The sequence below is a fragment of the Amblyomma mixtum genome, chromosome 9 (genome assembly GCF_055824585.1).
Source record: "Amblyomma mixtum isolate Tamu chromosome 9, ASM5582458v1, whole genome shotgun sequence".
In the NCBI taxonomy this organism is placed as follows: domain Eukaryota; kingdom Metazoa; phylum Arthropoda; class Arachnida; order Ixodida; family Ixodidae; genus Amblyomma; species Amblyomma mixtum.
Window position 1 is genome coordinate 110,851,308 of NC_143020.1, and position 62,306 is coordinate 110,913,613.

The 62,306-nt window shown below is 47.7% G+C and overlaps 4 protein-coding genes and 1 pseudogene across 4 annotated transcripts; 4 read left to right on the forward strand and 1 right to left on the reverse strand.

Annotated features, from left to right (window-relative positions):
- Positions 1-14,336: 14,336 nt before the first annotated feature.
- LOC149330702 (uncharacterized) lies at positions 14,337-18,180 on the reverse strand (annotated as a pseudogene).
- Positions 18,181-21,940: 3,760 nt separating this feature from the next.
- LOC149330703 (endoplasmic reticulum aminopeptidase 1-like) lies at positions 21,941-34,321 on the forward strand. The gene is made up of 7 exons (XM_089559476.1): positions 21,941-21,983; positions 25,350-25,538; positions 26,348-26,463; positions 27,247-27,389; positions 30,511-30,609; positions 31,279-31,443; positions 34,225-34,321. The coding sequence occupies exons 1-7, from the start codon at positions 21,941-21,943 to the stop codon at positions 34,319-34,321; spliced, it is 852 nt and encodes a 283-aa protein (XP_089415602.1).
- A 1,426-nt stretch (positions 34,322-35,747) lies between these two features.
- LOC149330704 (uncharacterized) lies at positions 35,748-42,167 on the forward strand. Its single transcript, XM_089559477.1, has 4 exons — positions 35,748-36,139; positions 37,478-37,684; positions 39,738-39,933; positions 42,132-42,167. Exons 1-4 carry the CDS (start codon positions 35,748-35,750, stop codon positions 42,165-42,167), a joined length of 831 nt encoding a protein of 276 aa, XP_089415603.1.
- Positions 42,168-43,796: 1,629 nt separating this feature from the next.
- LOC149330705 (aminopeptidase N-like) lies at positions 43,797-46,628 on the forward strand. Its single transcript, XM_089561378.1, has 2 exons — positions 43,797-44,027; positions 46,335-46,628. The coding sequence occupies exons 1-2, from the start codon at positions 43,797-43,799 to the stop codon at positions 46,626-46,628; spliced, it is 525 nt and encodes a 174-aa protein (XP_089417504.1).
- Positions 46,629-48,479: 1,851 nt separating this feature from the next.
- LOC149330706 (solute carrier family 22 member 6-like) lies at positions 48,480-51,765 on the forward strand. The gene is made up of 2 exons (XM_089559478.1): positions 48,480-50,163; positions 51,596-51,765. The coding sequence occupies exons 1-2, from the start codon at positions 48,480-48,482 to the stop codon at positions 51,763-51,765; spliced, it is 1,854 nt and encodes a 617-aa protein (XP_089415604.1).
- Positions 51,766-62,306: the final 10,541 nt, after the last annotated feature.

Below are 62,306 nucleotides of genomic sequence, written 5' to 3' on the forward strand. Positions count from 1 at the left end.
TAGATGATAGCGCTGCTTTTAGCCAGTAATTTTGCTGTCCGTGGCAGTCCGCTGAACCCCCCTAATACTGTAGAATGGGAACGGCCCGGCACTCTCGTTATCAGCCTCTTCGCCACCCGCAGCGCCACGCGCTGTCATTCCGGCGCTCTGGTGTTCCGTCATGTGTGCTAATCTTTTTTACCCGTGACTGTACGCATGTTGCTCGCGGGTTGCATATTTTAAGAAATTGTGTCGCTGTCATTTCAGGTCCAGAAAGTGCAGAACCAGTTTGTATAGAAGTAGATCCAGTTCAGACAATTTCTGCTCCGACACTGCGGTCACAGAGATCATTTTTGAATCGAAAGCTTCAATACGGGACCTCGGGTTTCAATCACATACACTGTAAATTTGACCTTCAGCTGAGTTAGAGGTCAAACCATGAAAGAGAGAAAACGAAGTATAATCAATATCTTTGACTTGTAGTCAAATCCGCGACTGCGCGAAAACATCTTTGCGGGCCGCTCAGCGAGACCACCAGGCTAACGCCGTTTTTTTTTTTCGCGCTGTGCATTGGAGAGCGACGTTTTCATCAACTTCCATCTGCTCCGTCCCGCGGCACTGCCTGCTCACCGTCGTCTTCTATGTAGCACAAATCCGTGCTTTCGCTCCGATTCGAATGTAGTAAACGTTCTCTGTGGTTTTAGTAAATATGCAGCAAAGAAAATCCAATCCACTCAGAGTCTTAAATTGCACAGTTTTGACGTCTGATATGTCGAACCACATTGCTGACGAAGGCAATTGGGCTCACCTTCGACGGTCACAGCCTTTAATTTTAGACTATCATCTTGTCTTCCAAAACCAGAACTAAAGAAGATGATTAATTATTCTCAGCTAATATTTAGTCTTCAGACGAATGGCCTGAGGGGCGAGTTGGTGCACGATGAAATGAACGACGGCGCAACAAGCACACTAACATGAAAGGGGACACCACCACATGCGCACACTACCAAATGTTTATTACATGGAAAGCTGGCATATTTAAACATACAGCTCAGGCACGACACTCATCGCATTATCGCTCCGATCCCAACACGTGGAAAAAAGCAGCAACATCAGGATAACAGGCAGGAAACCTTTAACCCCTGAAGAAAAAACTAAGATTCTGATAACAGAAATTAGAGGGGGCCATCTCTTCGCAAAAGCAGTGTCAAACAACCGTTGCAAAAGCATAGTGAAACGCATTAATAACAACTGCTCCTATAACTTCGACCAAGCATTATTTCGAAAGCGGGACCTTTGCTGCCTGTAAGTGCACCTCAATGTGACGTCAAAGATGACGTCGCTACTAGACGCGCCAGATGATGCAGGGAGCCCAATGGCACATCCTGTTCTCTGCGCAATGTGGTTCAGTTTCATCTTGTGATTCATTAATTGGGCTTTATTTGTGACTGAGATTTTGACGTGCACTTCTATTATATCATTAAATTAGCAGTTCCCCGCTTTTGGATTGCCTGTTTTCTGGCCTTATTTCTGCCACTTTGTTTCTTCAGCTTGTCTATAAGGTGGCGAGTATGCATTAAACACTAGGCTCATTTATCGGCGGTTTTCGCTCCATAATTCGAGAGGATCGATGTCTTCTCAAAAATTGTTGTGGTAGTAGTAAGTGTCTTGATTGCACTAACCTTCGAGCCTTCACATCTCATCGCGGAGCTGTCTACTGAGACGCCAACGGAAAATGATCTCTCCCGCTAGAGCCAATGAGGAGATGACGCAGCCAGCCAGATAAGGGGCAAAGTACAAATGAAACGGTTCTGCTGCTGCGACTTCCTTCGTGCTCTCGGGAACCCCTCGTTTTCGGTGAGGTACAGCCAATCCCCCTTCTGCGATGGCCAGCAGTACACGGCGGTGCTGGTACCTGGAAAGACATTGTAGCGGATTAATTTTATTTTCAGCCCAAGGTCAGTTTGGTGTGTAATTAGTTCCTTTCCATTATTCAGATTTCTCTCTATCGCCGGTGACACCACGCATTTGAGGCAACTACTTCTTTGCAACTTAGGCAGCTACGCAAGCAGTTAACTGTACCAAACAGATCAAAACAAAACTGGAAAAGATCATTATAACACTAACGATAATTTCCCCATTACGCGTCGACGTTCGAACCATTCATACGCGCAGGTGCGGCTGCAGTGTACTCAATACTCAGCGCCTATTTAAAGCGCACGAACTTTAGTCTCAAATCATACGTGGAAGTCTTGTAAAGTTCACTCTCTTTCCTAGTCTTTCCGAATGAATGTGAAATCCGATGACTGAGCTAACTTGTATATATGGCAGTTCGAAAACTCTCCTTCCGTGCACTCCAATATCTCACTTTGGATGCTCATCTATGAAGATATTCCTCATTATGTCCCTGACAACAACGTAACCTTTTGTAACTTCACACAAAAAATATTAAGTCAGCAAAAAGGAGAAAATACCCAACGAGAACGAGACAGGGTTAGTCAAGATTAAACTACAGAAACAAACCGCAGCAGAATTATAAATCACGAGCGTCGACAGTGTGTTTTGTTTTTTTCTTTTCATTTGTTTTCCGACATTTAAAGTGGACGACCGTCCTCTTTATATCTGGGGCCATCAGTGTTGGAGGCCTAACAAACCACGGAGGATTCAGCACATACCCATGGGGTTCCATATAAGTGACGTTGCCGAAGGGGTATTGATGGGCGTCCAGAGAGTGTTTAGGAGGATGAGCTACATCTGGTCACGTTACCGAGGCATTGCTAGGGCTACGAATCGAACGGAGATCAGAGGACCGATCGAGAGAATAAATTGATTTCCAGATGTAGAGCGACCTCAGCTACTGTAGCATTCCGAAGTGATACCAAAGCCTTTTTATTTGAGACACTGGACTGCCGCCACCTGCGATGCCCGAACGGCTTTTCAGCTTGACCAAGTGCACCATTTGTTCAAAGCGGGCGAAAATTTCATCCAACCACAATAAGCATTCTGCATTCTGCAGTGCAATCAATTAAGATATGTGAATTTTTGGAAAAAGCTGCGGTCAGTGACTGCATGGCACTTCCCCCAGCAGCACAGCTAATCGGCACAATATTGTAAATTAATTGGTGAAGGCTGGTCCAGCAAAGATCCAGAGTGAAACCATCGATTTCGAATGTTGGGCCGATTACCTGTGATGCTTGGGTCTTTCTGTGAATAGAAATTGAAGGGCAATTTAAAAGTTATTGCACTGTACTTGGAAGGTGACTGTAATGTAACGGCATTACTTATTTTGTGAGCAGTAACTGGCAAACTAGCTCAAGTGAATTTGCAAGACCTTAAATGTATAAATATATATTTAAGTGCATAAATATTTAAGCTTATAAATATATACCTACCTCAGAGGATTGAAGATGTGCATGGCCGATATCTGGAGCATAGTGGAGAATCTCTCGCCAGGGACAAGACCCCAGCGAGAAGCTACATAGTCCTCTTCCTTGCTGCAAGTTGAAAAGGCGACGTGCGTACCTTCTTGCGTTCTTTGATAGCATTTCAGCATAGTTTCTGGTAAACGCTGGTGCCTGGCCAAATACATTGCCAGGGTATCGTGTAGCACGCGGATGGGCAAAACATTTCGGTCTTGTGCCTTCATGGCCAGACGCACCCAATCACTGCTGAAGCAGACAGTGAGGTCGTCCCTTTTGATGTAAGGTTCCAGCTCCGCGAAAGTCTTAGGTCCGACCGTGGCACCCGTGACACTGCGAATGGCCGTGATGCTGGACTGAACGTAAATACCCACCGTCAGCATGCACAGTGACCAGCATCCTACTGCCAGGTTTTGAAATGCGTTTGCACTGTATGCTGGAGTTGGAGGACTTCTGCCTAAAAGTGTACCGACGAGAAAGAGAACCAGATGGGAGAAGAGGAACCGCTGCCTTCCGAATGACAGAAGACGGAATCTGAGCACCGGAGCCATTACAACAAAAAAAGTTGTGGACGTGAGGATAACAAGAAACCACAGGAGAGAAAGCCAAGAGTCAATGAATATTGTCTTCTTTGATTGCTTCTGCGGAACGAAGACGCAGAATGACGCAGGAGAGAACTGTGCGTACAGAAAAATATACTGCTGTTCGCTTCCCAATGGGTCAAGGATAAGATCGACGCGTTTGTGGGTCAGGGCGTCGAAATTTAGTTTTGTTTTGGCCATGCGAATTGTATTGTTTAGGTGCACGTACGCGTCTAACATGGCCAGGACCTCTGGTTTTGACATGACGTCTTCAATGCGAGAGGGTTTATACGACAACATTGCCGAGTATTGGCCACCTCTTGGAAAACTACTCTCTGACCTTATTTCATTGGTGAATAACCGCGATGGCGGAACCACGTGGCGAGTGGCGCATCTGCGAAAGAGGTCCGCAGGAACACTGACTTCCCTCGCTGTGACACTTATCACTTGGCAAGGGGCTTTTCTCTGTATATTTAAAGCTTGGTGGTTCGACTGCACGGAAACGAACCAAAGATACGGTCCCGGATGTTGCACTGATGAAAGCACTGGGAACTTTTCTCTCCTTGACATTGTGCCGAAGAAGGGAACGAAAATTACCACCGGATGATAGCTGAATGAGTTTTTATCGTTTGCTGAAATGCCGCACTGTGCAAGCGTCATAAGGTGGCTGTGGATTCTCATTAGCTCGCATATAAGATGATGAATTGACGCTCTCACAAATCTCAGAGGAATAGGCAGGTCTTGAAATCTGGTGCGGAGAATATGGCCGTCCGACTTTCCGAGCACCAGTAGTGCTTCGCTCGATGTTCCTTTTGTCGAGGCCATGACATCGAGCATGAGAGGCGAGAGCTGACAAGATGACGCCGAAATGAGGAAAGCTTGAATCACAAAAACAGATTTCAGTGAACGGTGCATTAAGTTCTGATTGGTGGGTATATATATGCCAACAAGAAATGTAAATATTCACTGGTGGAAAAACTTTCAGGGGTTTTGTCTCCGGTGCCACTACCTGCTGAACGAATTATTAGCTGCCCTTCAAACGTCCGGCTACTTCAACGCTTACTGCCTTCTCTGACGACGTCACGGAACAATCATATTCTGGTGCGGAGTTGCTCATGGGCACGCTTTGAGGGACGCAGCTACGAAGGGAAAGGGCACAAGGTCCGACCTGAAAGAAGAGAAATGCATGTTGCCATGGGACCTCGGAGCCAATAAGATTGAGTGGCACAAAGTGGACCCTGTACGTAAAAGCCCGAGAGAAAATTGGATGTAACAATGCGGACACGTTTCCGCTGCAAGACGGCAGAGGAGGAACCATGCAAATTTAATGCTTCTCGTGTTGAATGCTGCCTGAAGATCAGAATGAAAGAAGGCTACACACTCGCGCACTTAAAATAAAAGAAAATTCGGGCAAGCAAGATATTGATGAGAAAGCACCACGGCTGTGCTTCTAATCGAAATAAATTTGTATACTTTCGCCTATATTTGCAGATTCTACAGGTTTTTTTTTCGGTATATGTTGTGGCTACTCTTTTCTTGGCTGCAATAAATAACAATGCGTTTAAAATAATGCTTATATTTTCTTCATTTTATTCTCTTAGCTATTTTAAAATTGTTATTTTGCTTTCCGATTCTCATCTGTGCTTTGAAGTCGCTAAAGGACCTTTCTATAGCTTGAGAGTATTAGTGCAGTCTCCTACTCTACTTTAGAGAAATTTAGGCCCATTCATTGACTAATTGAACCGTGCAACATCAACGATGATTCTACGGGCAGGTTGTTTACCACAAAATGTTTAACTACACGGTTTTTCGCATCATCCTTGGAAAACCATTAAAAATATTTTGGTGAGTTCTTTCGCGTTTACATGTCGGTATGAAAAAATGCATAAGAAAGATATGCTTGTGCTTTCTGCGCCGCTAAATTTTACAGCAAAGGAACAATGCGTTTGTGACAGACTTCATTATTTTACCGAAAAGTTAACCAAAAGTGACTTTTAAACTTGTTAGATTTCATTTCAGGAGCCATGATTATATTTAAATTTAAGGCCGTCAACAACTAAGATGAACCTATTCTTCAAATTTCCTTGTTCGGAAATGTGTTTGGAGTCATAGAGCGTCTGATATACACATTTGAAGGCCCGCGCTGAGTTTGCTTTCGGGATTTTCACCTTTTAAAAATGGTGTCGCTTTCATTTGGATTGCAAAAAATACAGACTGTATTTTACAAAGCAGAAGCAGTGAACGCAATGTCTGCTATACTGATACACGCGGAGTGTAATTTGGTAATTGGAGATTTATGGAAGGACTGCAAGGATATAAGTTTAAAGATGTAAAGTTTGCATAATATTGAATGGCTGAAAAAGCGAAAAAAATTGTGGGCGGTTTAGCTGTTTAAACCTGGAGTAACGCGGGAGCTCCGCCGAGCCGCCTACTTATACAGCTGCGACACCTCTCCCCTTCTCCACTCCCCCCTCCCCCCACTCGACACGGCGCATGCGCACAGCTGTTGCAGCTCGGTTTCGCCGGCGCTCCGCGCCGCCGGCAACAGCAGCTGCTCTGCACCACGTGACCAACCGGCTCAAGGCCATGGCGCCGCCACGGAGCTCAAGCGGTGCCATGCCGAAGGCTCGAAGAGCTGGCGTAGTATAGCTCTCGCTACAAACTTTTTTTTTTCGAAAACGTTTCAAAATCAGAAAAATATTCGGAACAGCACTATGTCGGTAATTCATGTGTTGACAGCCGGAAGTTTGTTACCGAAAACAGTTTTTCATGTATTCTTGTTCACATGTTTTGATTTTTTGTCTTTTGAAGTGGCTTCAGCAAAAGAAGGCGCATACGGCGCAAAGCTGGAAGGTGTGACAGCTGTGGAGTGTGGTGTATTCAACTCGATGGACAGCTCCCAAATGAGTGCTCACGAGTACCTCAGCGGCAAAACTACCTCAACTTGTCCGTGTGAGGGGACTCTGGGCAGCTCGCGCGAGTAGTTTAACTGAGTTGGGTGGATATAGATTGCGGTCGCATTGCGAGACTACTACGCTGGGCGACATTGTACAGTTGTGTGACGTGTCGTTTAGTGCTCTTATATTAACTGATGTTTTCCTTCTTGCTTTACGCTCTGTGTAAATTGTCGTGGAGTGTTGTAGCTTGGGATGTCACTCTCACGACAGCCATTGGGTTCCCACCAATCAGCAACAGGACGCGAAGGTCGCAACGTGATAGAAATGCCCACAATATATCTCCCCACTATATACAGCTTTCAAAGGCTACAAGAAAGCATTTCGCTCTTTTGGAACAAGAGCGGTGATGCAGGAATTGCTGAACCAGGTTCTTGAACAGGCGTATATAAAGGTATTTATTGCTGAAATATATATCTATATCGGCTGCACAGCTACCGTTGCTCTTCGTGAGGAAAGTGTCACGCATTGAGACACGATCTGTACAGTGCTATTCACCGCGTGTTTGCAAGAGACATTCAGAGACTTGGGCGGGGAAAATTTGGGGATAAAAATTCATACAGAACACATTACTAATTTTTTAATTGTTGCTTGCAATGCCTTATAAAGTCACCTAGAGGATGAGCTCAAAACGTGATGAGTGACAAACAGACAGACCAGGACGGTGGGTCTAAAACAATTATGCAGAAAACTAAAGTAATGTTCAACAGACTCGGAATGGAACAGCCGTTATGATTAGCAGCGAAGCTCTGGAAGCGGAAAGAGGACACGTCTTCTTTGCGGATTCTGCAGTTTCGGATCACGAAAGTGAAATGACTAAAAAAATAAGAATGGGATGTAGCGCTTTGGGAGTTTCTCCCTGACTTTGAATGCAGTTTCCCGCAGTTTCTGATGAAGGAATTATATAGCGGTTCTGTCTAGCATTACTCGCGTATAGAGATAGTGCGGATGAGCTCATTTTTCAACCAAAAATTCTCTGCGAAGAAAATTTTTTAATTTATCCTATAATTCCACTATAACATTCCATACATTAGGAGATCTCCCCTCAGCACGCTTGCATTTTTCGCTATTAAAGTTTTTGCTGCCTTTATAAACATTCCTCGTTCCTTGGGCACAGTAACTGGAATGTGCTCTCCGCCATTCAAACTTTCCTTTCAGAACCTAAACGGTTGCCGTCCTCAGCTCTTTCCCATGATCACTATCTCTCTTCATCGAAAGCTATCCTAAACACGTTTAGCCCCGTTCCTTCTATCAGTCGCCGATCTCATAGTATTTGCGTCACCCCCCTGTAAAGGCCTCAAGAAGGCGAAGGAGCGTTGTTGGCTTCTTCGCCTCTACACCAACACGGTATTGTGCCCGAGAGTGTTAAAACATTTCAATTGGGCCTTTTCGGGCGAGTGTCCACCCTGTCGGGAAGTGTTTGCGGACACGTATTACACGGTGTGGGCGTGCCCTGCCAATCTTGCTTTCCCACCCCACCCGAGATGACTGGGAGGCTGCCCTGCTCGGCTGCTCAGCTCTCCAGGACCAACGAGCCCCGGTGACAAGAGCCCGGGCCGTAGCGGAGGCCACAGGGGCCCCGGACTAGGGTTCCCTCTTAGTGATTGTGAGGGCCGGGCCAAGCAATACCTGTCTTGTAAATAGTACAAAATAAATGTTTTATACCACCACATACACAGGCCTCTAGAATTTAGCGTCCATCGAAATTCGATCGCCGCGGCCGGGATCGAACCTGCATGTTTTGGGTTAGTAGCCGAACGCCTTAGCCAATGAGCCAACGCGGCGGGCTTGGAGGAGAACGGAAAGATCATGTAAATAGCAATGGTATATGTGTTCTCGGTACGCTTCCACCGTTGACCTGGATGGCGCTACGGTTTCCAACATGCTTACTGCCAAATGATGCCGATGAAACCAAATGGGTCGCAATGACTGATGTTGCACTCCAGACTTGTACCATTGCTCCTGCCTGAGCACCGGTGCAGTCCTGTGTCACGCACGCGGACTGTTGGGACTATGAAGTACGAGGTACCGGTTGAAACGATGCTGCTTGCTTCGTTGTGTGTTACCCTGCTGATGTCAGTTTGGGGAACTCTGACTTAAAAGACAGTATTTGGAGCACTATTTAATTTTCTTATGTTCACCGATAAAACACGCTGATAGTGGCGGCTCTCCATCAAGAATTTATGCTGAACAATGGCCGAAACTGTCGTCCGGAGTTCTCACTTCAGAGGCGATGAGACAGGCGCCGTACCGTCCTCTTCGCAGAATCGTCATGAGCCGCTGTCGCAACTTGTTCCCAAGCGCATCCTCGAGGAGCCAGTCCTCGAGTCCTCGAGGAGCCAGTGTTGCAGAGGCTACTTGCTGCTTAGGTGTACATACCGTCGTTGTCTCCATGAGTTGTATCTTTGCCTGCAACTTGTGTAGCAGCCTGCGCAGCAGCTTCTGCGGCGGCTGCTTTGTTCTTCTTCTCAACTTCCTCCCTGAGAATCTTCAGCCGCGTGAGCAGCGCTTCCATCTGGAACTTGCCGGGCGAACTAGAACTGTAGGCGTCCTTCATTTCCGTATCTGACAGGTGAAGGCGCGACTTCGCGACATCTTCATACCTGCTGTACGATTCCAGGAAAGAGTCGAGGATCAACTTCCTGAAGTCCGGCGGGCAGTTAGGGTCGTCCTTCAAGGCGGCTTCCACCTGACCACATACGGCCACCTTCAGCGTCTCATGGCGGATGAACTCGTCGTACTTGGCGGAATCACCTGGTTCCTTTTTCTGCTGAAGTCCGTTGAAGTACGGATGCTCGTTCATCAGCGACTGGACGCTGGCCAATACGTTGACAAGTCCGTGGGCAGGACTCCAGCCAGGTCCGGGAGCAGTTTTGATGGTGCTGACGCATACCTTACCACTGTTGTAGAGGTTCACGTTGAAGCGGACACGTCCTGCGTCCGTGGTCATGAAGCGAATGCGGGGCGGGTTCAGCGGGTAGTCCGGGGTACAGTGGAGGAGGAACTGGAAGAATCCGCCTTCGTACGTTGTTCCGGTGGAGCCCACCATGAGAACGTGGATTCTTGTGACGTTGCTCGGCTCGGGCGAAATGAAGATCCCCGCGGGTGGGCAGGCGCGGAACTCGGCGATGTCTTTCTTGACCCTCAGGACGGACTGCGGCGACGGCTCGTGGTCGTATTCCAGTGGATCCCAGGAGTAGTAGCTTGCAGGAACCTCGCTAGTCATTCTTACGATTCGGCGTGCTGAAAGGACGACAGTTTTGTTGTTTTTGTCGTTGTTAGCCTTTAAAAAGATAGCACATACCCACACTGAGGGATCGGCCAAGAATTTGTTGTCGCGCGGTGTCTTTTTCTTTCTTCATCCCGTTCCACGCTGCTGCTTCTTCCTCGTCACCTACAATAACGTACATCAACGTTTCTAGATTTGTTGAGCGCATAGAGTACTGTAGCGCCTTCCCTGAGCTACGTCCTAAAGCGCAGTCGAGCAAAAAGCAGGTAAAGGAAGAACATGCCGGGCCGTCAGCACTTGACACCACGGCGCCTAACCTTGACTTATCGTAAGAGAAGAACGGAATTTGAGCGACAACTTTTTTAGTTGAGCACTGTTGCTGTCGGTGTGCTCTTCAAAGAGCGCGTAGAAGCGCCAGCCGTTGACCCACTATAACATATTATTCGCGCAGCGCCACCGACGGAAACGGAAGATGGTGATGCAATGATCATCACCGTCGAACCAGTTTGCTTTCACTTTTTGTAGTCTAATGACAAGCTAGCTTGGAAATCACGAATTGCGTACTACTTCCGCGTACTGTATTCATGCCTCTATTCTTACAGGATGAACGAGAGCTGGCGCATTCATTCTCACTCACCGATGCACCAACCAGACATTCATAGGGCGAGTATAAACCTGAAAAACGCTGTCCACATTTTCCTCGGTAAATTTACACCTTGCGGGCTTCTAGCAAAGCTTGCACCGATTTGCTGCCTAACACCTGTGCATGCCTGGGGACTCGAGGACTACAGCGTTGAAGCCTAGACGAATAAGAAGCCGTAACCCTCGGCTAAAATTTTCCCAAGTGCCCCCACCCGACCCAACTGGGTATGTCTTTGCTCTTTCCTCCGGGAGAACTGCCTTTTGAATAAAATTCATGACGCACTAGGTCTATACACAGTCTATAGGCATCTTATAGATTCTATTGTCTTCCTATAGATATTTCTTTTGGTCTATTCATAGTCTAAGGACTGTCCATAGACAAAAGTCTACTATAAGTCTATACAGTACACTTTCTAACATTGTCTATAGACGGTCTATAGCGTTTGTAATGCCTATAGACTTATCTAGGGTATGTCTGGAGAGAGTCTATAGACTTTATAAACAGAAACCTATGGACTGTCTAAAAAAATTTGTGAGGGTGACGGACGCTGGCCAAGTTTTAAGGGTTTCACGACGCTAAACGGCCTGTGCAGAAGGTCCAGCTTTGTGTGTGTAGAAATGAACGCTACCGTGCGATATGCTGGCTACGCTATCTACACTATACCGTAGCCGCCACGGTGGCTCAGTGGTTATGGCACTTGGCTGCTGACCAGAAAGACGCGGGTTCGATCCCGACCACGGCGGCCGAATTTCGATGGAGACGAAATTCTAGAGGCCCGTGTACTGTGCGATGTCAGTGCACTTTACCCCATGGGGTCGAAACTTCCGGAGCCCTTCACTAGGGCATCAATCATAGCCTGTGTCACTTTCGGACGTTATACCTCAAAAAACTACCATAAACCTACACTTGGTACCAGCGGAATAACGTACGCACACCTGGAATACCAGCGTTTTTGAGAGGGTTGCCGTACTAAAATGTGCTACGTACTAGAGCACTGCACGTGCCTCAATCTGAGGCCCAAGCCCGGCCCGGGCCCGAGACCTGAAGCCCGAGCCCGGCCCAGGTCCGCGGCTTCAAGCCCGGGCCCGTCCCAGGCCCGCTAAATTATCGCTCTAGCGGGCCCGGCCCGGCCCGTGAATCCCGGAGGGAAGCCCAGCCCGGGCTCGGCCCAGCCCGTTTCATAGTAACTCTTGAGATATACTGCTCACTCTGAGCAAGTAGACTGCTACTAGACCGATAATAAACTGGCCGACAAAAGTTCTGCAACCACAGTTTGGCTTGCAGAAAGTTGGTTCTTTTTAACCCAGAAAGAAGTGATTAAGAGGAGTGCTCGATAGGCCCCCTTTTGGACAGTGATCTCGTGTAGGTGCGCAAAGATAATTCGGAAGTTCCGAGAGCCAAATAAAAAGGGCTGCATACACGCGTAATAGACTACTTTGCATTCCCCCATGATTAAAATCAGTTATATTTTGCCGCCCGGAAGTATAAACATCAAAGGTTCCTAGCAAGCAGTGGGATAACATTTTTTTAGTGAACGCGATCTCACAGGTTGAACTTATATCCGAAATGGTCGCCTTTCAGCAGAAACGAAAAACTAAAAGGCTTGAGAATTTCACGGTGTGTGTTTTGAAGACTATAAGCGTCCTAAACTCATATGTTCTTCCCGAATGCATTTCTAATAGTGTATAGGTATGTTTTGGGATGACGAACGATCAATGGCCAATTAAGAGCGGTTGAATTTTACTCTTACCGGTGGAGTAGAAGATAACGCGCGAACGATACAGGGCAAAACACCTGTCATGACAACTAGGCTGAAGAAGCGAGGAGGGATAGATGAGATTTACAAACTCTCGCGAGCTTTTGTGGCTATTTCATTTACGAGACGTTCCAGGTCGGCTGATCAAAAAGAAAACCAAACGCGTTTTAGTTTGTGAATTTTCTCAAATGAGAAAAATATATCTATGAAATAAAAGCTATGTTTTTGGGGCTTAAAGGCCCAAGGGGAGTCAGGCTGTGAGAGACACCGAAGCAGAGGCCTCCGGATCATTTCGACCACCTGGGTTTCTTCAACGAACAATGATACTGCAAAGTACGTACATAGCTGTCATGCTTGCCGCCTAAATAGAAATGCGGACGCCGGAGCTAGAAGCAAACCCTGGTTCCCCGGCTCAGTAATCAAGTGCCTTGATCACTAAGCCACTGCGGCGAGGAAATATGGAAATAAATAAGTCAATGAATAAAGCTGTTTTTTTTTCTCAGCGCGTACTATAACCCATAGCTCATCCGTGTCGCAGCTCCAATGCCGCAGTTGTGTACTTCACTCTGCAAAAGTGAATGAATAGTGGGACACCAGCCGTTTCTGTACGGATCCAAGCCCGACTGGGGTCCGCAGCTTTAAGCCCGAGCCCGGCCCGGGCCCGCAACTTCAGGCCCGGGCCCGGCCCAGGCCCGGCAAAACAAACCATGCCACGGCCCGGCCCGGCCCGCGGGCCGGGCCCGGGCTTTCGGGCCGGCCCGAGCCCGTGCAGTGCACTACTACGTACACCTTTCGTACAACGGGTTCCAATCCTTTTGCAGCTCCCAACGACGAAATCGCCGTGCAATTCTTCAATGAGTTCTTAAAAGTTTATGAAGTCTATGGACTGTCTATAAACTTTTGTCTCACATACAGAGTTTATATAGGCAAATCCTACAAACTAGTATAAAAACAATACAAATCCAGCAGTCTATAAATTTATGGATGTACAGTTTTAGTAGACTTCTTATAGACATATGAATAGACAATACGAAATATCTATAAGGAGGCAGTAGCCTAGGAATGTTATGGAAAAATCTTTAGATCATTTTTATTAGAGGCACCCGCATGCGCCGTTGACAACAGCACAACGACATGCCCGAGTACATTTGTAGGTGCTGCCTACGCGTATAGCAACCATGCTGGAACACCAACTAAAATCTCAACAAGCAGCCTGGAAGGTTTAGCTAGAAAGTCACAATTACTGTCGCATTTTTGCCGAAAGGGAGACGTGAACTTCACGCAAAAGCAAGTGAGAAACTTCAGAGCGTACCACAAACTAGGATCAGTTCGATAAAAGGTGTACGCGATTATAAATAGTTGCTCAAGCCTTGTCATGAACTATAGTGCATGTTTTATATAAGGCTCCTCACATTCTGGGCGATATACCGAGAGTGAGAGTTGCATAATGTACAACAGTCAGAACGTGAACGCTGTGTATTCCTCATACCGTTATAATGCATTTTCTATACGCTGTAATTTGATGCTTAAACGAAATGAAAAAAAAAAACGAATAGAACAATGTAGAACCGCGGCAGAAAGGCGCGACTTTGTATGTCCACGGACCTGACTACGTTAATTTTGCCCTGTGGCGCAAAGTATACCAAAATGGGGTTGAGAAAATTTGATTCCATGGCGATATTTTCAAAAAGGTTGCGGTCGAAATATATATGATTTTGCTGCCGAAAATGACGCGGACCAGTCCTCTCTGTTGTGCCGTTGAGATGAAGGGAAATCTAAATTTTGCACCGCAATGGCTGCTTCATCTGATCAGTATCGCAGCACGCAAATGCCTTGTGAAATTCTGGCATGCTGGAAACGGCGAGGGTACATGCGGCTGAAGCTGTATCGTTATCGAGAGAATTAATGTCCTCGCTCGGCTTCACACCAGCACAGAGCGAAAGGCACGCCCGTTTGAAAAACAGCTGCTCCGATGAGAAAAAGGCTTCGCTTTTTGGACCAGCCGCTCCAAGCTCAGACCTGGCTTCAAAGACAACTTTCATCGCCAGTGCCGCTTCAAATGCCTCGTCAAACTCTGCGTCGCTCAGTGACCCGTGGAAGGGACCGGAGTAGTTGGCGTAACACGTACGCGCCGCTTTGTAACTGCTGGCTGCCTCGGTCGACCACCAGGGTCCAGCACGGGTCCTGAAGATCAGTGACGCCACCTTGCGGGCAATCTGGAAGCACAGCGTCGCAAGGTTGACGTAGCTGCCTCGCGAAACGACGTCGAAAAAGAGCGGAGGCACAGCGAACATGTGGGGGACGGCCACGGTATTCGTTTCGATGTCTCCCAAGAGCTGGACCTCCACTGTCTCGGAGAAATGCTCGTCTTCGGGTATCGTGGAGTCTTCGTCGACGTCGTCAGCAAGCTTCGTTCTCCTCAGTACGTTCAGCTTGTTGTAGATCCAGTCGCCCTCTCGCATGCCGAAGCTCGGATTGTACCTGCTGTTGTCGATCTCCTCTCCAGAAAGACTGCCGTTACTGAATGTCGTTATGTACAGTTCCTTTACCTTAGACAGTGCAATGATCCGATCCGCATCGCTCATCCACTTCAGGAGAATCGACGCCTTTTGCTGGGTAGTATTAAGGATTGCAGTGAAGTAGTCGCCCACTGTTTGGCCAGTAGTTGGAAATATAGACAGCACCGTTGTTAAAGCTGGCAGCCACAGGCGCTTGAATGTGGCCATAGTGTCTTGATGGCAGATCTTCTGGACTAATTCGGTATCGGCTATTGATTCTGAGGTATGCACTAAGTCTAGCTTAAGAAAGTTTACCACTAACAATGCCAGAGGGTACAGGGCTTTCACTAGTGGCGCACCTCATGCAGTAGGACAGCTCGGAGGTCGCTGCATGTACCATTGAAATCTCTAGCCAAGACATCTGTGCCATTGGACAGCTTCAGTTCGCTTTGGGAGCTTGTCCCCTGGACCCATTTCACGGGCGGAAACTCGGCGCAGTCGGTGTTTGATGCCGGTGCCAGGGGAGAATTGGAGCCTGGCCGGTGTGTGTCATTAAGCCCTATACTGTCGTCGAGGTCCGAGCAAGATGCGATTACCGCTTCACTGACGTTCTTGCCTCCGACGGCTGTGAGTACGGTCTGAAGGTAGCTGTGATCTTTGTTATCTTTGTTCGCCGCTTTCGGTAGTCGCTGTTTGAATGAAGTGAACCTGCTTATTCCTAAGTAGATCTTATTCTCTATTTTTCCGGTAGTGATCTTGAAGAGCGCGTGAAGCCTGTACAAGAACGACAGTTGAAGCAGCTGAGAGAATATCTGGTCTGAGGACATCCCGAGCCACGTTAGTGCCTTTGTATCTGAGACCTGCAGAGAAAGCAAGTATTATTTGAGTGCAACGAAGCGCGCTTCAATTAAGATGCTTATGCTCACATGCTCAGTTTTGCTGTAAGTACCAAGTACACACAGTACAAGTTCTTACTATTTACGTAACTGCGTTCACGTATTCTCGGGGACAAAAGGCTCCAAGACACTCGAAAAGGACACTAGGCGCACAGGCGCAACTTCTGCTAGCGATAACATAATTTCTCTAGAACACATCGCAGCATATGAAAGAGACTTTCACCTTCACAAGTGTAGCGTGGAACCATCGGCTAACAACCGATATACTGTCTTCGGCTTCCGGTCACAAATCTCGGAGAAACTCTGATTATCGATAGTTTTAATCTCTTATATCTCCTTCCGTCTTGGTTTGATCATATGCACACAACTTGTAAAGAAGGCGAAGTCGAAACACCGACCACTGAAGAAATGTTTCAATGTTACGCCTACCACACAGCAACCTCGTTAACAATAGGATACTGAGTCCCAAGACTGTCGTTCGGTACGACCTGTACGACTTAAGAACGGCTACTTCACGTCAACGACACCAAAACAGCGCAAAACGAAGGGACGTATTAGGGCGGAATACCAGCGTGTTGTGTATGAACCAACGCTTTTGCGAGCTCGGATATACACATGTAAATGCTGTTGCCAAGAAGGAGAAACAGGAAAACAACAGTATAACAAGCATGCACTGCCTACCTTCCAGAAATAGAGACAATGGTCACGCGACTCAGTATAGCACAATCACTGCCTCAAAGCTTTTCATGCTTTTGAGTTTTACGGAAACCTAGGTAGAGCTCTAAATCCTTTAGTACCCTTGATGAGAGAGGTAAGCATCGAAGAAGAGATTCCAGGCTACTCCAGTAGCGTCGTCTTTAATGGTGGGATGAGCGAGGTTTCTCACATTCGTCATATATAAAAATCGCGTGGACACTTTGGCAGCTAAAATTTTGAGAGGCAAAAGCCGAGGACACTATGCCGTGACGGCTTCCGGTGGATGTGACGTCACCCATGGCTATATCGATACCCAAATTGTACAGGCGCGGACAAAAGTAAATGGACAAGCAACTGTCTTCCAATATTTTTCACGCGTCACCTATTTGAAATTTCCAGCAGTGGTACGCGCATGCTGGTAGAGTAGGTTGGTGGGCTTTCTTGTAGACAAACAACGCTTCTGCATTGCCAATGGAGAAAGCGTGATTGCACTTGGAACGCAATACTGTGCTCCATTTACGCATTACCGCAAATATACATCTTTCGGGGATCTTAAGTGTTAATGGCCGGTCCACCTTGACAGGCGGCAATTAAAGTAATTATTGGTCGAGAGAAGTCACGTGACCTTGTGTTGAGTGAGCAATGTCAGCAGCGTTACAGCGTGGCGAGATGCTTGCTACTGCAGCCAGTAGTCCGAATATAGCGTTTCATGGACCGATAGATGTGGAATCAAGTGCTATCGCATTTCATGCTTAAGGTGACTTAAAGCGTCCCCGTAGTTCTTTTCTTTTTTCGTTTTCAGGCAACGAGCAATAAGCGCAATGCTGAAGAGCTTGGAGGATGTGAGGGAGCGAGGGTTACGCACCACCAGGCGTCGCCGCTTTGCTTCGATCGACCTCTTCTTTAGCCTCGGGGCTAGGACCACCGGGACCTCGAAAGAAAGTGAGGAATCATCAGGTAAGACACAAACTTCTATTCGACCAGTTTCTGGCCAGTACGCAGACCAGCCAAAGTTACCGCGATCTCAGCAGCTGATAGTGTTGTTGTTTGTTGGGGTTTAACGTCCCAAAGCGACTCAGGCTATGAGAGACGCCGTAGTGAAGGGCTCCGGATCAGCAGCTGATACAGCGATAATGAAAGAGGTACTCCTGGCTCAGCTAGGAAATGAACATGTGTCTCCTCAACCACGAGTCCCTTGCAAGGTCACTAGGCTGTTTTTGACAACGCAGGGCGCAGCAGAAAGCGGAAAAAATTATCACGCTGAACGAATGAGAAATGAGCTCAAAGGATTAAAAAGTAATAATTGTTGCCAGCGCCTTTCAGCTGAAAGAGTTGCGTCCGAGACCAAAGTACGAATTAAATGTGTATCAGAAGGCAATTCGCCAAAAGTGTTCCGCGAACGGCTCACAGGCTTGCCAGACAGAATAGGCGCACTCACTTTCCTTCTTCTTCCGTCTCTTCTTCTTCCCTGACCTGTCTGCTTGGGGGTCGAGGCCCTGGGACGAATCATGGTTCTGCGACACATCCATTGCGAAGAACGGCGTCCCGGTTCAGTCCAGACAGCCTCGTAGGACGGTGTAGGTCGCAGAGGCAGGAGCTCGCGCAGCGGTTGGTTGCGTTGGCGCGATGTCACGCGAGGCGCTTCCTATGCAAGCGCTTTTTGATAATGATTATACCTTGCTAAAAGCACTCCGATGCCAGCGCCGCCACTCAAGGCGTTGACACCCATTTTATTTTCATATACTGCAGGCCCATCTCAGGCCCATGCAGGAGCGGGGATACAGCGAGAAAAAAGAAGATACAATACAGACATATTTCTTGATCAACACATGAAAGAGATTGATTGGTAGCCACAACAAGTTATCGTGCAACGTGTGCAGCGAGAAACAAACTGCCACTTACTTATCGCAAACTAAAATAAACAAAAAAGTCCATGGAATACATAACTAGGAGCAGCCGAGGTCATTAATTTTCTTGGCAAATATTTCTATACAAGTACTCCTAACCATCAACATCATCATCGTCAGCCTTACTGCACCGACTGCAGTGCAAAGGCCTCTCTCTTGTCTCCCAGTTTAACCTTGTCTTTTCCCAGTTGCGGGCACTTTCTGGCGCCCCCTGCTATGCTTGCCTAAGTCCATTTTCCCTCTTGATTTCGACTAGGCTGTCATTAACCCGCGTTTGTTCACTCACCCACTCCGCCCGCTTCCGGTCTCTTAACGTTACACCTATCATATTTTACTTTCCATAGCTCGCTGCGGTTTCCTTAACTATGTCTTCCAAATAATTTGTTTTAATTAGCAATGAGAAACGGGAATAATGTGTTCTTATGCATTCTAATGCGGCTAATAGGCTGCTGTGTAGTTTTCTTGTGATTGGATCGTGATGAATGCCTGAAAGACTTTTTCAGATATTGTATTGGGTTTAGTTTAAAGGGATTGTGGGAGAGGAGGTAAATTACATTTAGATTTTACCATTTCAAGCTTTCAAATTTCTACAAGAAAGAGCGAAAAAAGTTTTTCGTCCCGGAACTTCGTCACGCATAACGAAAGGCCGGACTACCAAACCTTGCGGTCACAGTAACGGCCAATTGTAGGAGTATTCAAGTTTCAAGAAGAAAACTCAATTTAAGTTCTAATATTGCAGAAAGGCGTGTTAAAAGCTTTAACTGATACACATACAACATTTCCATCGTCATTTGTTTTCCAATTATCAAATGTGGAGAGTTACCGACATGTATGAGTACAGTAACTAACTTGGAACAACACGGTATATGACAAGGGGCCTCGCACAAGCCAATGCACAACCGCTCGCTCTAACTCGCTCAGAAAGTTGTGAAAAGCTATATCGGACAGTACGGGAAGAGTTCTCTAATGCAAGGGTGTATAAATTTTCTTTAAATGTGGCCGATTTTCACGACAAATTCGTTCCACAAGTCCATTGTGGCTATTCTTGATCTTGTGGCGCGTGCCAATGCTGGGGCCCAAAAGGAAGAAACAGAAACGGGGACGACACGCGGCAGCACGCGACAGAGAAGAAGAATCCTCGGCAGAGAACGGTCGCCTGTTCTCAGCCACGCTCCCGGACTGCGACTTCCAGCGCGGCGCCTGGAGGTCCAGTGAAGTCCAGGAGCCCCGTCTCTGGTACGCCACCTGGCCATCGCCGTCGACAGTGGACAACCTGATCATCCAGCGACGACGGTGCCCGAAAGCTGTCCGCTCCCGCTTCCCCGAGGCATCCCGAGTACATGGGCGTCTACGGGGCAGCGGGCGCAGGCTTCGAACTGCTGGTGGCCGGGGTCATCACCGTGCTCAACCACTTCGTCGCTCCTGTGGCCTTCCGATGGCCGGCCGAGTAGTGGCGAGAATCCGCTGGCCGAAGTCTCTGACCTCACCGGGTTCGAGAAGAAAGAAGTCCAGAGTGCAAGCGGCAGAGCCTTCGAGCTGCTGGTCAGCGGGGCCACCGCAGCCGCTCCTCATAAGTCCTGCGGGCAGCCATCCGATCGGCCTCAGCCGGTACCTAGAGAACCACGTGAGCAAGGGTGCTCCTACGCTGTTAGTATGAAAAGCGGACATGAAGACTTGAAGACCCGACTTCACCAAGGCCTTATTTTTTCCGATGCCATATAGAGAACTATGTTAGAGTGCAATTAAAAAGTGCTTGATACTTCATAAGCTCGAGTAATCCTTGGAACCTGCCTTCAGTTCTTGCATGTGGGGTTTGAAGAGGACAACTCCATGGAACCCTTGTTCTTTGTAAAAAGCATTCCGTGACTCATCGGGGCATGCTGAGCTTTGTCCGGGAAGAAAATGAGCATTTATTTTTTAGAATATTGGAGTTAAACATTTTCCCGCCAATCCAGTGAAACTCGCGTCCAACTCTGGATGACCATAGATCCATCTGCACCATATGAGCATTGCAGGGCAACAGTCTGCCGTGCTTCTTCCCAAACAACACACAGCGGGCTCTGCCTTCGGTGGAATTTGCTTGCTTCCTTCACAGCTAGCGCTTATGCGTTAGAAATGTACAGCCGGCCAAATCTTTAGCTGGCGTGCGTGACGGCCGCGTTTTCCGAGCTCCTGTAGCTAATGACAGAGCAAACTTGCGAAAATATCAAATTTAAGCACAGGCTCACTAAGCCCATGCTTAGTATTGAGCTTTCCGCAAGTTTGCTTCATCCCAAAGCGCAGAAGCACAGAAAAAGCGGCTGTCGCGCACGCCAGCTAAAGATTTGGCCGGCTGTAATTTGTACCGTAGACGACGTCATCATGAGCCCCCTCCCCCCCCCCCCCCCCCCTCCCCCCAGTGGCGCTGCGCGCAGCAGAGAATCTTGAAGGCCATTACGATTTAAATCGGCAATTGCATCACCATTTCCGATGTTAGCCCAGAAAGTCTTCGCATGCTTTACCTGTGTGTTTCGCATATTCGACCCCTTAAATCTCGTCCAGTTCTAAAACATCTGCAGTTGCCTGCTTCAAAAGCTTCAATGAGAACAAACAACGTATCAGCAGTCACACTGCCGTTTTTTTTTCATGACTCACGGGAGCAAAACACCGACTACCGTAACAGCCATCATTGGGCCTATTAAATCCAAAGCTGCATTGCGAATACCACAGGTTGTTTTATGCAGAATAAGCTCTAACGCATCATTTGAAGGAAGAAACCACGCAATCAAAAATGTGGTTTTTTATACTGCTTTAACTCAATACCAACACAGTGAACGTAGCTATTCCCGTATGTCCGCATGATCGGACATTGGGCATTGGCTGTAAGATCCTGTAATAAAGATGAAGTGTGGCAGGTGCCCTGCACGCACTGGTGCGCACGGGAGTAGAGAAGACGACGAAGTATAGGAGAATACAAATCGGCTCAACCGCATGCTACATGTACTGTTTAATTGCTAATTACCATTACTTACGATACAACATATTTTGGCGACGAGGATGGGATTACCGCTCCTTCTCCCGATAGTGGGAGGCCATGCTGGCTAGCTGTGACCCCCGAACGCAAGTTCTGGCGGTGGAGTGGGCTGACAAAGTCGACGAGGGCTATGTACTCTCGGCCACTTAACGCGACCTCTTAGCACCAAGCTGTTTGCGACGAAAAAATTTTTACAATCAATCCCGGAATAGGGGAATCAACCATAAATTTTAGGTCGGATTAAGAATGGCTTCCTCATCATCATCATCAACTGCGGAGCATGCGAAACTCACACGCTGTGGTTGAAGAAGTAGAAGAAGAATATCCCAAGACGCACTGTCTCAAGGCGGCTGCAGACCAGGATCCGAGATGGTTCACACTGATGTCGACGAGGACGAGATCAGCGAGGAAGGTATTGACCCGAGGCCGTTTCTCTATCATAGGCGCCCGCGACACGCGTAGTACGAATCAGTACTACGATAATACGTTCGCCCAGCATGCAATGTACAGTCTTCCACAGACCTGTCTAGATCAGTCGAACGGGGCACACTCATGCGCATTTATGAAGTCGCTGCTGCCCAGTGGACCCCATATAGCTTTTAAAGACAAGTGGAGTTAAACACGATCCGTGGATATGTGAATGCTCAATGAGGTCTTGTTTCGAGCCGTAGGCTACTCTTAAATGACGCAAGGGCACTCCCCAGCGGGCCATTCGAGCCATTTAGACAGGGGTGTGGACGACTGCACTATCGTCGAAGGAACCACGAACAAGACCGTTGTATGTACATTTAAGCTCCGCCTTGAGTGCACGACGCGATCACTTTAATGGGTCCCTCCATAAGCCTGCAGTCCTCTTCGCGTATTATTTCGCAGGCACGGACATTGCTCTCTGTTTCACCATAACATAAAGCTCAAACTACCCTTAAGAGTACAGTGCGGTAGCTTTAAGAGATTCCTCCCCCGCATGTACTCCTCCGTAGCCGAGGTTCTGCCTACATACCCACATATGCGGAACTGGTCATTTTTCTCCTCCGTACTGATAGATCTCTGGGAGTCCTCATACTACACCTGCCACAGTGATGCAGCACTGCAGCGGTTAAGCAATGCGCCACTGCCTCAGTAGGTGGCTGCTTCTAACACAGCCACGAGGAGGACTTGTGAGACCTAGGTTGCTTTTCCCCGAGCAACCTTTCGCGGCCAATATATAATTTAACTGCCACCTGCCACAATGGGGTGTCGACAATCTGCTGGGCAGGCTGCGATGATGTCCCAAGGTCACGTGACGCGGGTGGCAGGTGGGTCTACTTTTCTCGACCCGCCGGGGTCTCCGGTGAACGGGACGTTTAATTCGTTTTCCTTAAAACGAAAAGACATTCATTCACGGAGACGGAATACTTGCGCTGCTGACATTCACTTATACGTCACCGATACCGCTATGTCGCTAGTTTTATTAAGAAAGGCTTATATTTACTGCTTGGCACCTATTGTTTTTGCATTATTGCTTTCGGTTCACAGGTGCCCTGTTCACATTTTCTTTGACGTTAACTCCATGGGACGAATACGGAACTCCTTTACACTTAACGCTCCAGGAAAACTGTAACACAGCACTGAACACAGGGGAATAGCGATTGGTGTGTTATGTGGCCATAAATGTGCAATCACTTCAAAGGTAGGCGCATTTTCGAAGCTGACTGGAACTGTTTGCCCAGGTCTAATGCTACCTCAATGAACTAGCGCTTGAGTTCCTGAATTGTGCAACCCCTCGCAGCTCCTTATGAGACGCAAGCTTTTACCGGACTACAGATCCTCCCTTGTCTCAAGTACCTTCTATGTTGACATTTGCGGGCCTTTTTTTGCGAATTATTTTCCTCTTTATTCCTTAAGTGCCGCTTATGTTGCATGGTTAATGTGCCTAAACACTAAGAAAACGTTTTTGCTTTCCTTTCACCGTCGGAAAAACTATCAAGCATCAAGTTACACCATTTGTGGCTCGGTAATCTCATCTGTCCACTCTTACAAATACCTTGGCGTCACCCTTTCAGATACACTAACCTGGTCAGAGCATATAATGAACATTACTAACGAAGCCAATCGCACTCTTGGTTGCCTCCGTCGAAACTTGCGCCTAGCCTCTGCATCCGTGAAAACACTTACTTATCTTACATTTATCAGACCTAAAATAGAATACGCATGCTCAGTCTGGGATCCCCATCATGCTAATCTTTCTAACACCCTCGAAGCTCTACAAAATCGCGCTGCAAGGTTTATTTTCTCAGACTACTCCTATCATTCCAGTGTCACTGCACTCAAATCACGGGCTAATCTTACTAATCTTGAAAAGCGACGCTGCATTTTCAGGCTGTGCCTTTTTCACAAATTCTACCATACGCCACTCAATGTTTCAGCAATCTTACCACTTCATCGACAGTCAAGCCGCACCAGCCATCCTAAAGCCGTCTATCCGCCCCCAGCACAGACCACAGCACATCTTCGTTCGTTTTTTGTTCAGACCGCTCGGGACTGGAACAAACTGCCTGTCGACGCTGTGCGCCACTCCGACCCACATTCCTTCAAGACTGCCATCGAACCACTCTTCACTTGAACATTATGCCCATCCCTCATGTAATACCCCATACCAAGGGGCATTTGAGGTACTAATAATAAATAATAAATATTGCTCTATATTTTGTATATTTTTTTGCTTTTTTCATTGCGGTGTAAAGTGCCCTTCCTGCTTGGACCTGCCTGTGGTCCGCACTATGTCCGTAAATAAATAAAATAACTGCTGCTTGCAGAAAGTGCGCAGCCGAATAGGTAGTGAGAGAAGAAACGTTTTTTGGTGACGCCGGCATGAGTTAGCTCTAAGTATGCGACATGAAACACGTTTAGCGCTAATTTATGCGCATATAACAGTTTCCAAAGCACCACAGGTAATCGGCCCAATATTGCCAATGGATGGTTTCACTCTGGTTCTTTGTTGGACCGACATTTGCCAATGCGTGCCCAATATGGGACCGATATCCTGTGCTGCTTGGGTGGCCAATATTGTTCTCTGCATGTCAGCGACCGATGCATTTTAGCGGAGTGTATACAAACAACATTCAATTTTCTACGGCACGCGCAGCGCAAGATTTTTTAAACCTTCATCGAATCGTAGTGACACTGTTGTGCCCCGAATTTCGGTTTCGTTTATGTAGGTGTGCACTTGATACTGTCTTTGTAATCGTCACGTGATTATTCCCTATAAACCCATTCCTCGCCTGAGTAAAACGTCATTCATCATGTCAATCCGATTGTTGACTCATTCCTTACGGCCGCCCAGGCCGACACTAAAGCTACCATTTACGCCGCTGTTTAAGTAGCCGATGGTGACTGAAGCACGGCGACAGTCCTTCTGAAATTAATTGACTAATTATGGCGCTCGGCTGCTGTCCCTAAAGGCGCAAGTTCGATACCGGCTGCGGCGGTCGCATTTCAATGGAGGCGAAATGCTAGAGCCCCGCGTACTGTGTGGTGTTAGTGCACGGTAAAGTTCCACAGGTAGTCTAAATTTCCGGAGTCCTTCATTACGGCGTCCCTCACAGTCTGAGTCGCTTTAAGACGTTAAACTCCAATAAACCAAACCAGACCTAATTAAAGAGAAGAGACGTAGAAGAAGCAGCATCTGCTTATTGTCGTGGCTAATGCCGGAACTGGCTGGCGCTTTTTACACCGGAGATGCCCTTCTAAACAGCAACCAGGAATCCTGTTATCTCCATCCTCTGTTTTCTTTGCGCAGAGCCGACGGACGACTTCCAGGAGAAGCTGATCATCTTCGTGGCTCTACAGACGTGCGTATCGCTCGTTGGCGCCACCGTCATGGGCGTGGTGCAGATACTGAGGATAAGGACACGGACATCGGGCGTTGAGGCGCTGCTGGATGGAGCGAACGGCACAACCAACGTCAGTGACTGGAGCAAGATCGCTGGTATGCTGCGTCTATTATCAGGGACACAAGGCTCCAAGAGGGCCGAAAAGCGGCTGCACGCGCAGCTCTTTGCAAATTTTTTTTGTCATTTTAAAGACTGTCCATAGACTTCTGTTTATATATAGACTCTATAGACATCCTATAGACTAGTCAACAGGCAATACAAATGCTAGAGAGTCTATAGACATTCTGTAGATTTATGGCCATACACTTTTAGCAGACTTTTGTCTATGGACAGTCTATAGACGATGAATAAACTAAAAGAAATACCTACAGGAAGGCAATTAATAGTCTATAAGAAGTCTATAGACTCTCTAGAGACCATTTTATAAGGGTAATGCTGTGATTATAATTGGAAGTTCATTTTGTCAAAACTTAGCGGAAAGACAGAACATGATTGTGACGAAAATGCGACAAAATGTTTTGACGATTTGTTGGTGCGAAATGTTTTACTGTAGTATTGTAGTACTTTTCTGCAGTACTGTAGTACTTTTCTGCTGTACTCTTCTGTAGTAACGCTCTGTAGTTGTGTCGTTACGACAGGGAACAGCAAGGCCAGATGTCGTGATTCGATTTGGGATAGATGGCACATACTGCTTGGAACAGGCAACAATAACATCTACAAAGACGAACACAACACAGAACGACGCAAGACAATCGCCATCCTACGTCGTTCTTCCGTTGTGTGAGGCGCTACTGTTTCCTGTCTCAAGCAGATCCCTTAGCGAATACGCAAGCATAAATTCTCAGGGTAAGTGTGAGCCAGTTGATGGCCGTAGGGTTTCCCAACGGCTTCGTGGTTTCCGCAGACGCGTCTCCGTGGCGACCCCTGCACTACGACCTGCTGCTCCACCCGAACCTGGAGAACCGGACGTACGAAGGTTACGTGCACGCCGTGTTCCGGATGCAGCAGAACGCCCGCAAGGTGAGGGGGGGATCCTCTGCGAAGAATCGTAATACAACGAAAGGAAGCATACCGACAGGACCTATAATGGGACGACGAAGGAGCGAACATAACGTGTAGCGCGTGAAGCCTTCAAGTGGGATTGAATGCGGTTTTATAAGATGTAGCTTGATAAGACTCGCTTTATTGTGATTAGGCTTCTACGGCCAGTCGAAAAAGAAAACCACAGACTTCTCCAAGTGGCTTGCTGACAACAATAAGAGCAGGAACCTTCACCGGTTCCTGCATGAAAATATTTTCCATGATTTTCTATTGTATACGGGGAACCCAAATTAGGCCTTTATGGCAAGTGTGCGAAATAACAATATCGTGCCCAAAATAGAACAAAATGTTTGCCATTTTCCTGTAACGGCATATTTTTCTGTAGTACTGCTGAATTTTGCTGTAGTACTGCAGTATTTTCAGTACTCCTGTCATTGCAAGAGACAGCGCATAACTCGAGAAAAATCTGTTTACTACATTTCTGTTGTTACTACAAGTTCATCGAACAAAATTCTTCAGAGTATTATGTCGAAAAAGTTTTCTAGTGTTTTTCAATTAGTGATCAATCATGGGCTTCCCTTCTTTGTCATCACTGGGAAGCTGCAACTATGCATGCAGCTTACAATCGCCCCAAAACATGCTTATGTTCCCTTGTTCTTCAAGCCTCCAAGAAGGATGGCGCGAAGCTGCTTAGCCTTTTGTAGAAGAATGCACATCCTTTCGCATCAATGAAGAATGTTCGTCCTGTCTCTTGTGTTCCAGATCGAACTGGACTCCAGCCGGACGCTTCAGATCGCAACGACTGTGCTTCGGTGGAAGTCCTTTCCTGTCCGCGTGACGCGCATCCTCCGGCAGGGCGACAAGCTCGTCGTGGAGACGACGCATCTTCTCAGGATAGGCCGCACGTAAGCCATGTTATCTTTTATTGCGAAAGCAATACTGCGCTAGGTTTTGAGCCTTCAGCGTCGTCCCGGCGGATCCAGGTTTGACCTTTAGCTTGACCTCTGTTGTGACGTCCCGCCAGACGGAGATAAAACTGGGGCCCAACTCAGCTCGTCGCTGCTGTTCCAGCGGATCCACGCCGCGCCGCGCAGCAGCTGCGCGCAGCTGCCGCGAATTAAAATAAATAAATAAAAAACATAAACAAAGGAAAAAAATAAAATTGAAAAAGAAAGAAAAAATGAAAAAAAATAACGAAATAAACGCTGATCATGGTGGCAGTTGCCACCACCCCGATTCAAAAGGGACGTTCCTATCTATCCATCCATCCAGCGGTTGTCCACAACCTCGGCCGCCGGCTTTGGCCGCGTAGCTCGGAGCTTCTAGACAATCACCCGTTAGCGTTAGCCGATCGTTTTGGCGACCGAGGCACGCATAAATCTCCCAGCACGTGGTGGCCCTCGTGTGGTGAGTATAATGCCATAAACTTTACTAAGAGCACTACCGAGACACACTACCAGCCAAACCAGGCGCAGCCAGGGCTATTGCTTACGCAACTTACCGGGCTTAACCAAGCTAAGCCTCTGCCAATTTTTTTTCTCTTAGCAAAGGAAGTTGTGTACGAGACTTTCGGTCCTGCTTGATCATCCTTCACATAATTTGCGTAACCCGCCAGTATAAGACTACGAGACAAGAACACTTTGAAAGACTGTCGAGGCACTAGACTCCCGCCCTTCACCAAAACTACCCTATTGGATGCCCGGGCAGAAATGGTTCAAGCCCATCGCGCAACAACGGCGACACCATAGTAATTTTTTACATGAGCGTGAACGACCCTTTTCGGTAAAGGCGGGGAGAGGGCTTGTTTTTTGTGCGCTCATGATTACACTGCAAGGAAACTGGCGCTCTTATGAGGGCTGTAAGGGTCAGTAACGTGCATTTTCACCCTTATAATGGTAATAAGGGGCGCTAAAATACCACTGTAATGGGTGTTCTATTTACATTGCGCCAATTTGCTCCAAGTGTGCTTTACGCGATTCACTTCTCATGAAGGGTGTAAATAAAATTTATCTACTGCTTTGGAAGGTGACAGTCATGTGTGCTGCTCCTTCGCCAATAAAAATAAGAGTGGTAGTACGTAGAAAAAAAAGAGAAAAGGCGGCACAATACTGTAACGACAGCTTGAAGGCGCATGCAGGCCGGAGCAAGCAGGCAAGCAGGCCTATTTTGGGTTGGTGGTTGTTTAGCACTGGAATAAATTGCAGGCGCTGCATAGAAACGATGAGAAGCCAGGGAAGACGTGGAACGTTCAAGTGTGCTGAGTTGTAATAAAATGAAAGCCTCAATGTGTGCCTGACGCAGCCGTTAACGAAAACAACCTGCTGTACTTGCCTCTTGTAATCGAATGATACTTGTTTCCTTATCATTTACATTTCTTTTTCTTAAAGTCAAGTGTAAGGGATCGGCAGTGTACGCGGGGTCATCGGAACGCGGCTGGGGGCGTTCAAAGCGAAGCGTCCTTTCTTGGAACGCGCCCGCTCGCGAACGCGCTGGGAAGAACGGGTGTCCCCCGCCCCGCGGTACCGATTCGCGCACGTGCTGGCACGAATGTATATTTGTGTTTGTTTTATTTTATTTTGTGGCGGAGAGAATATTCTACTCCGCACGTGCTGGCACGACCGTGCGTTTGTGTTTGTGGAAAGGGCGTTTTGCCCTACGGAAGCTGGAGGGCTGGCCATGCTCTCGGTAAACCAATCATGTGAGCAGTGTAACATGATTGGTTGCTACGAAATGTGGGCCGGGCCTTTAGGTCTTTAAAACCGGACCCCGGAGCCGGAAGCGGGGTTCTGCGCTAAGGTGAGATGCTACGCATCTTCGGCAACGCCGAGTAGGGGCCTCCCCTAGTATTAGCCAGATCCACCTTTTGGTTGTTTGTCTTGTTGCCGTTGTATCTAACTTGTATATTGTGTAAATATTTGTATATAAATCTTCAGTTATTCCCTTTTTTATCCCTGCGTGTCAACACATCTTGAGACCGTCTCTGACGGGGCACCCCTGGTGCAAAGATCAAGCTTCAGTCTTCGAGTTATCAACCGTCTCTGGCGGGGCACCTCTGGTGCAAGGGAAGATAGAGAACCTGTGAAACTTTACTTCAAGAATGGTAGTGTGCGCCTAAGCGTGCTGAACGTATTGCCCGGCTCCCCTTCCTTTCTTGCAAAGCTATGCAGCGCCTGCAGTTTACTCCAGCGTAAAACAAGCAAACCAACACACAAATGATAAGCAAAGATCGAGAAAGGAAGAAAAAAATTGGAGAGGACACTTACGCTCCGCCTTAAGGGTATGACACGATAGCGTAGTGGGCTAGGCTTTTCATTATGAGCAGTCTGGCACCTTCGAACGCTTTCTTTATTTTTTCAATTGTTTACATGATTAATCGGTCATTTACACGTTCTAAATTTTCTTCATTAGCATTATCAAGCATTGGCTTTTCATTCTGAGCATACTGATATATTTGAACCCCCTTTTTCAATTTTTCATTTTTTCATTTCTTTAATCAATCAATTACAATGATTTACCCCGCCGCGGTGGCTCAGTGGTTACGGCGCTCGGCTGCTGACCCGAAAGACGCGGGTTCGATCCTGGCTGCGGCAGCTGAATTTCGATGAAAGCGAAATTCTAGAGGCCCGTGTGCTGTGCGATGTCAGTGCACGTCAAAGAACCCCAGGTGGTCGAAATTTCCGGAGCCCTTCACTACGGCGTCCCTCATAGCCTTAGTCGCTTTGAGTCGTTAAACCCCAATAAACCAAACCAATTACAATTATTTCATTAACCCGTCATCACCTTTCACACACCAATCAATCATCGATCACTAAAACCACAAACTACCATGATACGATTTTTTTTACGCAGCCCCCGATTATTTACGACGCGCGACGACGGCTACTACTATGCCGACGGCTTTTCGACCGAACGAGCTGCATACGCTATCGCGTAAAACGCTCGGAAGCAATATGCACCTGATTGTTTGTTTGTTTGTTTGTTTGCGCAGTTTATGTTGAACTCATAATTGACTTCCTCGGAACGCAGCTACAACCTGACGCTGCACTTTCGCGGCCAATTCCACCCGCGCCACGGCCTCGTCTTGAAGGAGGAGGGAAACGAAGTCGCACTGTTCATGCGGCCCCGGTGAGTTGGCGCACTTATTAATGCGAAAGCATTACTTGGCTATGTCAACGATTTCGTGTCCGCAAAATGTGTCGGCAGCGATTTTTTCGTTCGTCTGAGAGTTAAGCGAAAAAGAATGATCGTGTGTTGTAGAGGATGATGTGAGAATGATGCAACACAATATTTGGTTTATGTGAAGCAATCAATTAGAGCCAGAAATGTCACATAGACGTCAAAATAGCATGGAACGTTGACATAGCGCGAAGAGTTGAAAACATTAATGAACATCAAAATTGCGGGGAAAAACACACCCACGTGACAGAGGATGATAAAATGTTGTTGTACACGAAATGTGATTGATCTGGAGTAATTAATTAACAGGCGGAAAGGCCACTGTTACGTTCTACCGGCCCAAAAGCCGGCAGCTACGTGAAAAAATCACGCCGATTCGCAGAGCAGAAAAGACGCCCCTTTATTTCCAGCTCGGAAATATATAGAAAAAGAAAAGAGAGAATGAAGGAAAACTATAGTAGTGTATGTAGCTTTCGCTAAACAAACTTTGGCGTGGCTCAGAGCACAACAAGGGGTGCAAGCATTGCTGGTACAACCCGTTGAGATGGCTTGCATATGTGTTCTGGAGAATTCCTCCAACAACTGCACTGCTATATCAGAGTTCCAATGTCCGCGCAGAGACCTCGAGGCCCAGGTGAGCTTCCCGTGTTTCGGCGACCCCGGCTGGAAGACCACCTTCGACGTGCGCCTGCTCGCTAGCGAGCACATGCAGACGTCCTCCACGGCGCGCCTGCGGAACGTCTCTTCCCACAGCAACGGAACTGCTGTGCACACCTTCCACAGGTACTCGAGGAGGACCGAACCGCTCGTCCCGTAGGCTCGGTTGTTGCTTCCGTAGATTCCCGGGGCTTTTTTAATGTTTGGGATTCATTCTTCTTCTTCTTCCTATCGTAATCGTCCTTAGAATTTTTTCCAGCTTTGAAACTGGAGCGCCGCATTCATACTTTCCACCAATTGCAACATTCGCAACGCGGTTTTGCTACCGGTAGCGTCTGTGGCCCGCTTGGGTGAAGCAAGCGCTCTTAGCTTGCTGGCCTGCGGCGCTTTGATTTTAGGACGAACGCCTTTAATGGCTCATCACTGTCCGTCCGTCCGCGAAAACTGTCACACTATAGCTGTCAATCATCTTGTTGGTGTCATCAGTGGTGTAACACGCCGTAACCAAAAATCATGGAATTGATCGTGGCATAGTATGTCGCAACCATTATATAGTAATTAGTCATTAGCCATTCGAAGACGTTCCTAGACGTTTCCAGCCACTAATGACAGTAAAAGAGGTGGCATCAGAAGCGTAGTCTTTCATTCGCAAACAGCCTGCAATCAGCAACAGAGGCAATCAGATCGGCGCGGAAAGGCTGTCGCCTCGCGCACTTTAGATTGCCAAAGTGCCCCCCCCCCCCCCCCCCCCCCCCTCAGTTGTTTGCTTCCATCATCACTGTGTTATCAGCGGATGGTTGCGATGCCAGCAGTGAAAAAGACCGATCAGGTTGCGGTCGGCGGAAAGTACGTATGTGGCGCTCCGGTGGCATATCATGGAAAGGGAGAAAAAACAAATATCAAAGAAAACGGAGCAAAATTATCGCGAACCGGATGGGTGCCCCTGTCGCTGACGGCGATAGGCGGATGGCGGAAACTGACATTTTGCCACGCGCTCCGCTGTTCGCATTTCATTTTACGCCGTTTGCACATTGTACGAAGCAATAGGCAGTAGATTTCTTCATTAAGCTGTCCCACAGAGGTACTCAATCAATCAATCAATCAATCAATCAATCAATCAATCAATCAATCAATCAATCAATCAATCAATCAATCAATCAATCAATCAATCAATCAATCAATCAATCAATCAATCAATCAATCAATCAATCAATCAATCAATCAAATCCTTATTCCCTAAATGAAAATTTACAAAGCAGCAGCTTGAATGTGTCTGCGGCCCTACGCACAGACATGGCATACAGCTTGTGGTCCGGCACTAGACAAATTAGCACATACACGCATGAAACGAAACAAAAATGCACCCTGATAAAGATCTGACAAAGTGACACAAAATTATTATTGGGATGACAGTATATAGAACGGAAGAAAATATGTTGCTGTAGACTTCTACGAACACATCAGTACAAAATGCATTTTCATCTCTCTGGGACGTAAGGCGTCAACCAATCACCAACAGATGTTCTGCTGTTGTAACTAAAATCACCAACAGATGTTCTGCTGTTGTAACTAATGGTTGCAGGAGCAGCTCTATTAGTTCTGCGGAGCGCCTGACCGAGCAAAAACTGCCGTGCGGACAGGAATGATAGTGACGTCAGCCCTATCTATTGTAGGGTGCTGTCTGAGGCCAAACGCTTGTTCTAACCTACAGCGTATTTTTACTTCTGCAGAATCTTAGGTACTCCGTGGTGTTGGAGAACGGCGAGTGTTTGGATTTCTCTTCAGTTCATTGCACCAAATTAACTTTAACTATAAACTAGAAATTGTAAAAGAAAAAGCGTGCAATAAGTGCTAGCATGCAGGGTTTAGCGTCTGGAAACAGCACAGAAGCTATGAGAAAGAGCCTGGGGCAGGACTCCGGGTTAATTAAGCGCACTTAGGATTATTAATCATAATCTTTGCAACTTTACATCACTGCTGAGGCACACTGTCGCGAAACAAAACTGCAAAAGGCTTATCGAGACACCTCTTATATCAGATAGATGAATTCCTCAGTGTAAGACTAATGATTGCACTGCGCCCTAATATTCGATGAAACTTGGACAAAATGAATATGCTTAAGGGGGGACGAGGGTCTTAAAACTAACTTCTTTATTTATGGCTAGAATCTGATCACATTTTGCACACAGATGCATTTTTCTCTTCTGATTGCAAATATGTAATCATAATTGAGCTGGTGGTCTTAAATCTGACGAAGTCTAGAATGTAATTAGGTAATTTCTTACGCAGCTTTAATGAACTTTCTCACTGTAATTTGTTGCCTTTATCTACATGAACTGATAGCCAGAGAGTTCCCATACACAATGACATTCTTCGTTTTTCTCTAAAGGCATGTCATCCTGACTACTATGTCGAGAGTAAGAGGTAGCAGTATTTGACACTACAGCTTGTTAAGCTAATTGTAAATTGTTATTTATACGTGGCCTAAACAAAAAAAAGTAAGAATGTCATCGGGTATGGGAATTTTCTGGCTATCAATTCATGCAATTAAAACCAACAAAATGCAATGAGAAAGTTCATTACAGCTGCGTAAGAAATTACCTAATTGCACTCTAGAATTTACGATAACTTTTGGTCTAAGACCACCAGCTCAATTATGACTACATTTTTGAAATCAGAAGAGAAAAATGCATGTGTGTGCAAAATTTCATGACATTCTAACCAAAAATAAAAAGGTCTGTTTTAAGACCCTCGTCCCCCCTTAATGCCTAATTTTGGAATCGCATGCGAATCGAAAAACATGAAATATTCGGCTCATGTTTGAAACCTTTAAATATCCGCACAAGAACAGCACATTATATAGCACTTATTCCTTCACACTGGACTCTTCACATATCCAACCTGCAGGACGGACCCCATGTCAGCGTACCTCCTGTCCGTGATCTTCACAAATTTCAGCATGGTTTCGAGCGAGAAACTCAATCTCTGGTCGCCCATGTCGTAAGTAAACGCATCTCTGTCTTCAGTTGGGAAAAAATTCACAGGGGCGTCTAATTCCGTTGTGTAGGCAATGCCGTAGCATTAGCAGCTGTTGATGCCCTTACCGGACGTCACGTAACTTCCACTCTGGCATCGTCACTTCCCACAAGCCAATTTTAATGCCCCGGTCTAATGACGTCACTTTTTAACAGCCAATCAAACGGTTTCGTTCCGCAGTGGCTCAGTGGTTATGGTGCTCAGCTGCAGACCCAAATTTCGCTGGAGGCGAAATCTAGAGGCTTGTGTACTGTGCGATGTCAGTGCATGTTAAAGAACCCCAGGTGGTCGAAATTTCCGGAACCCTTCACTACGGAGTGCCTCAGAGCCTGAGTCGCTGTGGAAAGTAAAACCCCATAAACCAAACCAATCAAAATGCTCCGGAAGTTACCATGTTACCAAGATATGTATCTCCTTGCAGTTGTTACAGCAATGTGCACACTTTTCTTTTTTTGCCTAGATTCTTAACAGCAGGGAATTAGAGAATCTATTTACGAAGCACGACTTGGTGTTCGCCTGTAATCGAGGACAAAATACTTATTAGAAGGTTACGATACTCGGTAGTGCAAATTTTTAGCGCAGGTGCAGGTGTCTTGATTTCGCGAAATACCGAGCACCGCTGTCGCGACATCGCCCTCGACTAATGCTCCTGTAACGCCATCCTCGATTGGACTCTCCTCTGAGGAGCGCTTCGCAGTAGCCGCCGCAGACTGAGCGGGTTACATTCCTCCATTCTTGCCATACCCTCCTCCAGGATAATCCAGGATTCCAGGATAATCCTCCTGCTCCTCTTTTCACCGTAACCTCCACTACCCTTGACGGGTAGCAGCCTCCAGGAGGTTAGCAACTTTCTTCCACAGTAACATCCTCAGGGTGGTTACCCTGGTAACCACATATGACCGCTCTCTGGTGGTTACGACATTAACAGTAAAATCAATCCTGGTGGTTGCATAGTGAACTCTCACAGGCTGTACAACGACAACACCGGAGCTGAACCCGAGAAAAAGGCGCTTAACGGCTGCGCATGTAAAAGTCTTCAGAACGCCTGTTCGACAACCAAAGCATAAAATTCTGTTGATGTCCGGTTGCTATTGACCGAACTATTGAACAAAATGGCCTGTGGGGTTTAAAGTCTAATAACTGGACATAGGTTATGACAGGGCTCCGTATTAACTTCGACAAATTTGGGATTTTTAACGGGTCCTGTTAAGGTAAACAACATAGGAGATTTTGTATTTCACATCCATCGAAACGCGGCCAAAGCGGTCGTTGCGATTCGAACCCGCATCATTTGGCTGAACAGTGCCACGCCATAGCGGCTAAGCGACTAAGCGGCTAAGCTATACCATGACGGGCCATGCTTGTGTATGTGAAAGTGACACTCACGTGTTCATATGCGGGAGTACTATGAGCTGGCCGTTAGGAGACATTCCATCTGTGCTCAGGGATTGCGTTTCGCTTGTCCCGAAGAAGTCTGCACCTTAGAGCCAAGGTACGAGCCTTGCTGGGTTTCCAGGTTCTCGCGCTCCCGGTCCACCGTGCTGACGACGGTCACGCGGGCGATGGGGATCATAGAGGGTATGGTGGGCGTCCGCGTCAACACCTCTATCGTGCTGGACCTGTTCGTGGTGCCTCGGATGGTACGCCTCGCCACCTCGGGTGCCGGATTCATCGCGCTCCGCCAGGACGTCTTCGAGAGCCAGCGGCCCTGGCAGAGCCGCAATTGGCTAATCACCGTCGTCCATCACATGCTGGTGCAGTTCTTCCTCTCCTACGCGACGCCCCGGTGAGTGGACTTCCCTGGAGGCTTGTACCCCTCGAGAGGCCGCTCCCCATATAGAAATCGATGTTCACCCAGAAATACGTTCTAGCGATTCCACGACAGACCGTCGCGCAGTTCGTTTTGTGTTGCCATTCCTAGCAACCCTGCTACGTCCGCAGTTCGAGGCACGGCGTTAGACATATGGGTACGGACACAGTGGGCCGCGCCCCAGGCAGATAGTGTCTCCTATTCACGAGTGAATTCGGGCACGTGTGACACACACGCCTTCCTGGCCTCAGAGATGGAACTATATAACGTATGTTTATCGCACTCGCTTCTCGCTCAAGTTGTGATAAAAGTTCGGCGGCACAGCTTCATGCGGGCGAGGATGAACACTGAAACTTGTCGCCGTCCCTTTCCATCCCTCACTGCACGCCCTGTTTTTTTTTTCCCCACTTTGGAAAGAAATCAACTTACCTCGCGTGTATGGCGTCGTAGCGCTCAACGGTGGATGGCTGGCCAAACGCACAGAAACAAGGGCTCCGCGTTATCACCCAGTTTCTATGGCAGCGGGAAGGCTCATGCATGTTTTTGTTTCGGCCGTCGAGGTTTCATCGCTTGGCTGATAGATAACGCTGTAATAGCAGGCGCGGTTGAAACTGCGTCATTGTTACTTTATTTAGCGGCTGCTATGCAATGCTGTCCTCGTGTTTTACCCTCACTTAAAGATCTTGCACAGTGACTCAAGGTTACACTTCTGGCCTGCACTAAGCGGCAGCTTTCTCGTCCGCACTGTAGCCCTCGCCTGAATATGAGCAAAAGAGCGCCAACGTCTTCATAGGCGTGTAGTAATGACCACGTATAAAGTGTACAACGCTTTAAAAACCTTGTCGGCAGGAGGCAAGACTATATCAGCAGACTTAAAAAGAACCCATTCGGAAGATAGAACAGAAAATGTTCTGCCGTCAGAACAGATCTTTTGCATTATTTTTGGCCAGGAACGTTTGCAACAGAAAACTTTTTAGTATTACGCTGTCTCTTGTCGTGGTGACGGAACTACAGAATCATGCTGTAGACAAGTACGGCAAAAAATGCTCAGTATTATGGAAAATCTGTCGTTGCGATAAGGCCAGAAAACAATTTGTTGCATTTTGGGCACGATTCTGTCATTTTTTTCCCCGACTTGGAATCGAGCCTAAATAGAAGGCATTATCTATTAAAGTGAATATGCGAGTATGTATTTCTGCGGCATTTCAACACTGCGTTTGGTGTTGCATGCCAGACAAGTTTCTTGCTTTCTATTAATGCCGCGATGTTACATGTGTGCGATGCAAACCGACTGCACTGCCTGTTGATGCGCAGCACCATTCGGGACATATGGATAGCCGAGTCTCTGGCGTACGTCTACCAGACCCGGGTGCTGTCCCGCATGGGCCTGGGCTCCACAACCAACCGGCTGCGGTTGCTGGACCGTCGCAAGGCGATGGAGGCCGACGACAGCGGACAGGACGGCGGGGCGCTCAGGGCCCGGCTCCTCTTCTCCATGCTCAGCGACCTCTGCCCCGAAACGTGCGTTGTTGAAGGGCCTTCCTTGCTCGCTCTATGGCGCAGAGAAGAGGCAGGGAGCTGAGAGTATTTCCAAGCGAAGGGCAGTGGTTCCCTTAAAACATCCATTGCCGCCTCTTTTACGGTGTCGCCTGGTATGGCTGGCCGTTGACTGCTTTCCATGAATCTTAGCGCCGAAGTGTTCTAGTTGAATTCCATCGTTCTGAAACTGTGAATACCCTAAAAAAAAAAACGCTTGAAAAGAACCATGTACGAAATGTAGTTCTGGTTATTCATTATTCGTCGTTAGTCGCTCACGCTGCAGCTGATCCGAATCGGGTGCTGTGAGCACGTCGTCTAAGGCAGCTTTTTCTTCCAGTTGCCTTCTATGTGCAATGTACCAGGTGGCAAAATCCGACTTCATTTGTTTTCGCTGCAAATGTGCGGAAGCTGCTAGCTATATATATCTGGTAGCTTGAGGAGCGATCCCTTATAAAAATGGTCTATAGACAGTCTATAAACTTCTTATACACTCTATTGCCTTCCTGTAGATATTTCTTTTTGTCATAGTCTATAACTGTCTATAGACAAAAGTCTACTAAAAGTTAATGGCCATAAATCTGGTTTGGTTTGGTTTATGTGGTTTAACGTCCCAAAGCGACTAAGGCTATGAGAGACGCCGTAGTGGAGGGCTGCGGAAATTTCGACCACCTGGGGCTCTTTAACGTGCACTGACATCGCACAGTACACGGGCCTCTAGAATTTCTCCTCCAAAGAAATTCAACCGCCGCGGCCGGGATCGAACCCGCGTTTTTTGGGTCAGCAGCCGAGCACCATAGCCACTGAGCCACCGCGGCGGCGGCCATAAATCTATAGGTTGTCTATAGACTGTCTGTAGCACTGGTATTACCTGTTGATTGTCCTGTAGGATTTGTCTATAGAGAGTGTATAGACAGAAGTCTATGGACATTCTATAGACTGTCTAAAAAACATTTGTAATGGATGGACTTTAAGAAGTAATAACAGGTTCTGTATCAGGAGATGTGTTTATCGGGAGCCGTTGAACCTGATCAGGACAAGGACTCGAACGGAAGTATACTCGCAAACGTCACCCTAGTTCGCAGTCATGACTTGGAACGCCTGAAGGTAAAGGAGTCATGACATTGTCTACCAACAAATCATGGTTTTACGTTGTGGTTACTAGCCACGACGTTGTTATGCGTACTTTAAAAAGAACGAGAGCTAGGCGGGCATTGCAATTTTAAATTACCGCAGCGGTGGCCTAGTGGTCTGAGCATCCGCCTCGCATGCGGGAGGTGTGGGGTTCGATCCCCAGCGCCACCGGGTACTCACCGGTGATACAATAGGTACAAGCTTTCCCTTGGTCTGGTGCTCGGCTTAGTTAGGGTGAAATGCTTGGGAAAAGGGTCTTTGACGCCACCTGGAGTGGAAGCAAATATCATCTGTGGTGCTATTTGGGCACAGACGCCCTTGCGCCATATAAATCTATTAGCATCAGTTTTAAGTTATCGGCTCTAACCCCACCGTGGCAAAGCAGCCTAAGTGACGTCATGAACTGACAGCCCCCTCGTCTGCAAAACTGCCGCGCACTCAATGCGGTGCTGAGCGAGCCTAGGTACTATAGAATCGCCGAGACTGGTTAGAAGCTCGACAAAAAAGGGAAAAAGACACAGGGATTTGTTGCCTTAGTACCCATTCCCTTGGCACCTATCCCTTCCCCTAGACCGAACAAAGAATAACCCACTTCCCTACGCTCACTATGCGCACTTCAGTCGTTTAGTCGGTTCAGACCAGCTCAATTTCGTGGCCGTCGGTTACGTTGTCACTGATCGACGCACCAGTGTTGCTCGACTGCTACACATTTCAGGGCAACTTTAAAAATTCAATTACAAATTACTCGCTGCACCAAATGAGCTCAGATTTAGTCCAGCTATTCCGAGATGCGTTGCGAACAAAATGCAATGAACATCTTGAGTCTGAAAAATTGGGTGTCGTGGACCCTTTAAAGCATTTCACGCTGTTCTCACTCACACATCCTTACCTTTCCTTGGCGCAGTATCCAGTCCGGCATTCACCGGTACCTCACCACGAATGAGTACGGAGTGGCCGACGACCGGGCTTTCTGGATCAGCTTGGATTCCTCACGTTTCCTGTCCCGGAACATGGAGACCTGGGCCAACTACAGGGGCTACCCCGTGCTCAGCGCGCTCCGGGTTGCCGACGACCGCGGAACTGCCCTCGTGCTCAAGCAGGCCAGTTTACACACTTGCGGCAGGCACAGAAAACCATTTGGACGGTTAATTTAAAATGACAGCAGTACGAGGCACTCTCTTCTAAGGGAACGACATCGGTCCCTGGTTTCGGATTAGTACCTCATCATCACCATCATCATCATCATACGGGAAAATATATGGAGAGCCATGTCTTTCTTCTCTGTTTTCCATGTGATGTTAATATTTTCGTAAATATGTTTTAATATAAGTAAATAAAATAAAACATATAAAATATATAAAATAAAATACAAAGAAATAAAATAAATGAATAAAATAAATAAATACCTTTTTAAACATATTTTCTTATATTTAAAGAGCCCCAGCGGGTCAAAATTTCCGAAGGCCTTCGCTACGCCGTCCCTCTTAGCCTGAGTTGCTTTGGGAGGTTAAACCCAGTAAAACCAAACCTTATATTTTTTAGAAGACTTCTATGTAGTATGCATGGCGTCATAAGAAGTCCGTAAGTTTTAATATGCGCTATATATATATATATATCCTATACGATTCCATATGCCCCAAAAGGACTCCGTGCGATCCATATAGAAAAGGTGTGGAATTATGGGACTCGTCATATGGAAAGTTTCTGTAGGGCTTGCCTTTCTCATTTGCCGACTCGGCCTTAAGCAGCCAAACTTATTCGTCCACAGGGCTGGCACTGCTTCGTCGATCTGGAGTGCAACGAGACGCTCGTGTGGACAGTGCCCTTTGCGGTGGAGCTGCAGGGACATGTCCGCTTTCCTCAAAATGGCGCTCACTTTTTTAGGGGGACAATACAGCGTTACAAGTGAGTGCTGCTGCATTGTTTTATTCCGCGGTCGCCCGCAGTGTCGTTGGATTAGAGAAGAATAAAAAAGGAGCAAAAGTCTAATGACAGGAGAAATAGCGTGCGGACTCCTTTAGGCGATGGCGTCACTCATGACATTCGCACTTTTCCTGTGAATGCTTTACACGAACGATCGACCTTTGCCAGACATCTTCGAGGTGCTTGAGTTAGCCATGATGGTCAGAACGGGCTGTTACCTTACCCCGTCGACACATCATTTTTTTCTGCGATCGTATTGAAAAACTTTTCGCGTAAATAGTATATTCACATCTTACGAAGGGTAGTTTGTCACCCTTCCAGTGCTAAATATTAGCGACTGAACTTTTGCAGGGATGTGCAATATTTTATTTATTTATATATTTCTATCCTCATGGCCCACAGGCATTATTGAGGGGAGTGGTACATAGATATCAAATGAAACTGTTACAAAAAAAGCGGGGTAACGCATACATAGACATGCCTACAAAAAATGATACGCATGATTGCAAAAAGAAAACGAGCTGAAAGAAAATAGATGATTAAAAAAAAGCGAAACAATACAATAATCAGGAATACCAACACCAAAACGAATGAATTCACAAAAACAGTAGAAAAACGTGGCAAGTAAACACAAAGATATGAACTAGAACGTCACCATTCGTAGAAACATTGAACGAGCAACTCGGTAAGATGGCAGAAGGCTATAATAAAACAAAGTGCATACAAAAAAAAGGAACAGAGCTAAATACACAGTATTCAAAACGAAGTGAACCAATTGAGGCTATCGTAAACCACACTGTAATGACAACATTGTCCTAAACTCATCAACGTCCTTTGCAGCTACAATGTGTGGTATTTTGTACGAAGTGTCATAATTGATGAAAATTGCGTCACCGAAATGCCGCACAATATGAAGTAAACAAGCAAGGACCATGGAAATGAGCGCTGTGTGCGTGTGTCCACTCGTTTGTGTTCTTGTCGTGTGTTGCGCTACAAGGTAGTTTTGGGTTTGTAGATATTGCTTGAAACTGCGAGAGGAAATTGCGTTAATACTTGTGGTAAATTATCCGTGGACGAAAATGGTGATCGACGTGCTGTCCTACTCATTGTTTCGCGAAATATTATTTGCTACGTTCGCGGTATTTCATAAAAGACCAGCTCATTTGCGAGATAAAAGATGCGAAATTCACCCGAAACAAAAAAAAAATCACTGCTATAGGTGCCGCCCACCCTCAAAATATGCTGCGTGTACACGACGTGTGAAAGGGTTTTATTTGGATTTAGGTTATGCAGAACAGAGAAACGAGGTGTCCTGGTCGGCCAGTCCTTGCGCACGGTTTTTTAGCGAACAGTTTTGAACCTGTTCTATCGACAGGGTGCTGAAAAGAACGAAGACAGGTATCAGGGATGACAACTTGCAATCAGTCTTGTAGGCTGCCTATGACATCACCACGAAGCAAGCTTCTGATGAATTGTCGTGTAAGCTTCTGGCAGCCTTTACCTTTTTGCGTAAAGAGTGTTAAAGAACCAAGATTTAAGATTTTATTGAACAAGATGACGAGGATGATCTAGATATGTTTCTTCAGGAACAACGTCGCGATTAAAAAAAGCCAGCTCTGCCTCAACAGTGACGTCAGCTCACTTATGACGCAGTCTATATACAACATGAGCCTTTACCGGTTCCGACAAGACCACCACCATGTCAATTAGTCGGTCAAACTGTAGCGCTGCTTTTAAGCTCTGAGAGAATAGTGGCACATTTTTCTGAAAGAAAACATGACTGCATCGTTGTACACGGCCTGCATACACAGTGACACTTTGTAGTGAATTCCCGTTCCAACAACCCACCATGTGCTTTGTGATCAGCATAGTTCCAGTACGATAAAACGCCAGTGCACATCTCGTCGCGAGTTCGGAGCTGCCTAGGCATACACTTTACTGGCTCGTAGACAGGGCTCGGTGGGCCTTTAACCCAAGCAGCACAGATAATTGGCCCAATGTTGGAAATAAATGGTTTCACTCTAGTCTTTTGTAGGACCCACCTTTGCCAATGCATCTGCAATATTGGGCTGATAACCCGTGCAACTTGGGCATGTTATGGCCTCCGAGGTAGCCTGACCTAACTTCTTTACATATTGTAATAAGGGAGTAATTACTCATTGTCATCCGCCCAAGCGCTGCCATACGGCTGCAAAGGAAAGCTATACAGCTTTCTCAGAAACTTCGCAGTTAAGGAAAAATTCGTCCTGGTCCGGGGTTCGAACCCGGTACCACCGCTTCACCGGAGCAGTCGCTCTACCAACTGAGCACTGTTCCCACTTCGAGTTATTGATCAATTCGCTCTCGCCCTACCATAAGCTAGCCGTCCCGGTTAGCTCAGTTGGTAGAGCGACTGCTCCGGTGAAGCGGTGGTCCCGGGTTCGAACCCCGGACCAGGACGAATTTTTCCTTAACTGCGAAGTTTCTGAGAAAACTGTGTAGCTTTCCTTTGTAGCCGTATGGCTGCGCTTGGGTGGATGACAATGAGTAATTACTCCCTTATTACAAATATACTCCACCTTGGGGGATTCTCCTAAAACATTTGACCTTTACATAATTTTTCCATATGGTCATATCAAGAACAGACTGCATGAAATTACCCACGCACTGCAATGGCAACTGAGGTGTTTGGATGCATTGAACAAAATGAAAAATGTTGCCTGCGGTAACAGACGAGGACAAATACGAGGCCTAAATCTCACGAACCAGACACCAGCAATGTCTGCGATGTTCAGCTCGTTTTCTGCCCTTGTCTGTAAACGTTGCCGCCATGTCTCACTTCAACGGGACCAGAAGAGGCCACGTACATCGAGGCCAGAGGCACGACAGCAGGTGTTAGTGTTCAGAGTATGTCGGCAATAGAGTGGCGCAGTCGAGAAAATAATAATTGAAGGAATATGTTGCTCTATACAACGAGAGCTTTGAGGACTAGTTATAACAGGCACAGCAGGGGCGAGGAGCCAATGGCGCAGCGAACCTTCCGACACTCTCGTTTTGTAGGATGCCTGAAGGCCTGACGTCATCGTGGCTTCTGCTGAACACGCGCACCGTCTCCTACTTCCGCGTCCAGTACGACACGGAGAACATTGCGCTGCTCACGAGGCAGCTGCTGCGCAATAACTCCGTCCTGCCGGAGACCGTCAGGGCGCTCTTCCTGGACGACATGGTGGCGCTGGCAGTCCGCAGGATGGTGTCCATCGACGCCCTGGTCGGATTCCTCACCTACCTTCCAGTAGGCCGCTTCATATGCATGCACTTCCTGTCTTTACAGGGGCCAAGAAATTATAATTACGAAGGTTAGGAAAAGTGCAAGAGTGATCGGTATTCCATCGGTCCTCACCGCTCCGCAAATTTGTTTAAACAAGCTTCATCAACACCGAAGATGAAAGCGTATAAAGATTATGCTCCCCCTATCTACCCCTAACTGATACGCGCTGACGCAGCGCAAAAAAAAAATGAACAAAACAGGACGAGACTGCAACACGCCGCGGTCCATCTCGTCGCCAAGTCTCTTGGACACACCCAATGACGAGTTTCGCCCAGATTTCCCATCTTACGTCATCGAGGTAAGGGTGGCTAAGAGCGCCAGATGAGGTGTCACCCTCATGAGTTGCGAGCAGAATATTTTAGAGCCTCCCTTGAACCAATAAGACGGTACGTAATAACAGCGTAATCGATGAAAGCTGGAAACAAGACAGTTGAAAGGGCAGGAGCCGAACAAAGATTCCTCTAAAGGAAGACTAATTAAGTTAAAACTCGATTTAACGAATAATTTGCCAATACCGGGAAAGTACCCACAGGGTTGAATGTTCTGATGAAGACGAAATAAGGAAACAAACGACTACTAAAAACCCGATTTAACGTAGTTTTTAAGGGAAGAAATTAGGAAATAAAGAGGTGGTTTCTTGCTTATTTCACCGACGATGTCTCGCAGTTTGTTGGTAGTGTGGCAGCAGTAACGTCCTAAAGCCCAAGTCGCGATCCTGGTTTTGTTTTGACGGGGCTGTTAGCTGCGCCGTTGCGTAGAACAACGGACTCAGCAGTCAGCGGCGCTTCTCACCTTTGGCATCGAATACGTTTGCCAGATGTCGCTTTCACTCGTCAGCAATTCGGGCCGCATTCGCGGACTTTTCAAACACGCAGGCGCGGGTTATCCGCAAGCAGGATGTCGCAGTAGCTTTAATTTAGATTCCGAACGGGGAAAAATGCCTTCCTCGGTTTTACGTATTTCTTGATGCAAAGAACTGTATCTTGGCTGCCTTTCAAACCCAAGTTCAACCTTAGTGCATTAAATTTTAATTTTTATTGCAAGAAGAGCTTTGTGGTTGAATTAATATTCAGGGGGGCACTTTGTTGATCTCAAGTGCGGTGAGGCGAAAGCCTTCGAATCCCATCGTGCACAAATATATTTTTTTTTCGGTTTGACTAGAAAGGCGTGACACTTCTGCTGACAACCTTATGTCGACAACTATGAGGCATTAAAGGCTTTCGCCTTAATAGGTCCTACATGTACTGCGCCTCCAGCGGCTAACATTTTCTCGCTATTGTTTTGACAGCAACGGTTTTTTGTTAGTGTTTTTAGCTCAGGCTCATGGTACACACGATCGCGTTCTAGGCGAAAAGTCAGCTTTTTCTGAAAATGTGGTGTAGCTGTGAGTGGTGTCTTACTTTTAGAGGAAATTCGCACTTCCATATCGCAACTGAGCTCCTCTTCTTTCGGTAGTTTGAGAAGTAAATAATTCTCAAAACAGTGAGATTGCGAGCTCATTCTTCGACTTTCTTGCGCTGCATTATCTCACTAGATGTCAGCACCAAGCCTCTAGGAGGCAGCTGCTTCGAAGTGGACCGGAGGATTTGCACACGAAACGATTAGGTGACCGCATACCACTTGATTTTCGCAGATCTAGTGGAAAATAAATTCTGTGATCGTCAGACTTTCTCCAGCAGCGGTGTGGCATTCATGCTCAGTGAGAGAAAGAAAGAGAGAGAGAGAGAGATAGTGTAAAGGAAAGGCAGCGAAGTTAACCCGGCAGTGCGCGGTTGGCTACCCGTGGTAAGAGGAGTAAAAATCATTTATTCTATAAAGCATATACAGAGAGGTGTTCGGTGGCTTCCCCTAGTGGAAGCCTCCTTGCGCACTACGCGGAATCCCTAGTCCGGGACTCCATTGGTAGGAGCCGCCGTCCGGGCCCTTTGGACCAAGTCCCGCTGGGCCTGGAGGCCCGAGCAGCTGAGCAGGGACGCCTCCCAGTCCTCTCAGGTGGGGTGGGGGTTCGGGAAAAGGAATGTGTTGGGATAAAGCAGCGAAAGAGAAACAGAAAAGGATAGTCCTGGTAGTTCTCTTGTGGTTCTCTGTTCTATAAATACGGTTGGCTGACCACACTCAGACGCTCAGAATATTTGAGGAGCGCCTTGACGGCTTTCCTAGCACGCGTAAGTTAAGTTCAAGGTTCCAGAATCTTGAGTCTATGCCCGAGGACAAGCAAGGGACACACGCATTGTTCCAACTCGGATTCCTGTGTGCTTCGCTTCGGTGCAGAATGAGGAGAGCTGCGCGGTGTGGCACCTGTACTCGCTGGTGTCCCGCAAGGCCCTGGAGCAGTTCTCGGGGCGCACGGAGTACAGGACCTTCTACCAGCGCAACCAGGAAGTGTGCATGCTGCTCCAGTTGTCGACGACAGGCGACGCCTGCGTGCGGGCCATGCGCCGGAGGACCTGCTGCACATTCAGGATGTTCTGCGCGCCCCTTTCGACTACGGTGCCAACGCTGCACTCGAACGACACTGTCACGCCGTCGGAGCCGTTTATCCGCCGGATTTATTTTCCACATTGATCGCAAATCCCCGACTAAGCGCAGAACACAGAGCGCCCGATAAAGATGTTTTACTCTTGCAGTTGTACAAGTGTCTGGTTTTGTTTAGTTTACGGGAGTTTAACGTCCCAAAGCGACTCAGGCGATACGGAACGCCGTAGTGAAGGGCTCCGAAAATTTCGGCCACCTGGGGTTCTTTGACGTCTACTGACATAACACAGTACACGGGCCTCTAGAATTTCCAAGCAGATCGACACAACGAATACCTTCAGCAAAGTTTCGTACTTAGAGCACAGTGAAAAAATAGCACTGAAAGGAATTGTTTGTGATAGCACCCCCCCCAAAAAAACTGAGAAATCCTACTGACACTTGACATAATAAAATAAGGAATTATCAAACTGCACACCAGTGATCACCATCTGTCCTTTATCAGAACAGCAACAGGAACGTCTATGATAGCGACAACCAGACTGCGACTAATGACCGTAAAGACAACGTAGAATTATTTCTCGTCCTTTTAGTCGAATGTCTCCTCTTTTTGCTGGTCAAGAAGCGAAAATGTTCGGGTTCTTGATATGTTGTTTGTTTTTTAACACTTTACATATATATATATATATATATATATATATATATATATATATATATATATATATATAAATACCTGCCATTTCTTCAAACTTTTTTTTTGTAACACACTGTGCAACCTGTCAGCTCTGCATCGCTCTTTCAACTGCACGGACATGCAGGCCTTGTGAAGCCCTTGCTAGTCTTTTTGTCTGCCCCCTTAAACATGAAACCTGTCAATGGACGCGAAATGCTGATAATAAAATTTTGACTTCGACTTTCTCGTCTGGAGAACTGCTCCTTTAGGCACGAAAGCAACGACAAACATGTTTCCGAACAAGACAGGAGGACAACATCTAATGTCAGAGTGTGTCTACGAGCTACAGCAGTTTAAAGCACCTTTTGGCAAACAGAGGAACACCATTACCAAACCGAACGTGGGCAAGTCAAGTTAAGAAACACGAAAAAACTGTCCAGCATTAATTTCAGAACTTAACAAGATGAAGAAACGAGCGATCTTAACCGCTTGAATTTACCAGCAACGGGAACCGCATACACCCTTATAAAGATGCTCTATAGATAGTCAGTAGACTTCTTATAGACTCTATTGCCTTCCTATAGATATTTCTTTTTGTCTTGTTCATAGTCTACAGACTCTTGATAGACAACTTCAGTAAAACGGCGAGTTGAGCGAGTTGGTACATCTTGAGAAAAAAACAGCGCAGGAACAGGGACACAAGAAAAGAAGACGACGGAACAGGCGCCTGTCCCGTCGTCTTCTTTTCTTGTGTCCCTGTTCCTGCGCTGTTTTTTTTCTCTTGATAGACAAGTCTGCTAAAAAGTGTATGGCATTAAATCTACAGATTGTCTATAGACAGTCTATAACATTTGAATTGCCTATAGGCTGCTCTCTAGGATTTGTCTATAGAAAGTCTTTAGACTTCATAGAAAGAAGTCGCAGGCCACCGCTCTTACACTGAAATAGCAAAATACTGCTATTTCAGTAAAATAACTTCATGACACCGCAATTCTATGCTGTTTTTTTTTGTAAATGATTTTTTTCCGAAGTTGCACCCGACCATAATTTCCTTCCAGCCTGCATTTTTGCAGGCTGTTTAGTTTTTGCGCCAATTCAGCCTTGCCACGAGCTGCGTTTCACGTGCGGTTTCCATCAGCGTGCAACGTGCCAGCTCGAGAAGTAAAGAAGAAGAAGAAGAAGAGCAAAGAGACGGATGCCTAAAGCCGGCCCTACGAAGGAAGCCTTCCAGCGGGGACAACTCCAGTCTCCTGCTCAGCGCCATGCTCAACATGCTCAACTTCCTCCGGTTCCGCTTCGGCGCCATCGGATTGCAGCCGAGCGAGGCCTTCGACTGCGCCGATGCCTTCGGCTACGGCAACTTCCAGAGGGGTACGCTGTTCTTCGCCATACTCTCCGTGTGGGTCATGCACTCGAACACGCTCGCCTTCCCGCTCATCGCCAGCGAGATAGACCACTGGTGTGCGAAGCCGGCGGACGTCAATCTCTCGATGGCGGCCTGGAAGGAGACTGCCATCCCCGTCGAAGGGAACGGGCGCCGAAGCCACTGCACCGTCTACGCGAATCCGAGCGACCCCAACAACACCGAGGTCATCTGGTGCGACCATTGGGACTACGACGAAGAGGTTTCCCACACCACTATCGTGAGCCTCTGGAACCTGGTGTGCCACCGACGTTGGCTCATTGCCATGGCCAACGCCGTCTACATGGCCGGTGCCTTGGGGTTCCTGGTCGCGTGCGGGTTTGCCACGGACGTCGTCGGCCGCAGACCAATCATCCTGAGCGCGACGTGCGTGCTGATGGTGGCGGCGCTCGGAGGCTGCTTCGCCAACACGTACCTCGTATATCTGTGCAGCCGGTTCGTCATCTCTGGCACCTCGAGTGCGCTCGGCATGGTGGCCTGCGTCCTGGTGACCGAGGTGTCGACGAACCAGCACCGGGCCGTGCACGTGAGCCTCTCTGGAATGGCGGGCCTTTTGCTCGGCGAGGCCTGCTTCGCAGCTCTTCACCAGGTGCGCCTCAACTGGATCCTGCTGCAGCTCCTGATGGTGGCGCCCACGCTGTTCATCCCCTTCGGCTGCACCCTTATCACAGAGTCACCGCGCTGGCTGATAGCGCGCCGGGATCTTAAGGGTGCTGAAGCGGTGATCAAGGAGGCTGCCAAGATGAACTCTTTCTCAGCCGAAGAGGCCTCGGCGTTCGTCCAACGCCTGAGGGTCCTGGACCTTGAACACGCCAAACTGATGCAGGCCTCCACAACGAACATCGAGATGCCCATTCACAGCAACGTCCTACGTCGTGCAGCGGTCATTCTCTCGGTGTCCTTCACCGTCATGGGCGCCTACTACGCGGTGCTCCTGGCGTTCGCGGCCCGCAAGAAGCCCTGGATGAGCTGGACGTCCGTGGCCACCGACGCTGCGTCCTTCGCTCTGTACGTCCGCGTGGTGGACCGAGTCGACAGGGTGACCATCGCCACCACGGTCTACCTCCTGGCTGGCACCAACTGCTGCTTCCTGGCCGCCACGATGGTCAGCAGCGTCCCGGAGGTGTTCTCCACGGTGCTGCTGATACTGGCCAAGGCCGTCAGTACCATGGCGTTGGTAATAACCTCGCTGTGCGCCGTCGAGGCGTGTCCATCATTCGGGCGCGGCCTGTGCGTTTGTCTGTACCTAGCCAGTGGTCGCCTGGGCGGCGTGTTCGCGGCAGCTGCTTCTAATCTCCGCCCGTCGGGACGGGAGGACGTGATGGCGGTGATGGCGGGAGCAGTGCTCTACCTGTCATCCCGCATCATTCAGAAGCTGCCGCGCGAGGGAGGCCCGTTCGACCCGGAGGTATCGCGTATAACCGCAGCCAGCGCAGTCGATATCATGGAAACGATGAGGGTATCTCTAGAGCCGCGACCCAAAGCCAAGGTTCGCAAGAAGCGACGTTCAACCCCATCCGCCGCCTCCGCCAGTCAGCGCAGTATTTCTAGCCAGCGATCAATGAGCCAGCACCATCAGCCTAGCGGAGTGAACATTAACTAAGCCTCATTTCTTAACGCATCCCCTACCTTTTCTTCTCGGCGCCCATCCGAACTTTCTATCTTATATTGATCTGGTCTTCTTTATTAACTGAACAGGCTTGTATACCCTACAAAAAAAATTCTGGTTCGACAATTTGTAAGCATCCCCCAAAGTTGTTTCGCTTAATCTTTCGTCAGTTTTTTTTTTTTTTTTTGAAGCGGAAAGCTTCACTAGGCTCGTCAACATCGGGTCTGGCGTGCGCCGTGATCAGTTTTAGCCACAGCTGCGCATGCGCGAAACCGAGCGACGTCACGCGGAGCGCAGGTGTCCGCTGCTGCCGCAGCCGTCGTCACCGCTGTCCCAAGAGGAGAAGCTTCTTTCGTAAGGCGTTGCGAGAACGTGTGAGCGGCGCCGGCGGCGGCCATAAACACTTCTTATGGTGCAGAAACACTGATCCCGAAGGGATTGCTTGGGAGTTGGCTGAAAAACAGCGAGAGCGTTTCGCTAATCCCGGCCTAACCTTAGCTAAGCCACAGCCAATTTTTATCTGGTCCGTTCTTTTCTGTCTTTTTTATACTTTTTCACTCTGCGCGTCATCCTCCTATTTAATATGGTGTTCCAGCGTACTTCTCCTGATATAACAGTTTCTAAGTTAACTAACAGTGGACTTAATACATTTCTCTATTAATTTAGAGCAGACAAGGTCCTTATTTAATAAGGACCTCATGTGCGTTACAAATTTTTATCCGGGTGCAAGCTGTTTTTCTCAAATTGACTCGGAAAATGATCTATGATTCTATAATTTTGTGTCGATCAAGGACCTTTCGTTTATTTTGTGTCAACTTTCATCGAGCATTGTGTGAGTGCTGTGTTGTTTTTCGCAACCATCCGACTTTGCAAGCAAACTTTCTGCATCAGGAAGCCCTATACCGATCGAGATCGCAGAATCGTTGCTTGGACATTTGGGCTCGTTACTAATTCAGCACCAGTTTTGATTCTTAGCCAATGTGAAATCAAAGCGTTTGCTTACTTTGCCTATGTTTGCTTACACAATGTTTGCTTATGTTAATGTTTGCTTATGTTTGCTTACACAAAGTGTTTGCTTACACAATGCGCCCTAAAAAACAACACGTGTTCTCGCTTGAGCGCAGGCCTGGTTGCTCTTACTACATTTGACGCGCTCACCGTAGGTCGCTCAAGTGTCTGACACTATGGGAACTGCCAATAACAATTAAGCATTTTCAGGTGTTAAAACAATGCTTTTCTGCACCCACCCGCTTTACACGTTGTCTGGCACATGCGTGTGACTCTCTTCTTTGGTTCGTGCCGGAAGGAGTTGCCTGAGCTTGCGGTCTATTGAGCGTTTTCCTCGCTGTGTTCAGTATTGTGCGGAAACATGGAATTTCCGGGCTTGGACCGATCCTTCACGCATCACGTGCTCCAGAGGCCATCCTACAACCTCCATGAGCAGCAGTGCGTGCTTGCAAAAGTTCCAAGTGACGATGTGGAACAGTTGAAGAATGCGCTGGACGTAACGGCAAACCGCAACTGAACAATGCATTGTGAAACTCTGTGGTGTCACTATGATGAATCTATGGTGCTAGACTGTGCTGTTGAAACGGTTCTTCGGCGCATTAGTTGCATACATTTTACAGCATGCATGCTTTACGTCTTGAATCCCTGCAAGAAATGCTTGGAGGTTCGTGTTTCAAACGCTTTCCGAGACGAAAGCGTGCCATCAATGTGACATCCTTCCCCGTCAATGTTCTCTCGATGTATATATATGAAACCACAAACCTCATTTGACTCAACAGTGACCGTTTATAGTGCATCACTTGGGGCGCGTACCCCAAAGGTTCGCGTCATACACCTGCGAATAGAGTGAAATTCTGTATGCATAAGTCGCCTGCTAATGTCACTAACCCCCCCCGCTGGAACGTTGGTTCCATGTCCGACGCATTCCATTACCTGATGCAGTCTCGACATTAAAGAACTTTCAAACGGCATGTCGCATGTGTAGCCCTACCATTCTAGAAGTTTAGCCGTGAATCTTGCATTCCAGGTAAAATACACAAGTGCGAATTTATCAGCAGCCCTAGAAGAGGACGTAAAGGGGGTGCAGGAAGGTGGGAGTGTTTTCGCCACCCGCCCCGCGGAACCGATTCGCGCACGTTCTGGCACGAATGTATATTTGTGTTTGTTTTATTTTATTTTGTGGCGGAGAGAATGTTCCGACTCCGCACGTGCTGGCACGACCTTGCGTTTTTGTTTGTGGAAAGGGCGTTTTGCCCTACGGAAGCCAGGTTATTTGAGGACCCGGAAATGAGTGGCCACTTGCCGCAAGGGGTTTTAAAGCCCTAAAGGCCCGGCCCACATTCGGTGGCTTCCAATCATGTTGCGGTCTTAACATCATTGGTTCATCCAGGGCATGGCCAGCCCTCGAGCGTCCGTAAGGTAGAGCACTCTCTCCACCACAAAATAAAAACAAACACAAATAGACATTCGTGCCAGAACGTGCGCGAATTGGTTCCGCGGGGCGGGTGGACACCCGTACTTCCCGGCGCGTTCGCGAGCGGCCGCGTTCCAAGAAAGGAGACGCTCCGCTTTGAGTGCCCCCAGCCGCGTTCCAATGACCCCCGCGAACGCTATCGATCCCTTACAGGCATATCGCATGTGTAGCCCTACCATTCTAGAAGTTTAGCCGTGAATCTTGCATTCCAGGTAAAATACACAAGTGCGAATTTATCAGCAGCTCTAGAAGAGGACGTAAAGGGGGTGCAGGAAGGTGGGAGTGTTTTCGTAGCGCATATCGTTTTTTTTAAGGCGAAAACCTTTAATGGCTGATCGTTGTTCGTCCGTCCGTCCATCCATGAAAACTTAACTATAGATGTCAATCACCTGATGACGTCATCAGTGGTGTAAAACGCCGTCACCAAAAATCATGAATTCATCGTGGCATAGTATGTCGTAACCATTCATTAGTAATTATTCATTAAGCACTAAGTAGTCATCAGCCATTCAGAGGCAGTCAAATCGGCGCCAAAAGGCTTTCGCCTCGCGCATTTTAGATCGTCAAAGTGCGCCCCTAATTTTTTGTCGCGAGTATAAAGGGGCCAAAGTACTATACCTATTTTAAAATTTCTCCCTTAAAGGGCATTGATATCATGATGATGATCTCTACAGCGGAGAACAAGTGACTGAGGTTGGCATCCGGAATAAACGTATGCCGAAGAACATTCCTACAGGCCATTTTGATAGGTAGGCCAACTGCACCGCGCACCTTGAGTGGACAACGTGGTAGGTTTATTTGCCTCACCCGAGCGCTCCCCTGAGAGGGATCTAGCGATATACACGGCTTTGTCGAAAAGTTTTTTCTTCTGGAAACACAGCGATTAAGCCTCAGGAAACAGAATCAGGGGGTCTTTTTGTGGGAACCTTGTTCTTTGAATCACTGTTCCTTGTGCGCCCAGTTTCCTAGTAAAGTCTGTTGGGGATGTTTGCTGAATGGTGCTCAAAGCCACCGGCAGTGGGCTGTATCACTTGGTAATGCGAGACTCGTCCAGATTTATTACGAATGACCAAATACATGCGCAGCTGGTTCTACGTTGTTCGAGATTGCAGTGGTTGCTTTGCGTGCCTATCTCAGAAGTTATTCGCCAGCTTTAACTTGAGTTCGGTCGAGAGCTTCGGGGATTCTGACAGTCGGCGACCGCCGAGCAGGCCTCCAGCCATGGCCGCCGATTTGTTCAGTACTTTGGGGAGGCAACAGAGCCCAATAAAGAGTTCCTTCTGGAAGCCTTTGCATGCCTTCCACGCTGTCGAACTGGCGTCTACACTACGTGACGATAATGATAGACCTGAAGACGGGAAATTTTGAAATCGCACTTCACCTCATAACAAAAGCCGTTCAAGGACCTGAGCTCGCATTCGGACGCAGGGACTCAAAAATTTTGGCCCTTTGGAAAATAGCGTTTGAATTTTGCGTTTCTGTTTCTTGCAGTCAATGAGTTCCCCTCGGAAAAATACCAAACCCATCGTGTATCCATGTCTTGCGATATGGTCCTAAAGCGCGCAATAACTGCAAAACACGACCGTGTGCTGTGCGGCGTCAGCGCACGCTAAAGAACCCAGGGTGGTCTGAACTGTTATTATGCATTAGTTAGATGAAGTCGCATGCCGCTGCTATTTACTACTGACAATGATCACTATTAAGGTTGAGTCATCGAAGAAGATAAGATTGAACGTTGGTTTGCCAAGGCTCGGTGCTGGACTAGGGATATCATAAATGATTCTAGCGACACTTACAAGTGATTTCGCACAACGGGGGGTCGACAAAGATGCAAGACATTGCTTTCTCAACTTCGCAATTTATTTATTTGTTCTTATTGTTTTTAGATAACTTTATCAACCCTCTCCTCTTTGTTTCCTCTATTTTCGTTCCAATCTCCTCAAAATCTTTCAAAATTCGTTATTTATCCCCGATTCTTCAGTTTTCATTTGTGAGCCGCTTGAGATAAACCTGGATAGATTTTTAGACTCTCTGTATCTGCACAAAACCCTGGCCAATCCCCCCACTATGGGTATTGTTGTTTTGTGCTCTAAATAATGGCGCGTACCCACTACTGGGGATTGGCCAAGACAAAGGCGGCGACTGACACGTACTCAGAGTGTTAAAGAATTAAATAAATTAGGAAAAAATGTACTGGTATTAATGATAATAATTATATTAATAATAATTAGGAAATAAAAAGAAATTAAGATGTGTAAATTGTAATAAGCTAAACAAATACTATGAGATCGGTGACTGAAATAGGGAACGGGGCTATACATGCCATGTTTGGAAAGCTTTCGTTGCAGAGAAATAACGATCATGAGAAATAGCTTAGGACGGCAGCCGTTTAGTGTCTGTAAGAAAAGTTTGAATGACGGAGAGCACATTCCAGTTGCTGTGCCCAAGGGAGGAAGCACCAAGAGACAGAACAACCCCAGCTGACAGACTTAGACCTAGCTGTGCTAACGAATGCTCCAGCAGGTGGCTCCGTAAAGAGAAGCGGTGGCAGGTCAACAAGGAATGATCTATCGTTTCGGGTTCGCCGCAAAACGGGCACAATGAGGAGACCGCCAGACCAGATCTATAAAGGTAGAAGTTCAAGTGAGGCACGCGACAACGTAGACTCGTGAAGGAAACCTCCAGCTTGCGTGACTGCCTTCCTATACTGCACCACGGGTAAAGAGATGCCGGAATTCAGGACAGGAGGTCAGTGCTGATGCTGCGAATACTTTCAAGGGCAGATACCTGCGAAACCTGGCCGCAGTAATATATTCGCTGGGCGGAATCACAGATGCGACTGGGCCTTGAAGAAATGCCTTCGCCAGGGTATCAGCAGCCTCATTCAGATGGTTTCCTCTGTGCCCAGGCAACAACTATTACTTCGTCTCTGTCGTCTCTGGTCTCGGGGTCCGGTGGCTAGTTGATTTAAAAATCTCCATACATCCAGGGCCAACTGGCTGATCAACATCCTTTACTAATGTAGTACCGTCCACTACGGAGTCTCTGCATCCCTTTACTCCCTATTTTATCCTTACCCTTATGGCGCAGTCAGGGTGCTCACTCTAAGGGAGTTTGTGTCTCCTTTCTTCATAACCAGTCGCTTCAAACGGCGGCGTCTGCATACATCAGCTGTTGAACATTTCGCGAACATTCAGTCCCGCTGAGCAGTTGCTGTATGCGTGCAATGGAACTGCAATACTGACGTTTACACCTGCTTGCTCCATTCCTCATTTTCTTGAATAGAGTGCTTGGCTACGCATCTTAACGATCATGAGCTGAGGCTTTTTTATATTTGAACCAATTTATTTCATTTGTATTTTCTTTTGCTATCTTTTGGTTTTCGTGAACACTTACAAAGAGAAGTCAAATGTTTCGTGCTTTACTATCAAAAGCCCTCAGCGGGTTTGACGCTAAAGTGATGGGCATGTCATCAACATCTTCAGGCCGAAGAGGTGGGCGGCAGATAACATGTCCTTGCGGCAGGAATGGGTATGATATCAACATATCCACGCCGAAGACATGGCGTAGCATCAACATCTCCTCGCCAACTTCGCCAGCGTGAGATCGAGGCCCACGCCGAAGACATGGCGTAGCACCAACATCTCCTCGCCAACTTCTTCAGCGCGACATCGAGGCCCACGCCGGAGGCATGGGCGTGGCATCAACATATCCGCCCAGGAGGCATGGGCGTGGCTCAACACAATCACGCCGAAGGCACCGGCGTGGCATCATCTGTTGTTGGTGTACCATCTGCCAGACGCCAGTGCGCTTCGGGTGGTGCACGCGCCGGCACGTCCCAGCAGAAGTCTCCAGGAAGAGCCACTGTCGATTGGCAGGTCGCCTTCGGCGTGTTGTTCCAGGTGCGACGGCCGCAGTCCTGCCGTGCGCAGGGTGGACGTAAGCGTGGAAAACTTCATATTGAGCGCCTTCTCCATCTTCGTTCTTGAATTTTCCAGGGCACCGACCTTGATATCCCGTCGCAAGGTGTCCTGGTTGGGTCTCCTGATGGCAGGGTGCTTCCTTTAGGTAGGACGAGGAGATGGCGGTCACTGGGGCTACACGTCGCACCCAGAACTTCATCTGGAAATCGCATCTCGATGGTAACCCCTTGCGAGCGGACTGCGTCAGGCTGTTCAACATCGAGCACGAATCCGCTGGCGACCGCGCAGGCAGGTACTTTCCATCCAACCGGATTTGGTGGGTCGAATCCTTGGACACTGGCAAGCGGATGGCACGCAAGATCCAGGGCAAAAAGTAGCTTGCCAGGTTGTCCTCGCTCAATGGTGTAAGGGCTGAATATGCGATTGGTCGGGGTCATTGACTTACGTAGTGTCCGGAGTGTGGTGTCTCGGGACACGCCAGCGGGTCTTGCTCCAGTTGGTTCGGACAGAGTCGATTTCAACAGCAGTAAAATTGGATGTGTTTGCGATCGGAAAGAAGCAGCTTCCATCCACAGCTTCATCAATGGCGGCGAAGCGAGGCCTCCTTGGAAAAAAAGCTAGTAGAGCGAGGCCTAGACGGGTGCTGGTGCGCGTGATGCCTGGCAGAGTGCCAAGGCACTGCTTGGCATGGAAGCGCTCTGACGAGGCGAGGCTCACCCTCTGCTTGCTGCTTCCGAGAACTTGGACGAGGAGGTCTTCGCTGGTCTACGGGCCGGAGGACACTTGCAGCGCTTGATCGGCGGTGAAGAGGCCGCTCTTCTCTGTTCTGCTGACAGCTTCGACGTCTGTTCTACTGCACGTGGAATGACGTCACTCTCGCGGTTGGCTGTGCACTTCGTTTCTTTTACTCTCCTCTTTCATCCTCATCTTCCTCTCCGTGGTCTTCTTGCAGTGTTTCTTGGTGGTCGTCGGGGTCACCTTTTTTTTTTGCAGGTACCTGTCATACTATATATATATAAAAAATAGGAGCATTTAGGTATACGGAGCGAGGTTCGTCAAGGCACTTAGTCTTGCTGCATCCTTTACGTTCCACATCGACAATCGGGCGAATAGTGCAACAAATGTACCAGCTAAGGGGTTCGTTTTTTAGCCGTGCAGCGGGGCTTTCTAGCACATTGTGCAAGGCGGTGCCGCATCCCTTCCACACCTGCCATCGCAGGGCAGTGACGCATCCCTTAACCACTGCACCATTGCGCTAGAAGTGGTATGAGCACTCCCAGACATATATGAATGCAAACATGAGGATGACAAATTCCGCATATATATGGATTAAATCATTAACGTTACTACGTCCTACCCTTAAGGCGGATCATAAGCGCCCCCTACGCTTTTTACACCCATTATTATGCCAGAAAGTAGTGTATATATTGCCTTCAACAATGTCTAATACAGATAACACTAGCAACACCCAAGATATAAAAAGCACATATTGTGGGGCACCCCAGGAACTATTAAGGTTAGTCTGTGTCATCAAGTAGCATGTTTTATTTTTCAGACTCCATGGTATTTTAATTCAAGTGCGGATGTGCTCATATAATGGCGCTAACTCATGGCACAAAAAACATACGTAAGGCACCTCTAAGACAGGAATTCTATTCTACAGTGGAGGCCGCGCAAGTGCTCAGCTACTGCAATTTTCTAGGCTTTGTTTTGGCTCTCCCATCAGCAGTACTGTATACTTCACAGAAATGCCGCAGTAAAATATTTTAGTGCGAAAGCCCTACTTGGTTACAACCAAGGATATTGAGTGAAGCCTCGGAGTTATTCGCGTTAGTTCGGAGGAGCGTCGCGCAAGCTGCAGCCGATGGGAGGAAGCTCCGGTAAGTTAGGTGGAGCGTCGCGCCAGCTGTAGCGAAAGGGAGGGCGAACTTGTAACACTCAAGGACCCTTGCCTTCGCCCCTCTTGCTTTCCATGTCCACCTGGATCAACTGTGTTAAAACCCTGCCATTTTCCTGCTACACTACAACACATTCTTCAAGGCCGGTTGACTCGTTTGTTCGCTTTCAAATAGTAGAAGAGCTGGTCAGTCAATAAGTGTATCGAAACTTTGACGGAACTGCATTGGCGAAAGCGCGGATATGGCAAAGAGACCCCTGAATCATTCATGCATACGGTGCCTCCTTCAGGACATTCGCAGGGATAAAAACTGATTCGTCTACCTGAGGATTGACAACAGCCGCATGCAGTAATACCTTTCTGTCTAATGCCCCCCCCCCCTCCCCCCATAAACGTCCATAAAATAAGTGCAACATACTACAAAACCGAAATTTTGTCCGCTCGTTTTTTATTGCATGCACGGAGATCATTTTGAGAAGAAGTGCAATTATACTTCTTCATAAATGTGAAAATGCGGGGAAAGATCAGTTTTGGAGCCATGCGAACAGCAAAGTGGTATACGTCAAGAGCGCGCCAGCCGCTTTGATCTGTCGCAAGCATGCCCTTAATTGTCGGTAGATTTTCAGGGTTCACTCTTTGTCGCATGAGTTATGGGTGAAGAAATCAACGATTAGTCTCGACCTCCTCAACAAACCGTACTGGAAATTCTGGAGTCGGTGCAGCGCTCAAACGCCTGGATGGCATGCTATGGCTCGAAGTAGTTCAAGAAATTCTTGATAAACATTTAGTTTATTCCAGTACACCATAGTGTGTTCTAGAAGTAGCTTCCGTCACGAGACAGCTCACAAGTGCATGCCAGCCGCATGGTCGCTCATGTAAAGCCGTATTCCAACCCTGAATCTAACGTGTGTGAGTGCTGGCTCTTCCGAGTAGAAAAGTGGTTTTGTCTGCATCATTTAACCCACCTCTTAAATATTAGTGCACCCTACACAAATATTATTAAATTCGGTGTAAAACAGGCTTACCTAGCCCGCTACTTACAGCTGGTTCGACCGTTGCGCACCGCATTCGTTGTTTCACACTACACTAGCCCAGATGGTATACATTCTAGAAACGATATGTGTTTGTCAACCTAACGAAATCTAAACTCCGCATACTATAAAAGTCCGTACTAACGACATCAATCCCCCAACCAAACACGGCACTCGTGTTTCCGCTGCTGTCTTAGTTCTCAAGCGGCCACTGTTGAGATCGGCGAACATGGGCCTGGGGGGAATTCCCAGCAGACGTGAGTCATCGTAAAGCAAAGCTGCGGCAAGGACTGGCGACGGCGGCAGCAGCGGAGGAAGCAGCGGCGGAAGCAGCGGCGACGGCGGCGGCGTCAAGTGGCCGAGTCTGCCCTCGGGTCGCCGGACTGAGTGATGCTGCGAAAGGTCTCGCTGTTGCTGTTAATTGAAAGACGGCTGTGTCCTTGACATAGGTCTCGTGTTTCGGACATCCGACGGGGGAGCACGAGGACGTCCATTCACCTGGTGAGAGACTTTGGGAGGCAAACGAACAGAAGCCCTGCCGCAGTGGTCAAACTGGCACATTAGTGTTTGATGACTCAGCCTCTACCCCCTTCCATCGAACGAGCTCCGAGATACATCGGCACCGCCCCCTGCCCTGGGTGGTGCCACCAGTGTACACAACTGCCAACCTGATTGGACATCGTTCTCCGAACTATATTCCCCAGTCAGAGATCTGCGGTTCTGGAGCTAGGGCTCTACTCGTCGGAGTACAACTTCCGATTTGAATGGGGATGAGACAATGATATTCAGTACCTTACAAGGTCCAACCCAAATTAACTGCGTGGTGATATGACACAAGTTATGGTAGTATGACAACGTGATCATGTGACTGTTACCACGGGGTGCCTGACCTTGACATTTGACCTTCGCCCTTGACTGCGAAACAAATATCAACGCCACTGAGTGGAGAGCCACAAGGCGTTTAGTAAGAACAAAAAAGTGGATGGACTTCTCCCCAGTATCCGACCAGATTACAGCGCATTACTTTTCTGCAGGTGAGATCACCTGAACTTTAGACCATATTAGTCCGAATCATTACGACGAATATATCTAACAAATCCTTATAAATTGGGAAGCATTGACAGCATGGCTCGGTACGTCAAGTACTTCGCTTTGAAGCAAACCGGTCATTCTTAGCCGTCGCCCAACTTGGCAACAGCTTTTGCCGCTTATTTCTTGATTGGAGGAAAAATGTAATTGTTTTTTCGAACATTCATTTATTGCCAGGTTATCGAACTACGAAAAAAAAAATTTAGGACTTCTTTGTTCTCAATAAATTGGCAAGAACACAGGAATCAATATGGATAAAAGTATGTCGAAGGAACCGATAACGTTGCCTAGTCGTATCATGGGCATGAAGTGCAGGAATGTGGATCATCAAGCGTTCTGTCATGTCTATAGCTGTCCGACGTCTGCTAGAGATTTGGAGCTTCCCAAACGATTACGGGGACGCCTTCCGCATTCGGTCGTGACTGCCCCCACCCTCGACACGGCGCGAAGGGTTGGAAGTCTCGCTTTCCGGATGGAGGCGACTGTCCGCGCGATTTTGGCATTTGACTCTGGTCTCCCTCGAACCACAGCCGCTCGCACACATCATGCGCGCGGCCAAAGCAGTCGTCCATGAACGAGGCTGCGAGCTATCGGTCATTTGTGGCGAAAGATGGCTGGTTAGCTATTTATGCTTCATTCGCCGCGCATCGCCACTAATCTTGCCTCGAAGCCTTGCCCTTTAACTCACCATTCGGCAGTAACATGTACCATTTGTTATGCTCTAGTTTCTCGCGTTAGCGCATCTGCATGTGCACCGGTTTAAGCTGCCGTGTTTTAATGCGGGCAGAAAGAACTCGCATTTGTAGCCGTGCACTAGAACACGTACTATCCCTGGCACACAGTAACACAACGTTGAGCTACAAGCCTCCTTCGACACAAGTGCAACCCATCGCAAATAAAACCGGAGCGCAGTAAATGCACGGAAGAAGTTGCTGCTCTTCTAAATCACACGGCTTCTTTCGCAGCTTGATAGGAGGTGGCATGGTGCTGTTTCTATCTTATGCAGCGGGGCACAACAGTAGTCTTCTTCTTAATCTCAGCTCTCGTTGCTCAACCGGAACTCCGCTCGCTTCCCGCACCGGATGGACCTCAAAAAGAGGGTCTGACTCATTCTGAGCCTGGCTTTGTCGTCAATTCTATTACATGTTCCGGGATTTTGTGTCGGAAAGAGGAATCTTAGGCGGCAAGACGTTAAAGCGCTGACGCAAGTCTCAACGGCTCAGATAACTGTGGTCCCTGAGTGATTTCAACCGTGCTCAGCAGTGGTGCTCCGGAAACAAGCCGCGTGGCGTCGCCACTGGAACGTGCGATTAGATAGCCTCGTATGGCCTTGGCGTCTGCGTGAGGAAGCGGCGCGATTTTTTTTTCCCTCTGTGAACAGAACGAACGGACTTTTCGTTTTCGTCTCTTTCGAGCTCAGTTGGGGCATACGCTGCGACTGGACGTCTTTTGACCGCGTACAAGAAGGAATTCGAGCTTCCGATCTGACCTAAATGGTGAGCCTGGCCTGCCATCTCCAGCATTATTGGAGAAAAAGTTTTCAATATTGGAATGTTGTAAGATACTATTATGAAAATATTGAAGGCGATGGCCCATTCTTCCGATAGGTAGGAAATTCTTTCTTTCAAAGTTTCTCCGTCGCTC

Coding starts and splice junctions, on each gene's coding strand:
- LOC149330703 (XM_089559476.1), top strand. CDS start 21,941: ATGGTTCACACTGATGTCGACGAGGACGAGATCAGCGAGGAAG. Junction 27,390..30,510: donor CTTCTCAGGATAGGCCGCAC/GTAAGCCATGTT, acceptor CTCGGAACGCAG/CTACAACCTGACGCTGCACT. Junction 31,444..34,224: donor GCTGTGCACACCTTCCACAG/GTACTCGAGGAG, acceptor TCCAACCTGCAG/GACGGACCCCATGTCAGCGT.
- LOC149330704 (XM_089559477.1), top strand. CDS start 35,748: ATGCGGGAGTACTATGAGCTGGCCGTTAGGAGACATTCCATCTGTGCT. Junction 37,685..39,737: donor AGCGACCTCTGCCCCGAAAC/GTGCGTTGTTGA, acceptor TCCTTGGCGCAG/TATCCAGTCCGGCATTCACC. Junction 39,934..42,131: donor CTGCCCTCGTGCTCAAGCAG/GCCAGTTTACAC, acceptor TTCTATCGACAG/GGTGCTGAAAAGAACGAAGA.
- LOC149330705 (XM_089561378.1), top strand. CDS start 43,797: ATGCCTGAAGGCCTGACGTCATCGTGGCTTCTGCTGAACACGCGCACC. Junction 44,028..46,334: donor GATTCCTCACCTACCTTCCA/GTAGGCCGCTTC, acceptor GCTTCGGTGCAG/AATGAGGAGAGCTGCGCGGT.
- LOC149330706 (XM_089559478.1), top strand. CDS start 48,480: ATGCTCAACTTCCTCCGGTTCCGCTTCGGCGCCATCGGATTGCAGCCG. Junction 50,164..51,595: donor CCCATCCGCCGCCTCCGCCA/GTCAGCGCAGTA, acceptor CGCTGTGTTCAG/TATTGTGCGGAAACATGGAA.